This window comes from Saccostrea cucullata, unplaced genomic scaffold (genome assembly GCF_032062105.1).
Source record: "Saccostrea cucullata isolate Sc308-1 unplaced genomic scaffold, CSIRO_AGI_Scuc_v1 ctg1135, whole genome shotgun sequence".
Lineage (NCBI taxonomy): Eukaryota > Metazoa > Mollusca > Bivalvia > Ostreida > Ostreidae > Saccostrea > Saccostrea cuccullata.
This window is the reverse complement of record NW_026924282.1, coordinates 122,520-194,608: the sequence shown is the minus strand read 5'-3', so window position 1 is coordinate 194,608 and position 72,089 is coordinate 122,520. Positions and strand designations below refer to the sequence as shown.

General features: G+C 34.1%; 1 protein-coding gene across 1 annotated transcript; it reads right to left on the bottom strand.

The window, feature by feature from the left end:
• Window positions 1-29,092: 29,092 nt before the first annotated feature.
• Window positions 29,093-60,727, bottom strand: LOC134266134 (heat shock 70 kDa protein 12A-like). The gene is made up of 3 exons (XM_062748379.1): window positions 60,527-60,727; window positions 47,372-47,447; window positions 29,093-29,742 (listed from the first exon to the last, which is right to left on the bottom strand). The coding sequence occupies exons 1-3, from the start codon at window positions 60,725-60,727 to the stop codon at window positions 29,093-29,095; spliced, it is 927 nt and encodes a 308-aa protein (XP_062604363.1).
• Between the last annotated feature and the right edge of the window lie 11,362 nt (window positions 60,728-72,089).

Genomic DNA, 72,089 nt, shown 5'->3' with positions numbered 1-72,089 from the left:
TTAATCATCATGTTCTTAATTGTACATTATAAACTATCAACATGCACCTCCCTAGAGAACTGGGGTCCATTTTACAATCGAACTTATAACTAAGACCAAAATCTTGAGTGGATCGGTAAATTTAGTTAAAATTGTTTTTTTTTTAATTTGTGGGCATAAATAGATCATATAAAATTCTTTTCTAAATGATAAAAACTATTTCCAAATCTACTGTAAATCTACTGTAAAGCACAAATTTTCGTGGGGATAAAATTTTGTTGATTTCTTGTAAAAAAATATTTTTGTGGGCATTAAATTCGTTGTTTTTAAAGTAACCCTATTCAATTTAATTGTTTTTTCTAGCTTCTAATTAAGTCTTTTACACTGAAAGTCGGAGCCAAATCACTGGTCTGAGATTGAATAATACCCTGTTAAATGTATAATATTTGAACAATTAATTTAATAGTCAAATAGAATTTCGTGTGGGATTTAATTTCGTTGATAATTGTTAACAACGAAATAAACGAAATTGAATTCCTCAAGAATACATGCATTTCAGCTTTTTACATTATGTAAAATGGAAAGTTATGAGCAGAATTAAATTTTTGACTTAGTCGTAAAACGACAGGGGGAATATTTAGTTTTTATATGTAGAAATCGGGTGCCTAATGTTTAAAAAAGGTAAAAGATTCCATTTTTTTATTTCAAGTTTTTATAGCAATAAATATAAATATATCTTGAGTCTTAAGTAAGATCTTTTCAATTGGTTTCAGGTCACTTGCTATTTCTTCATTCTTGGTTTCTTTCCAGTTCTGACGTTTCATAACTAGCACAATTAAGTTTAAAAACTTCACTACCTAGCAGCTTGTTAAAAAGGATAATTCTAGTCATAACTGTTTCAGCTAACTTTTTCCAGAGTGTAGCATTTTCTCCCTGCTTTTACAGATCTGTTGTCAAATCACTAATTTGTTCATCCAGGTGGTTCTTTAACAATACAAGGTCACTGGCTATGGAGAGTGCCAAAGGCTTGTTAAATCTATTTTTTAATCTGCAGAGTAAATAAAGCTACAGCATGTTCCCAGTCTGAGCTGTGAATTTCCAAATATCCATTACAGTCTTTCTTCATCCTTTTTCCTGATGGCATTGCCTCTTTTGATATCTGTGAGCTTCAATAAACTATGTCCAAGATTTAACGCCAAAAAAGGAGTAGAGAATACATATATTTTCTGCTTATTCTGATGGTAACCAGCTAACTCGTGGACTGCTTTAACAACTGTATCAAAGTGCTTTGGAGCGATATAAAAATGTAGATCATTCTCTTCATTTACCAGCTCATTTATTTTGGTTTGAAGTCGAGCCAGTTGTCTTACTCTTTGTGAGACATGGTTTGTTCTCCTCCATCCTAACACTTGTCAAAACTGTATGATTAGCTGATCTTCAACCAGAGCAGTGTAGACATCGTCCTGACGCATTTTCTACTTACAAGTTCCCTTCAGTTCTTCCGGTACATAGATGTTAAAGTCTTCCTCCTCTGTAGAGTAGTCTGTGCCTCCTGCAAGTAAGAACCTGGATCGTGCGATGATGCTTTTTGGTCTTTAAATTTGGTGTTCTTGGAAGAGCATTATCCTGTATGCCTCCACAGTTCGATATTAGCGAAAAATCCAAAAAAAAAAAAAACAAAACAAAACAAAACAATAAACGCATGGTAAGGCTTAAAAAAATGTTTGTTTCCTGTAACTATCCCAAAAAAAAATAAGGGTCGGTAGGTCGGGAATTTTTTTTTTTTTTTGCTTATGAATGGTCAAACATCCCCGGACTGAATATACCAGGTGTCATATTTACAGTGGACACCCAACATGGCATCCAAAATGGCTGCCTAGCGGCAGAAAATGACCTTCAGAAAGTTGTAGGGGGAAATTGTTGATACAAAAATGATTACCACTTATATTTAAGATAAATGTAAACTAGGTTGACATATTTTATGTCTCAAGTTAAGCTACAAGCTATTTTTTTTTCAAATAAATGGAATCAGCTGATTGATCAATCACAGTTTTCCCATTTGTCAGGGAAAAAAATCCACCCGGGGATAATTTGAATAGGTCGGTCGGGTTACAGGAAACAAACATATTTTTTTAGGCCTAAGAAGTCCGATGATGCGAGGGTTTCTTTGCTTGGTTTTCTGCACTCTATTAAATCTCCACTTCCTTCCTTTAACACTTTTATGTTATATCTAAAATTTTCTAGATTTTTAAGTTTATTAAACAACCTGTCTTTTTCACATTTTGATTTTTGGGTACGGGCTTGAGCAATCATAAGTTCCTGTTTATGGATACTTTGTAGATGCTTCTGAATCCTGTGGTTGAACACTTTACCACAAAATAACAGCATAGCTTTTTTTCATATTGTCTCCTCCCATTGATTTTATCAAGTCTTTTGACCTTGACTGTAAGAAGAAAAGATAAAAATTTAGTAATTTTGGTTGTTGTTTTGATAACCCATAGGCATAGTACATACATCTGTATTAAAGAGGTTGGGGTGGCAGCTATTTTCAGACGATTTTGATCTCCTTTAAAAGAAGAGCTCCATATAAAGATAATTATACAAAATTGATCAAATTTCAAAACTAAAATGTATGATTTTTTTCTTTGCCAAATGATAGTTGACAGCTTAAGATACTGTATCTAAAAATATGTTAAATCTGGTGGTTAATTTGTGGGTAATTAGTAGCTGCAGATCTGTAGCTCTCCGAAAAAAATATATATTGATAGACCGGAGAGCTACAGTGCCACCCATTGAAAAAACTGTATATTTATTGCGCACAAAAAAGTGCGCTCGGTTCTCGATTTATTTCTCCATGTTTTTAAAACTGTAACCTCAAAATATTACAAACCGTCTGTTCCTAACATATTCTTTAACTCTTTCCACAACAAAACATTCCTCATAATTGTTGTTAATGGTCCTCCTGGTCCAGATATTGCAATCATCGAACATTTCGCTTATTTATACTGCCATTTTGGTTTCAAAGATAATTCGGTCCAATATGCTTCCTTCAGATGTCAACTACGAGAGTACTTGATAGAGGAGAGAGGAATTTTTTGAAATCTTCCCTTTTTTGCAATTGTAGTGTTACATGAAATTGAGTTGTTCCCCTTAGTTATTTTTCCGGATTGAATCTGTGATCTGTTTGTTTTTTATACACTATTTTCCGTTTGAGTATTGTTGACGGCATGGCGCCCGCATCAAACCAGCAAGCCTTATGTCATGTTTGGCGGTTTTAGTCCCGCATAGAGTAAGTTTTTCGTGTTTATTACATTTCTTAATAATTAATTATAAACTTTGTGCAAGATGAAGATGTATGCATTTGTAGTATGTGTAAAATTTTATGAAACATGATTAGGTACTTTTGTCTAAATTTAGTAACGGTAGCTAATGTCAAGGTTAGGGTGCAAATGGTCTTTGTATGTCACGTATTCAGTCGAATAATTCATGTACGATAGATTATCAGTATTGTCAACTCGAATTATCTAGTCAAAACATTAAATCTCATTACATATTCAGTTTAGCTAATTGTTTATTTACAAAATGTCGTAAGAATCAAGTTTGTATTAAGAGAGATATTTTTATTGAGTCATTTTAGAATGAAACACATAGTGATATGTACTTGTCTGCCTGAGTTGCATGTATTGTACTGTTTACCTGTTTGTCTGTGTAATATTGTACTTATGACTGTGTTGTTTATTTTTTCAGTTTCTTACTACATACATTTACTATTCAACAATAAATCAAATGAAGAAAAGCGCCTTAGTTCTTCGCTGAAAAGGCTTTACAGTAAGAAATCTAGGACTTCCAGTCAGATATGGCTACAGGAGGATCACCTAGACACATGGATCATTCCGATACTCGGCAGGAGCTGAATTTGGATATGGAGGTCCCATCTACCCAGCAAGAGCTTGGAAACATGGAGACAAGACAACAAAGATCCCTGTCAGAGAAAGGAGCAGCATACTTTCAAGCACAGGTGGACCGTTTTTCAAACAGACTTACAAAAATTGGAAGACATTTAGATAGTCTGCTCAGTGAATCAGTGCATGAAGAAACAGATACAAACTCATTGACAGAACGTGTAGCAGACATATACCTTACCTACAATAACATGAGTTCTGAGTTATTAAACTTTCTTGTAAGATATAACACTGAGGATAGTGCTCGTGAACAGGCGTCACTGGCTTTACTTAAAGCTACCCATTCACAACGTGTTGAACAGTTCTATAGAAAAGTGAACAATAGACAAGTGAACAATAAAGATGTTGTTAAAGAGACAAAAGTAAAGTCCAGCAGCTTTAAGTCTGCAAGAAGCTCCAGCTACTCGTCAAGTGCTGCATCACTTCTAGGCAAGCAACGAGCAAAAAGAGAAGCTGCCAGAGTAAAATTAAAGTTTGCTGAACAGGAAGCAAAGATGAGACAAGAAGAGGCACTACTCAAGGCCAAAATGGACGTTCTTTCAGTGAAAAAGGAAGCTGCAGTAGCTGACGCAGAGTACCTGGGAATGAAAGAGGAATTCAGAATGTGGGATGAAGATGAAATGACTTCTGTGAGCAATGAATTAGATAATTCTGAAATTCTTAACAAATACTTAAGTGATCAGCCAACAACAGATAGTGTACCAGCTGTTCATACGAGCGTACCAGCTGTTCATACGAGCGTACCAGTTTATCAAACAAGCCTGGAGAATTATCATCTTCCAACAGTTACTGGCATGCCTGCTCTCCTGCAGTCTAGTCCAACAAGGCCTATTCATGAGGACCAAGTCATTACGTCTACAACGACCGATCATGGCAATTCGATACAACCTCAACCTGCCTTACTCAATGACTTTGCGAATTACATTAATAAGAAAGATTTGCTGCGTTGGTCTTTAGTTACCTTTGATGATCGTCAAGAGACTTACCAGTCGTGGAAGGATAGCTTTGACGTACTTACAAAAGAACTGAACGCCAATCCGAGAGAAGAGCTGAACTTATTGATTCGATATCTAGGACCCGAGTCCAAGAAACACGCAGTTAGCCTACGGACCACCAATATCAACAACCCACAGAAAGCTTTGGAGAAGCTGTGGAGTCGCCTGGATGACAGATATGGAAGCCCGGTCCTACTTGAAACTTCGTTGAAGTCGAGATTGTTGGATTTCCCCAAACTGACTGCGAAAGACAACAAAAAGCTTTTTGAATTAGCAGATCTACTAAGTAAAGTGCAGCTACGAATGGAGGACCCTGCGTTAAATCGTTCCCTGCTCTACTTGGATTCACCCACAGGCATGCGCCCTATTGTCACAAAGCTTCCAATCAACTTACAGGAAAAATGGACGACACGTGCAACAAGTTATAATTCACAACATGGAGTCACATATCCACCCTTTACTTACCTGGTCCAGTTTGTGACGGAAATGAGTAAGACCCGTAATAATCCCAGCTTTGATTACTCAAACACCAGTGAACCAACAGCTAACTCCACAAGTCGCTCTAATTTACCTCCTGAGTCAAAACGTAGAGACGCATATCGCAAGAATGATGTTCAGGTGAAGAAAACAACTGTGAAAACAACAGAAAAAGATCATAGTGCCAGCTTAGAAAACAACTGTGTTTTACATCTGAACAGACATAAACTTAATCAGTGTAAGACTTTCCAGAGATTGACTCTAAGTGAAAGAAAGAAACTGCTGAAGGATTACAACTTCTGCTTTAAATGTTGTGATTCTACAGGACACGATTATACAAGCTGTAGTGCACTTGTGAAATGTAACATTTGCGGAAACAAGAATCATCCTACTGCTCTACACATCGATATGTCTACCAAGCCAGATGCTGCACGGAGGTCACCTCATGGCGGGGAGACATCCAACAAGTCATCCGACCTTTCACCCAGGTCACATCATGACGGGGAGGGTTCAAAGATGAGTTCACTCTGTACCGAGCTCTGTGGTAAAAACTTCACAGGTAGATCTTGCTCCAAGACTCTCTTAGTCAAAGTTTACCCAATGGACCATCCGGAACGATCCTTCAATGTATACGCCTTGATAGATGACCAGAGTACTCATACACTAGCGCGGCCGGAATTGTTTGATGCTTTTGACATTCCGATGTCTTCAGATACAACGTATTCTCTGAAATCCTGTGCTGGTACCTTTCAACGAAGTGGAAGACAGGCTCTCGGACTTATGGTGGAGTCAAACAACGGTTCCTGTAGATTACAGCTTCCGTTGGTTACAGAATGTGAGCAGATTCCAGAGGAAAAGAGTGAAATAGCAACTCCAGAAATAGTTCAGTTTCATTCACACCTCAGTGGGGTAGACATTCCTCCTCTGGATTCAAAGGCCCAAGTTCTGTTGTTGATTGGAAGGGACCTGCCAGAAGCACATCACATAGAAGATCAACGTACAGGACCACGAGGTACCCCTTTCGCGCAGAGGCTCGCTCTTGGTTGGGTCCTCATAGGAAACGTCTGTATCGGAAATGCCCATCCACCAGCATACATGAACGTTATGAAAACCACAGTGCAACAGAGTGGACGCTTTAGTGTATTTGACAATTGTGAATACAATATAACCCTAAATACCTGTATAGACAGTGACCCAATGTTCAAACGTCAACCCAATGACAACGAATTAGGACAGTCCATAGAGGACACCCAATTCCTCGAGCTGATGGACAAAACCTTCACTAAGAATTCAACAGGAAATTGGACAGCCCCATTACCATTTCGGGAGACCCGGGAAAAACTACCAAACAATCGATCTGTGGCACTGAAACGAGCACTGATGCTTCAAGGGAGTCTGCAACGAAATCCAACTAAACGAGAATACTTTGTAAGCTTTATGCAAGGCATTTTTGATTCTGGACATGCTGAAGTTGCTCCTCCTATTCAACCTGGGCAGGAATGTTGGTACTTGCCTATATTTGGGGTATACCATCCCAAGAAAAAGGATAAAATACGAGTTGTATTTGACTCTTCCTGCAAACATGAGGGCATTTCCCTGAATGACGTGTTAATGCAAGGACCAGACCTGATGAATCGTCTGGATGGAGTGCTCATGAGATTTAGAAAGGAGCCGGTTGCTATGATTGCAGACATTCAGCAGATGTTTTTCTGTTTTCATGTTGCAGAACCTCACAGAGACTTTCTTCGTTTCTTTTGGCATCGAAATAACGATCCGAAACAGGAATTACTGGAGTACCGAATGTGTGTCCACGTTTTCGGCAACCGACCTTCTCCGGCGGTTGCCACATATGGACTTAGACGTTGTGTAAATACTGACTGTGAGGAAGATGTGAAGCAGTTTGTTACCAGAAACTTTTACGACGACGACGGATTGGTGTCATTTCCCAGCGTTAGTGAAGCAGTTGATGTTCTGAAGCGAACTCAGAAAACGCTCCTGGAAGCTGGAAATTTGAAACTACACAAGATTGCATCGAATAGGGAAGAAGTGATGCTACAATTTCCGTCTGCGGATCTTGCAAAATCCATGGAACAGCTTGACCTGGATCGAGATGACTTACCTGTACACCACAGTTTGGGTTTGTGTTGGAACCTAGCTACAGATACCTTTACATACACAGCCTCAGAAGAGCAGAAGCCCTTAACCAAAAGAGGACTGCTGTCCACTGTAAATGGGTTATTCGATCCACTTCGTTTCATTGCGCCCATAATCTTAAATGGCAAACTTATCATGCGAGAAGCATTTACTGGGATTGAGAGTTGGGACGATCCTTTACCTACAGCGACTATGAGTGCTTGGAAACTTTGGTTAGAACAATTGACGAGACTCGATGGTGTTCACATTCCTTGGTGCCTATTGTCTGTATCATACGGCAAGTGTGTTGACACAAAGTTACATATCTTTTGTGATGCATCTGAAAAAGCAGTAGCTGCATGTGCTTACCTGAGAGGCAGTACCGTAGATGAGAAGATCTCTGTAGGATTTGTATTCGGCAAATGTAAAGTTGCACCAAGAAGTGGACACACGATTCCAAGACTGGAACTCTGTGCTGCCGTCCTGGCTGTGGAGCTTGGTGAGATGCTTTCAAAAGAACTTGACTTACCCTTAGAGAACATCGTGTATTACTCCGACAGCAAAGTAGTGCTGGGGTATCTGTCAAATGAGCGCAGACGTTTTTATGTATATGTATGCAACCGTGTCTCCAGGATACGTAAGAGTTCTTCTCCACACCAATGGAATTACGTAACAACAGATGAAAACCCTGCTGATCAAGGAACTCGTGGACTTTTGCCAGAACAACTCAGTGATAGTTTGTGGTTAAAGGGACCAGACTTCCTCAAAGTAAATACAAACAATTTCCAGAATGAGACATTTTCTTTGGTGAACCCAGATCAAGATAGTGAAGTACGACCAGAGATAGTGACCCTTAAGACTGTATCAGTATCAACCAAGCCAACTTTAGGAACATCACGTTTCAGTCGTTTTGGTAGTTGGTTGAGCCTTGTGAGGGCCATTACCTTCATCAAGAAATGCATCAGGAAGAAAGCAGGGAAAGTGGATGAAATATCTCGTCGAGAAACTGAGATGTTGATCATTAAAGAGGTTCAACAACAGTATTATCAGAAAGAACTATGCGCATTACGTGCAGGAAAACCCCTTCCAAGAGACAGTACAATTCTGACTCTGTCTCCTTACCTTGATGACGGTTTGCTACGAGTTGGTGGACGAATCAAATTGTCGGACTTACCTGAAGGGGAGAAGACACCCATCCTTATACCTGGCAAGAACCATGTTGCCCGACTATTGGTTCATCATCATCATGAGAAAATCTACCACCAAGGGCGTCAACTGACAGAAGGTGCTATACGAAGTGAAGGTCTATGGATCTCTGGAGGGAAACGCTTGGTGTCATCAATCATTCATCACTGCGTGACCTGCCGCAAGATGAGAGGGAAGCCATTATGTCAGAAAATGGCTGATCTTCCTAAAGTCCGCCTTACAAGGTCAGCACCCTTCACCTTTGTTGGTGTGGATGTTTTTGGCCCGTGGAGTGTCATCAGGATGATAGGCATTGCCCGTCGCATCCTTGAGGCAATGCTTATGGATACCAAACATGGGAAGCTGACTCATGAGGTTTTGACGACCTTTATGGCAGAGGTCATGGCTATAATAAATTCAAGGGCACTGGTGCCTGTATCTACAGATGTTGAAGCACCATTCGTTCTATCGCCGCAGATTCTACTGACACAGAAAACTCATGAAGTACCAAGTGAATTCCAGGATCTCGATGTCAAGGACATGTACCGAAGTCAATGGAAAATGGTCCAGGTCATGGCTAACACTTTTTGGAAGCGATGGAAAGCCGAGTTCCTCTCCACTATACAACCTCGTCAGAAATGGCAAGATTCAACAGACAATCTTAAAGATGGGGATGTTGTTCTACTTCATGACAAAGAAAGTGCGCCAGTTGGTATCATAAACCGTGTATTTCCAAGTGAGTCGGACAGTCTGGTACGCAAAATCGAAGTACGTATCATCAAGGAAGGAAAGCCATACCTCTTCATCAGGCCCGCTACGGAAGTGATTCCTTTGATTACAGTGTAACCATGTAGTACATGAACTTGATTTACATGTATCGTTCTTTGTGTGTACCATGTTTTGACATTTTTGTTTAACATGTATTTTCTACATACAAGTAGTATTTTTTGTGCTATCAGTGTCAATGTAGGGCAGAGTTTGTAAAGAGTGATAAATCAGACGGGGAGTGTAGTGTTACATGAAATTGAGTTGTTCCCCTTAGTTATATTTCAGGATTGAATCCGTGACCTGTTTGTTTTTTATACACTATTTCCGTTTGTGTATTGTGTACGGCATGGCGCCCGCATCAAATCAGCAAGCCTTATGTCATGTTTGGCTGTTTTAGTCCCGCATAGAGTAAGTTTTTCGTGTTTATTACATTTCTTAATAATTAATTATAAACTTTGTGCAAGATGAAGATGTATGCATTTGTAGTATGTGTAAAATTTTATGAAACATGATTAGGTACTTTTGTCTAAATTTAGTAACGGTAGCTAATGTCAAGGTTAGGGTGCACATGGTCTTTGTATGTCACGTATTCAGTCGAATAATTCATGTACGATAGATTATCAGTATTGTCAACTCGAATTATCTAGTCAAAACATTAAATCTCATTACATATTTAGTTTAGCTAATTGTTTATTTACAAAATGTCGTAAGAATCAAGTTTGTATTAAGAGAGATATTTTTATTGAGTCATTTATAGAATGAAACACATAGTGATATGTACTTGTCTGCCTGAGTTGCATGTATTGTACTGTTTACCTGTTTGTCTGTGTAATATTGTACTTATGACTGTGTTGTTTATTTTTTCAGTTTCTTACTACATACATTTACTATTCAACAATAAAGCAAATGAAGAAAAGCACCTTAGTTCTTCACTAAAAAGGCTTTACAGCAATTGAGATAAGAATTTGGAAGAATTAATCGAGAACCGAGCGCACTTTTTTGTGCGCAATAAATATACAGTTTTTTTCAATGGGTGGCACTGTAGCTCTCCGGTCTATCAATATATATATTTTTTGGAGAGCTAGTTAATTAGTTGACCCCCAGCCTCCTTAATTAGCGACTTTTTGTTTAATATTTCTAGCATATTACATTTTTGTGAAAAACTGCATATACTGAATCAGGGATCTATATACCATGTATACTAACTTAGTATTCTAACTGTGGTAAGTTAGGAGATTAGTAAGCCTGGCTTGTCCAGAGACACAGTTAGATTACTCTTACTACTTTAAACCATACTTTGAATAAAAAAAACAGTCATACCGTTATAGTTAATTGTTTCTTTTTGAGGAGGACAGTTTTCATACATCATTGCAGCTTTGCTGTTTATTTTCAGATGACACAGTTACATCAGTGTCGAGTCATCTTCAAGTTGTCTAATGTTTTCGTGAAAATAAATTACGCGGATTTCGAGCTCGATCGGAAATGCAAAAAGAAACCGATCGCAGAAGGATAAAACGTACGCTCAACAAGGACCTCGGGTCCCCCGCAAATAGTTCGACATTTTGCTTAGTAATAACACATTTTAGGAACTCTTTAGGCACTAAAGGCATAAAAGTAAATTCATCAATATCAATACGGAGACCTCAGGTCACCTTATATATTGATTGAATTTTATATAATAGACAGTTTTTTTTGTCTTACTCTAAAATAATCATATTTGTAACTTTATACAGATCTACTTTCTAATATACATATTAGCAGAAACGTTAAAGTAATGAGGGGGACCAGAAGTAACCTTATATTATACATCAGTGGGGAGACCAGAGGTCACCTTAGATTGTACATCATTAAGTGGACAAGTGGTCACCTTATATTGTACATCAGTACAGGGACTAGAGGACACCTTATATTGTACATCAGTAGGGGGACCAGAGGACACCTTATATTGTACATCAGTAGGAGGACCAGAGAACACCTTATATTGTACATCAGAAGGGGGACCAGGGGCTCGTTTCTCAAAAAGTCGTAGATTTGGGCCTAAGTTAGTCCGACTAAGAAAGTTACGCCAAATTTTAGACGGGCCTAAATCGCGTTTCAGAAAGCGGCGTAAGACCGGGCCTAAAACTTAGACCTCTCCGCTAGGTACTTAACGGGTGAAACACAATATAGGGCGCATTAAGAATACCACATTGTTATACATGATTTTACGAAATGTTATTTTCTTTACATGCAATTTATCATAATTCATTCATAACAATACTTATAAAGGACTTGTGTGCAAACTTTTGTTGATCTAGCCTTAAGAGAATTTAAGTAAATGCAAAAAATGTACCCCAAAAATGAATTTTTTTAAAGCGTTATGCGGTTGCGCTTTAAAATTACAGCATTTTCATTTGAAATAATTGTTAAATATCATACATTTTCATGCCAATGATCATTATCAGACTTAAGAATTTTTTTGACAAATTATTTTGGTGCTTGAATTTTCAGGATTGAATAACAACTTTTGAAGATATGAAAGAAAATGTAACAGGGGTGCAGTGTTATACATTTTTCACATAATTTTACCTTTCTCATTAAGCCAATTAAAAATAATGTCCATATCATTTATTTTTTCAGATTTCTGTCTAAAATCACAGTATTAATGCTCTGTTACTTACAGAAAACTAGAGGTACTGTGAGCGATGAGCTCACTAAATGATACCCCCCGCCTCCATATAGTTATAATGGCAAAGTCCATGTTTGCTGTGGCCGGAAAACCCAAAATATGTGTCGGATCAAAAAGTAAAATAGGAGGTGCACAATGGCAATATGTAATAAAGATTCTGTGAAAGTTTCATTAAATTTCATTCAGTGGTATGAGAGGAGTTGCGGATAAGAGATGGGTACCCCAAAGCGTAACAGACGGACGGACGGACGGACGGAATTAACGATTACTATATACCCTCCCGCTTTTCAAGCGGGGGGTATAAAAAGTTGGGTTATGTAACCATCGTAATGAAATTTCATCATGTTTTATGTGGAAAATGAAGTTTTTACAAAAAACTGTAGTGTCCGTAACCACTTAAATTATGTAAAATTGGAAGGCTCTATAAATATATAAACTAATTTCCTACATAGGCATTTCATATAGATGCTGAGATGTGTTGAAATTTTTCTGATTGTCACCACTGTTTCTCTGGTATCATCACAAATGTGGTTACGGACACTACAAAATCCTGTAGTGTCCGTAACCTGCACTTGAGGCTGTTTGAAACAGGCTGTGTTAAAAAACTAATGCTAGTCTATTCACAAAGGTCAGAGGTTTGTTTAACACGTTAATCAATGTACTTTATTTTTCTCCCTCATTTTGATAATGCAACTAATTTGGGAAACCCAGATTGCACCATTTCCATATACAAGATCCTTGGTGTTGCATCACCTTGATATTGGCAGATGCCATTGACATCCTAGGAATTCCTTTATTTAAGGTTAAGTATCATCCTATTTTAAATAACTTGTAGAGTGTGTAGTGTCCGTAACCAAAAGTTGATAAATGAAATATCTTTATTTTTTCTCCATAAAATTTACAGATAAATTTTTGAAGCAGTGTATTATTAATTTTAGAGATAAAAAGATGTTTATTAGCTGGAATTCTTTTAGATCAGGTTGTTTATTTCTTTACTGCAAGTACTAAAATAATGACTGGACACCCACAATGAATAAAGATAGATAAAAATTATTATCACAAGTTACATAACCCATATTTTTTATGAGATATGGCTTCAATTGTCTAGTTACTTATTTGGTAATATCTTAAAATGTGTTACATACAAGTAAATTTATATCCAAACGTTAAACAGTGGGGAGGTAATTTGGTTGCGGACACTACAAAAATTTTTTTAAAAAAGAAAACAACTAAAATTACACCAATTTCAGATAAAGCATTGTATTTTTTTTTTTTTTGTCATTCATATTTTTTATTTCTGTCATTAAATGCATCATACAAACATTACAAATTTACAATATAATGGAAAAAGGCAGATATTTATACATAATAGACATAAAGTGCTTCCATTGAACAATTTAAAAAAAGAACAATAATATTTATTACTTTTCTGTATCTTATCTTCACTGACTGAGAAATGTTTTCAAAAAATCCCAACTTTGCTTTATCATGTCTGCTTTTTTATAAGAAAGAGAAAAGGAGGAAAAAAGCTCTATAGTTTTATAATGTTTAAGTACTTCCAAAAAAGCAAGAAAAGAGGGCGTTATATTTTTCCATTTACAATGCATTATATATTGCTTTGCAATTAGAATAATTATGTTCAACGATCTGAAAGCAGTTTTACTACAACTATTATATCCAAATATTATTTCTTCAGGTGTAAATTCAATCATTATACCACAAGTGTTACGAAGTTTATCTCTTAAATTAGACCATAAAGTAATTGAAAAAGGACACAAACATATTAGATGGATAAGTGTTTCTTTAGTATCATGACAAAAGGAACAAAGTTCTGTTTCAGCTAATTTACATTTCATAAGTTTGCTATTTGTAAAAAATATTTGATGTAAAAGCTTAAACTGAAAGCATCGAAGTTTAGTGTCCTCTGTTATTAAATAGGGTAAAGAGAATGAATTTTTCCATTTATTTTCAGGAATATGTATTGAAAGTTTTTCCTCCCATTTTCTTAAAGCCATTGAAGGGGACTCTGCTATCTTTTCAACAAAAAAATGATAAAAGTATTTTGTGACTTTAACGTTTCTTTGAAGTTTTAAAATATTTTCACTTTTAATTTCATTCAACTTTTGATGATTTTTAATTATTTGCTTCCAATGTTTAGGGATTGCTGATAGTAATCCGGTATATTCCACGAAATTTGTATTTAACATGTATTTATTATTAAATTGGTTAAAATTCATGAAATCGCCATTTTCCGTAATTAAATCATTGATGAAAAATATGCCATTGGTAATCCACTTTCGCTTAAACACATATTTTTTTCCGACTTTGATATCATTATTTAGCCAGAGTGGTTGACTAAGAATTTCGCAAGGGGCTGTGGTAGAGTTTTGACTAGCCTTTCCCCAAGATATTAATACACTTTTCCAGAATGGATTAAATTTACTTGTAATGGTTTCTAAACCTTCATTTCTAAAATACCACATTTTGTCGTTTCCGAATTTTTGTGTCGTGTCTGAGAGCAAGAGTTTCCATGGCGAATGAATATTAGGGTCAAGTATTTTCTTGACCCATGATATTTTCAAGGCTTGGCAGAAAGATGCTAGATGAGGAACCTTAAGCCCTCCGTTTTCTGTTGAATTATATAGAACGTTGCGCTTGATCTTGTCTGGTTTGCCTTCCCAGATAAATTCAAAAAACATATTTTGAAGTTTCTTTAAAAAATCTGAAGGTGGGTCTGGAAGAACAGTAAAAAGTTGAACAAAAATTGGTAAAACCAGTGTTTTGAGCACAGTGACTTTTCCGATCAATGTGAGGTTTCTAAAAGACCAATCATTAATAAGCTTTTTGGCAGCTTGTAACTTTTCCTCATAATTATCATAAGTGATATCCGGTTTGTTTAAGTCAAAAGTTATACCTAAGAGTTTAAATTTACCGTCATGATTCCACATTATTTTTTCTTTTGTCTTAATCTCTTGACCACAGCCCCTTTTTGCACCAATCCATAAAGCTTGTGTTTTTTCGAAATTGGGTTTTAGCCCGGAGCAAGCAGCAAAGGAGTTTATACATTTTAGTGCTAAGTTCAGGGATTTTTCATCATCTTCGAGCGCTAGAAAAGTATCGTCTGCATATTGGCTAACAAGGTATTCTGAATCTTTAATATTTATTCCCTTAATGTTGGGATTGTTTTTTAAAGAGGCGCTGAGGAGCTCTACCACTAGAATAAATAAATAAGGCGAAAGAGGGTCCCCCTGTCTTACGCCTCTTCCTATTGTGAAGAAGGATGAAAAATGACCGTTGTTAAGCACACAGCTAGATACATCGTGATAGAGTAGTTTAAACCATTTTATTATTGATCCCCCAAAGTTGAAAAATTCTAAAGTTTTAAAAATAAAGTTCCAATCAACAGTATCAAAAGCTTTTTCAAAGTCTAATAATAAAAGTATGCCGGAAATATTTTCTTCCTCTGCTTTTTGAATTAGATCATATATGAGACGAGTGCATTCTCCGATATATCTGTTTTTAATAAAACCCGCCTGTGTTTGGCTTACAAGTTTTGAAATGTATTTTTTAATCCTATTTGCAATACACGCAGAAGTTAACTTATAATCAACATTTAGAAGAGATATCGGTCGCCAATTCTTTAAGTACAGTTTTGATTTGCCACTTTTAGGAAGGCATGTTATCACTCCCTGCCTCTGTGAAATTGATAGAGAATCTATAGAATACGCATGGTTTATAGAATTAAGCAAATATTTATAGATATCTTTCCAGAAGAACTTATAAAATTCATATGTAAAACCGTCAAGTCCGGGGGATTTTCCGTTTTTTGCATTCTGTAATGCGATAAGAAGTTCTTCTTTAGTGATTTGACCTTCCAATTCATTTTTTTCGTCCTCTGTGAGTCTTTCAATATACTCGTTTTTAGAATCAAAAAACATTTCCTCGTGTTCTTTTGTTATTATGTGATCACCTGCAGTATACAGCTCTTTATAAAAATTTTCCTGAGCTTTTAAAATATCCGGAAGTTGTGTGATTTCCAAGTCGTCAATTATAATTTTTGGAATAATTTTTTCTGTATAATTTCGTTTCTCTAAATTGCAGAAATATTTGGTACTTTTCTCCCCTTCTACATTCCATTTTGCCTTTGCCCTGATAACGATACCTTTTACCTTGTCTTCCCTTATTTGCTTTAACTCATTTTCTGTTTTTACAATTTCTAATTTATTTTCCTCTGAAAGAGGCTTTTCATATAGACCTTGTAATTTTTTCTCAAGTTCTGACTCCGTTTTATCTCTACCGCGTTTCTTGAAAGAGGTATATGATATGGTTTTGCCTCTAATCATTAATTTCAAAGTCTCCCAAAGTAATTGATCATTAATTGTACAACTATTATTTGTTTCATATTGTGCAATAGTTTCTGAAATACATTCTTTAATACTTTGGACATAGGTTTGATCGTAGAGTAAACTATTATTAAATTTCCAGCTACCTTTTCCTCGAATTTGGTTTGAGAACTTGAAGGAAATTTCAATAAAAGAGTGGTCAGACTTGTACGCATACCCTATGTCGGTCTTCACCGTACAATGTTGAAGGTCAGCGGAGATTAAGAAGTAATCTAATCGAGCTTGCTTACTCTTTGGGCCATGCCATGTGAATCTAGATATATCTGGGTTATATTCCCTCCAAACATCAACCAGATCTAAATCTGGTATCATTTCTAAAAATTTTTCTCTGGCGTTAGGATTATTTTTGTGCTTGTAGTTGCTAGTATCTTTTTGATAGTCTAAGGGCACGTTAAAATCTCCTCCGATTATAATAGAGTCATTTCCAATAGCTTCTATCTTGCGGTGAATTGAAGAATAAAAGTTTGGATTATCCTCATTTGGGCCGTATAAAGCAACTAAGGTTAATTTTTTATTAAAACATTTTAAATCTAAAATAATGAAATTCCCATCTGAGTCAATGATTTCTTTAAATCATTCATAAAATAACAAAAAGAAGATGAAAAGATTGTTTGTTATTTCTACAGTCAGTCTGAAAATTGTTTGTATATACATGAAGACAGTTTTTATAGTATAAAACCCTCCCACACACTGATGTGAACACCCTCCCATCCAAGAAAAAAAAACTTCCGCATTTTAAAGCCCCTGGATTTCAAAAAATGACACACTGTACATTAAGAATATTTCACACTCTTATATTAAACAAAACGATATGAGCATAAAATATTTAAATCAATAGTTATCTAGTTGTATTGGCGGTTACGGCTCAATTGTCATTCTAAAGATAGCACTAATATTTATCAATGAAAAGGCAGGTCAGAATTCCGTAACTGAGCGAATACACATCTTGTCAGTTGTAAACACGGGTATCGGGGTCACTGAACCGGACAATCTATTTTTTGAGTTTCACGAAGGGGAAATCTTTTATGTACACTAGTTTTGTCTTACTTCTAGCCTCCGGTGGCATTGCGAATCTCTCCTTTAGGAGTTTGGCTCTCTGGTCGCTTATTTCCCTAGGGAGGTCAGGCGATATCCCATATCCTGAACCCTTCTTTAGCTTTCTCGCCCCCTCAAGAACCTCATCTCTATCAATAAGACTGCTAAATCGAACGATAATGTTTCTTTTCCCTTCTGGTCCACCTGGCAGGCGATGTACAGCTTGTAAAATCACCCCGTTTGCAAATGACTCCTCAAATTTAAGAACACCATTCAAGAATTGTCTCACCTTCTTTTCTGTTTCTCTTGGTCGTTCATCATTTGACCCTTCAACCCCCCGGACAACCAAATTCCATTTTCTGCCCCACATTTCCAGCTTGAGTCGTTCAATTCGTTCACCTTTAAGTGCCTCTTTTATCTCCGGAAAAGACGTTTGATGAATGTCTGAAATGTCCTGATTAAGGTTTTCACATACCGTTTCTAGGTCACCAACACGTTGCTTTATGTCTTGGATTTCTCCTCGAACACCCTTTATTTCCATGGACATAATAGCAAAGCATTCTGCAAGATCTTTTCCCTCAAATTGTTTTTTTAATTCATCCAAACTGTGATTATAATTTTCGGATGGGCTATTGTCTACTTCCATTTTAGGGGCACTAAAAGTGAACTCCTTGTCGGCCATTAACAGAACAAAATCGTGCGTGACGGGTAGTACTTAGTGAAGCTAGATTATAGGAACAATAGCTTTGGACTAGACTTGACTTGCTTCCTTGCTTCCTTAAAAATCTCTCATAAAATACGATTGTTAATTAGATACTACACATTTTGGCCTGACAGACGTGTGAAAAGTTATTTACAATAGAAATATCCCAGGAGCTCAAAAACACCACTCACCCCGCCATTCGTCAACCGGAAGCATTGTATATTTAACTGTTTGAAGAAAAATAGAGTGCTTCACAGAATAAAAAAAATAAATTAAAGAAATATAAGTGAGCTTTATTCTTCAAGATTTGACTTTTCTACTTGCACATAACACCTGTATAAAGTTACGCGTGTATATATTCATTCAAAGTATATTGGTTATGGCATGCTTTTATCAGATGAAGTGGAGATCTGAAGAATGAAAAAAATTGGGAGAAACTGAAACGAGAAATGAATGCTGAAAAAAGGTTAGGAAAAGGGCTGAAAAACATAAACTTCATCCTCAAGCCTGTGAAAAATTAAAGTATTGTGTAGTGTCCGTAATCCTTAAATTTGGTTTATTGACTTCATTGATCAGTGAACCTACATTCTAAAAAAATTTCATAAAACTTAATTAATGAATTGGAGAACTTTTCTTCTGCACTTCAGTTATATACCGGGCAGTTATGTGAAAAAAGGAAGTTTCAAGATTTCTTAAATTGGATTTTTTTCCTATTGGCATTAATTCTGAGAGTAATTTTTTTTACTTGAAACAATTATCAAATTTTCATGCACTTTGTATTTAATAATCATTTAAATCTGATTTTTAATAGTTCAGAAGTTTCTAAAATGTTTTTTTTTTACCACAAACCAAAAACCAATCATAAAAATTTGGGTCTTGTAGTGTCCGTAACTTATTGAAGCTATCAAATTATTTTAGAAAATTAATAAAATTAAATTTCCTATTTTATTAGAAGTATTTATATTTCAACAAAGGCATAAAAAATGTTATTTATAAATAGTTCTTTTTGTATTTACATTGGTTTTAAAGAGTTTACATAAATTGAAATACTACCATTTTGAACAAAAATGTATGAAGTAAGAACTGTTTTCATTTTAAAGTATAATACCACCTTTTTTAGTCCAACATATTTAGTATTTTTATGTGTTGTTTGTTTTTGAGCAGTTGAAAAAATTAAAGTTTATAAACAGTTTTCAATATTTATTTCAAAGAAAACAACACTTGCAGTGTCCGTAACCTGTAAAAATGAGGTTTTTATCAGCTGGTAAAAAACAAAGTTCTAATGTGAATTTCATAAAAACTTTTATGTTTCAGATCCCTTAGATACTCTACTTTTTAGAAAAAATATTTTTGGGGCAAAATTAAGACATCAATTTTTTATCCCCAAGTGCAACTTTACTGTTTCTTTTATTGTTTTTCACCCGTAAGCATGAGCAGATCGTATTTTATTTGGTTTAGAGACTGCAGTGACATGTGGCTGATCAAATTAATATCAAACTTAAACTTAAATACAGGATGTAAAGCACGGGAAGCACGAGCGCGCTTGCATGTTTTGCCTTTTCGAAGTTTTTCAAACAGATATATTACGCAAACCTATCTGTGTTTTCAAGGTCAAAGGGTTTGGTAAGGGACCCAAAGCCAAACCAAAAATTGACTGAGTAAATCTTTCGTTATTATTTTGGGCACAGGCCTCCTATCTCCCCGCCTCTACATCCACAAGTTTTATTGCAGTTTAAACCAGTATCCGGAGAAAAGTTTTCCCTAGAGTTAAGGGGCGGAGGCTCCGGCTTCACGGTGTACTACTGTGAAAAATTTAACAATTTCGGAATTATATCATACAAAAAATAATCATTAAAACATGGATGAGATTTTTGAAAAATTTATCAGTTATCATAAATTTATATTTTCAATCATTTTTTTCAATATACCTGTATTCATAATTTTGCACATTGGACATACAGTATTACATTTATGTATTATATATGATAATTTACTCAACAGTCCTTGTAGAAATACGCATACATCACTTGTATTATAGCACTCACATTCTCAATAATGGCTTGCAAAAGTCTCATTAGTTTTAAATCGAATTCTTGTTATCCACATTACAACAAGAAATCTAGTAATTTTTATAAATTACTGAAATACATGCATTTCTATATGAATATTTTCAAATCAGATTTATTTTGATCGGAAAAGGTACAAATTTCAACATTAACATATTTTCCTTAAATCTAGCCGCCATTCCTTTTCAATTTCTATTGAGAATATTTCATACAATATTTTTTTAGATGCAGGATGTTTCTTGAAGATGTAATCTAGACTTAAAGATATTAAAAAGTCGCGATTTTCATACTCGTAAATAGTTTTTGGGATATTTTCTGAATCTCATTTACAATAAAACATTTTTCAACACATTATTGAGTAGTTTTGTTTCAAATGTAATAGGACTTATTTATCTGCTCATAAATCTATCAAAAGGACCCCTTTAACCAAAACGCGTCTGAGAACAGCCATTTAATGATTTATAGTCATCTCTACAGACAAAAAACTCGCTTGATGTGAATTTTCAGCAATCTAACAAATAATTTTAATCAAGCGAGTTTATCACGTGTAGAGACGACTATAAAAGGATTGGAGATGGATAAAATATACAGATTAGTTAAACAATGTGCCTAGAATTAGGGAGTGAAAGGTAGTAAATTAACCGATGCTGGAAAGTGGAGAAATTCTCCCCAGAAGTGCGCAAAAAATATTGCGCCGTAAATTGCACCTTTTTTGCATTAAAGGGATCTGTAGCTTTATGGTCAAAGACTAATACATGTATATAAAACCATAACGCTACAGATCTGCAGCTAGTGACCATGTGACCCATGGGACTCCATCTTATTGGTATTTCATATTCATAGTTGATTACCAGTCGGAAATTAAACAACAGAATTAAATTAATGATGTAAATTAGGTTTGATAAAGGGGGGGGGGGGTGTATAAATTTTTGGCACATACTGTATAAGTGGAAATTTTAGCGAAACGCAAATTTAGCGATTTCTACCTAAAATCTGGTATTTTATTTTTAGCGAGAAGTAATTTTAGCGATTTTAAAATGGTAATTCAAGAAGCTTTTACAAATGATAAGCAATTAATTTTCAGTGGTATTCAATTTTAGCGATGTCAGCACCCTCGCTAATAATGCCAAAATTAAATCCTCGCTAAAAATTCTACTTGTACGGTAATTGGAACTTTTAAAATCTATTTTCTAATATAGATTAACAAAAAATAATATTATTCAAATTAGTGTAAAGCGTTTTTGATGAATTTTTCAAAATGTGCAAAGTTTATTTATATTTGATCAGGCAGAAACTTCTTGAAAGCTGCCATATACACAATCAATTTAGTCAACCCCCACCCCTCTCCCATCAACACACACACACAAACACACCTTATTTGCCTGTATTTGGAAATAGGCCTAGATGGCAAAGTTAAAATAAAACATCTTTTGTAAATGATAATTTTCAATTTGTTCTTGCACTATACATGTATCTGAACACCTGCATCACATTGGGCTTGCGTCACGTTCCCAACTTAAGTACTAGTTTTACCATTGGCATTATCACTTTAGATTTCACTGCACGTGCAGTAGGCTACTAGTGTGCATCATTGCATAGACCTACATGTCAGTAGGAATTATTTCATTTTGTGTTTTAACTGGATTATATTTCATGAAGATGACAAGGCCTAATTAATGACAATCGGTAAGTACAAGTTTTGGTATAGATTTGGGTAAAATAGTCTGAAACGCAAACGGTTAGGTTCAAGTTTAAAGGATCAAAGGTCATCCGATGCTACAATAGACGAATTTCACATTCTGAAGAGTTATCGCCCGTTATCAACGTTACATTCAGTTACAAGATCCAGAATTTTTTTTCTGGGAGGGAGGGGGGGGGGGGGGAAGGCCAGACCAGAATTTCCTGAGAAGCAAAAAAAAAAAAAAGAATTTATGGTTGGGTCTGTTTTTTAGGGTGGAGGGACACTTAAGGCATTCAAAGTCATTTTTATTTCCTCCAGTATATATTATAGTCCTGCAATTAAATTCCAGGGGGGGGGGTTGAGGGGGCAATCTCCCAATCCACTTCCCTGTCCCTGTAATGACAAATGATCATGTGACTCCTAAATAGTAGGAAACTTTTTCCATTTGACTATACATAATTTTGTTACTTGTGTTACTATGTTATGTAAATTTAATGGTATAAATGTTATGAACCCCTAGAGGTCATCCCCACTCTCCTAATGAGCTGGAAATGTTCACAATATGACTGCATTAAATTAAATAAAAGTGCATCAATGATAAGATTACTTGACATTTTATTCATGAATTTGTGTCAACCTATCTTCCTAGAATTAGGAATGAAAATCATTCAGAGATGGACCACATTAAACTATTTGTATAAACATTTTTTTTTAAATGTAAAAACAAGTAGTAGTTTGCATACATGAACAAACAGGGGTCTGGGAAGGGGTGAGGGGAAGGATCGAGTTAATATTTCTTTATGCCTTAATGGTTGAAAACTCCTAAAATGAATGTTGACCTCAATTATATTTGTCCTCATTATTTTTCAAGTGTTGGTGTCTCCACATGAGTGAAAAATTCCTGAGAGGGATGTTTAACAACAAACAAAATGACATAAAAACACAATATTGATTTGCGTTAAGAAATATGCAGGGGATTTTTTCCATCATAAATCTTCTTCTCAAGAACAGCAAGGGCATTATTGTCCCCCATTTTGGGGAAAGGGAGGGGACATTAAATCTCATTTGTCTGTCAGTCTGTCCATCTTATTGACAGCTAGTATGTGCATCTGTCACAATAAATTTAACCTTGGTCATAACTTTTGAATAATAAGAGATAGTGCTTTCATATTTCACATGTACATTACCACAAAACTTTCTAAATATACTATGATTTTTTTAACCCAAGTGAGACCTTGACCTTAAAGTTTTACCTACTTTCCAAAAAATAACATATTTAATTGATCATTTTGAAAGAGAAAAGAAAGGGCATTCAAATTATACATGTTTATTACATGTGAAAAGACTTTTCTAAATATATCATTACATTTGACTCTGTGACCTTGACCTAGAAGTTTAACCTACTTTTCAAAAATATTATATTGTAGATATAACTTTTGATTCAAAAGAGATAGGACTTTCATATTTGACATGTACAACAAAATGTTTCAGAGCATGCTATAATTTTTCCCCTTTGACCCAATTTTCAAAAATTGATATATGATAGGGGTGCATATTTGACAGACAATCTGCCATAAATTATAGCATCCCATTCACTAAAACACAGAAAGCAGAGGACCACAATTCTTTGAATTTGCTTGTATAATCTTGATAGATGGAAATATCCTCATATAATGTAGATTCAAGTTTTTTATGCCACACCGTGATTAGGAATGCATGTATAGTTTTGTCAAGTCCGTCCTCCACCCTTCCATCTGTCTTTCCATTGGGCTCAAAGAAACTTTCTAGATATTTTTATCAAAGTTCATATGTTGATGCATACTGATGTAAATATCCAACTGCAGCAATATTTTTTGACTTTGACCTTTCCTTTGACCTTCACTTAACTTTTCTTTAAATTAGTGTTTAGTTTATTTTAAAGAAACCCTTCAAGTTGTATAATGAAACTTCACATGATGATACATACTGATGTAAGCTTTACAATGCTTCACTCTTTTTTACCTTGACCTTTCCTGTGACCTTGACCTCACTTTTCTAAAATTAATGTCTAGATCAGTTTTGAATAAACAATTCAAGATATATTTATCAAACTCCATATGCTGATACATACTGCTGAGAGCTATTAATACATCAACTTATTTTGACCTTGAATTTTCCTTTGACCTTGACCTCACTTTTTAAAATATGTGTTTATCTAAGTTTTAAATAAACCATTAATTATAGTTTTATCAAACTTCATATGCTAATAGTAAATTCATACTGATGTAAGCTTTTCAACTGCAACAACATTTTGGCCCCAACCTTTCCTTTGACCTCTCTTTTTTTAGAAAAAGTGTTCAGCTCAGTTTCATTAAATCATTCAAGATATTTTTATCAAACATAATATGCAGATATGTATTAGTGAAGCTACTCAACTGCATCAAAAACTTCACTTTGCACATTCCTGTGACCTTGACCTCCATCCTTTTTAATTTGTATTTCGCTTAGTTTTAAAGAAATGATTTAAGAAATTTTTAAAACATCATTTTTTGACCCCCATTAGTCCCCCCGGGGCAAAATCAAAATTCCGAAACCCTGCTGTACATCTACATGACACTACCAACCATCTCCCAAAAGATGATTAGGCTACTGTGTAAAATGTAAGAGGAGTTCAGGGAAGACGGGGCTTTTTGCATAAAAAACGTCATTTTTCGACCCCCATTTGATCCCCCGGGGCAAAATCAATATTCCAAAACCTTTCTGCACATCTACATGACACCACCAACCATCTCCCAAAAGATGATTAGGCTACTGTGTAAAATGTAAGAGGAATTCAGGGAAGACGGGGCTTTTTGCATAAAAAACGTCATTTTTCAACCCCCATTTGACCCCCCGGGGCAAAATCAAAATTCCGAAACCTTTCTGCACATCTACATGACACCACCAACCATCTCCCAAAAGATGATTAGGCTACTGTGTAAAATGTAAGAGGAGTTCAGGGAAGAAAAGTGTGACAGACGGACGGACGGACATGAGTAACAACAATATACCCGAACTTTCTGTAGAAAGTGCGGGTATAATCATGTATATACACCATTAGCATTATAACACACGCATTCTCAATTTTGATGGAAATATTTTAGAAATTTATAAAAATTACTATATTTCTTGGCTATTTAGCTTTTGCAAGCCATTAAGAAAAAACGATTAACCCATCTACACTTCTCATCTCGCGACAATGAGTGAACAGTCTTATAAACAGAATACTTTAAGTATAATAATATAATATTGTTAAAAATATAATATATGATAAAGTATAAGAACATTTTACAAATTAAAATTTTATGTATTATTAATATCATATTTAAATACATAAAATCAAAGGGAAAAATTAAAGAAGCATTGACTTGGTTGATGGCATAGTTACCGAATATTTATCATTATCTAAAATATATTTTTAAAAATGAATATTGTTTGAGGTTTTATTAAAACATTATTCATCAAAAAAAATTATCCGGTACCTAGGCATCGTTTTTAAAATTGGGATGGGGGAGGGGGGAGGGTTAAGTAATTGAGTGACCAAAATATTCAGCAGAGAATACAAATGCTGAAAGTGGGCGTCAGCCCATAAATTATACACCTTTTAAAACAGAAAACGCATTATTGCAATAAAAAAAAAAACCGGGAGGGTTGCAGCCCCCCCCCATCCCAAAATGCGTGCATACATTTTTTATACATTTTTAAAAAAATAAAAACCTGACATTTCTTAAATTTCTACCCAACTAGAATTCAAAATTCTTAATTACAAATTTTTAGTTCATCCCACCTTTTGCGGAGAAAAGTTTGCATCTCTACGTGTCTACAAAATATTACATGTATATGTTGTTTATAAATTTTCATGATTTTTCGCATATCATATACATGTAATTATGTGCATGTATATGAATAGGTATTATATCATATAAGTATAAAATAAATTTTTTAACTCTTTATGATTAAAACACTTGCTCTTTTCCCAAGTTGTGTACAGACTAAGAACTTACGCCTACTCATGAGCAGGCCTAGATTTAAACCAAAATTTAGTCTTGACTAAGTCTCCGCCTTTTTGTGAAACGCAGCTTAGTCCGACTTTCGGGTTTAGTCACTGATTTAGTCCGGACTAAGCTTACGCCTGGTTGTAGGCCTTTTTGAGAAACGAGCCCCTGAGGACAACTTATATTGTACTTCAGTAGGTGGACCAGAGGTGAGCAAATGCACCAAAATCTTTAATTACTTATTTTTAAAAAATATTCATTTATATTGCTTTGAAGACAGTCTGAAATAAAAATGACGTGCAGACTACGTGCAGATACCCTGGATCTTTATCAAGTGATAATGCCCATGGATTCTGCAGAATAGACTATGCTGCAAGGCACTAGCTGTGCAAAATGTAGAAACAAAAGTATCCTTGTATCGTTCGCAGCTGTAACATATTCAAAACAATTTTTAGTAGTTGAACAGTTTTTTCATTTTTTATTAACCATACACTATGAACCCCGTCATTATTATCCGGAAAATCATAATTTCCTTTTATATCCATATAGTACCTTTCGTAATCTCCTTTTATAGATTCAAAAATTATCAAATATCATGATGAGAAATGAAATTGAAACATTATAGCAACGATTAATATTTAGTTTAAAGCAAATTTTCAAAATATTTTACTTATCATTTTTTCTACATGTTATCAATGAAGAATTATTTTACTGAACTATTATTTAAAAAAAACTCATTTTCCCATGTGCACTATCTAACACAACCAAAAAAAAAAAAAGATCAGCCGCTGCGATATATAATAATGGGTCTTTACTTTTACCATAACGGGCCTCCATACCCGTAACCATGCAGACAGAAATAACCTTGTTCTTGTTTAATTAAGTTCTTATTTAATTCCATAAACCCTTTCCAGTGCGAGTTGTAACAAGCATCAATTTGTGCTCCAAAAACAAACGAAAAAATGTATTTTTATGTTTTACTTTTAGAATATGTAAAAGTGAAGTTTTAATACTTCAATATTTTATGTATTTTTATGAAAACTATCGGAGCAAGAAATACAAATGTTTACAAAACTGATACTTTGTTATTATTATTTTAAACTGACACTGTTAAATGTGACATTTGTAAAATGGTAAACAATGTAACTGCTTATGAAGTATATATACATGTATATATCCTCACAATCAATGGAAACGCAACACCCTTATCTAAGGGTGAAAATTACATACGGGATATAACTACGTACCAAAAAAGTTAGGACATCTTTTATTTTGCCAAATCAGTTATATAGTTTTTGAATGATTTTCACTCCATTACAGGAAGTTGATTTTTAGCCCTCTTAACAGAAATCAAACATTAGCATTTTAAATAAAATTATTGACACTATTTGGGGTTTTCAATGTATCGTGCCTGATAATCATAAGTATTGTACTAAAATGCCGGGAAAATATTCTTTCTTTTCCAGATGTGATACCTGTATTTCCTCAAATAACTGAAAGCACGCATTTTCATTGCTAATGCTGGAAATTCTCAAAATAAAGACAAAGGAGAGCTACATATGCAAATATACACTACATAATTACTTTATTAGTTTTAAAGATAAGATTAAAAATGAATAAATAAAGATAAAAAATAAATTTACAAAACGATGATACTTCATTTAAACATTAAATGTTATCTTTAGACCTTAGAAAGTAACACATAACTTTCAAAACACCCCCCCCCCCTTCCGACCATTTAATTAAAACGTGCTAGTCCGCCATGTACATCAGAAGCAGCCCGATTTCTACCATGCGTTAGGTTTATCAATGTCTTAATCTAAGAGAATAAATATTCTTGGGCATTTTTTAATGCCTGTTTTTCAGATTTTGAGGTCGACGTTTATCTAACTTGGCGAAGTGCAGTACCCTTGGACTTCCGGTCAAGGAACTGTCATTCATGCTTTTGAAAAGCATGATCCCGAAAAGTCGTAATGTAGTGTATATTTGCATCTGTAGCTCTCCTTTTTAGCTAATCTAAGCCAAAGGCTCAAGTAAGCCTTTCTGATCAAAATTTATCTGTTGTCTGTCGTCGTCGTTGGCGTCGCAGTCGTCGTTATCGTCGCCGTTTTCGTTGTAAACTTTTCATATTTTCATCTTCTTCTCAAGAACCACTATGCCAATTTCAACCAAACTTTGCACAAAGTATCCTTGGGTGACGGAGATTCAATTTTGTTTCAATGAAGGGCCAAGATCCCTTCCAAGGGGATGTAGGGCGAGGCCACATTGGTTGATCAATGTTTTATATAGGAATATAAAGGAAAAAATCTTTATAAAGCTTCTTCTCCAGAACTACTCATGTGGAAGCATCCTTATGTTGTGTAGATTCAAGTTTGTTCAAATCATGACCCCCGGGGGTAGGGCGGGGCCACAATGGGGACAGACATATTTTTTTCTTTTCTAACTCCATAAACCCTTTCCAGTGCGAGTTGACAATTGTAACAAGCATCAATCTGTGCACATTGATGATTAATACGTGAGATTCAAACAGGCTTAAATACCCCGCAATCATCGGTTACTTTGTTAAAATTGCAACTTCCGTTAAGAAAAAGACTGCTCGCATTATTAAACGCAAGGGTAGAAAATTTATTAAAATTCAAAACATGCAAACATGACAGTTTTTGTTCATTTTAATACATGTATCCACCATGACTTGCGGTTCAAACACCTTGCATGGTATCGGATGAAATTGAGGCTATCCACGGCAGGAAATATAGCGTAAATTTACTATAATAGTGAGATACCACTATTATAACGGAATTTACGTTTCCCCCTAACTTGTTCAAGAACAAAAGTCCATAAAAAATACAAAATAGGAGCAGAGCAAACAAGGACCTCCAAAACAAACTTTCGCATGTAAAGTTTTTTCTTATCATTTGTCGGTAGATGAATAAAGTGCACTGTAATGTATCCCTGTTTTACGTCGGAAAATCAGTGCTTTTGCTAGGGAGAACTTATTAACCATTATGCGCTTTCAGACATTTCTCAAAATTCATCGTCGTCAAGGCGCTCTTTTCCTTCAAAAAGCTCGGGATGGCGCTGGCCGTACAACAGAGCTCCTCGAAGTAATACAAGACCTGGTTCAAACAAACCAAACACAGAATAATCAGAGAAATGTCGTCGTACTCGTTCTTGGAGCAAACCCGAATCTGAAAATCTTCCGGCCAAAATTAACCAGTTGACGTCACTAACTTCTTTCAGTGCAATGTCAATCTGCGCCAGAATTTGCTCACAAGATGGTTCAAACAATTCTACCAGTAGTGCCATATCGATTATAAGCTTATCTTCATTTCTCCTTATTTTATTTTCAAGCTGCTGCGCATGGCTCTGTTCGCATTTTTTTGCGATCAATTGGTTGAGAATAAAAGGAATTCGAAGTGTAATTGATGCAGCAGCATCAATGTCTTCTTCTGCAATCCTTTTCTTATTTTCAAAATCTCGCACAAGATCTATGTAGGCTGGTTGGTAGTTATCCTTTAACTCTTTCATTAACGTCTGTCCAAAGAAATGCTTTAGTAATGCATCAAATTCATCATCAACACGCAATCCACCACAATCTGATATTTGTAATGCGTATATCTGTTCTGTTTTGCCATTAAAATCTACTACATGACCAATCACATTGACCCTCAAACCTAGAAGCAAAAGACAATGTAAATAAAAATCCATAATATTTCCCTTCTACGTTCAAGATATTCATAATAAACAAAATAAGTTTTTGAATAAAATATTTTAATTTCTTTTATCTTATGAAAAGAAATTATGTTAATGCTTCCAAAGAAAAAGCGCATTGGTCTCGAAAGCAAATTGAAAGGATGGGGGGGGGGGGTGAGGCTAGGTAAAACAAAATTAAACGTACAAAACAAAATGGAAACGTGTCCTTTGCCCAAGCATATCTTTCAATGCCTAATTCTTTTTCAAATATTACAAACCTGTTTGGCCTAAACTGCGGCGACGTGCCTGCTGTAAGCAGGATGCAGAAATTGGCCGCTCCGCATGTAGATTGTTATTTTTCAATTAACCTGTTTAATCTCATGTGTGATTTTTATAATTAGATGCGAAAATTGGCCGAAGGCTCAAGTGAGCTTTCCTGATCACATTTTGTCCGGCGTCCGGAGTCTGTCTGTCTGTCCGTCTGTCTGTGAACTTTTCACATTTTCGACTTCTACTCAAGAACCGCTGGGCCAATTTCAACCAAACTTGCCACAAAGCATCCTTAGGTGAAGGGGATTCAAGTTTGTTCAAATGTAGAACCACGCCCTCATTCAAGGGGAGATAATTGGGAATTAATGAAAATTTGGTGACATGTTTCAAAAATCTTCTTCTCAAGAACAACTGAGCAATGAATGATGAAACTTAAGGGGAAACATCCTCAGGTAGTGTAGATTCAAGTTTATTCAAATCATGACCCCCGGGGATAGGCCGGGGCCACAATGGCCGAAAAAAGTTTTAAATAAAAATATATAGGAAAATTCTTTTAGAAATCTTCTTCTCAAGAATAACAAAGCCATAATTGATCATATTTATACGAAAGCATCCCCAGGTAGTGTAGATTCAAATTTGTTCAAATCATGACCCCCGGGGGTAGGGCGGGGACAAAAATGGCCGACAAACGTTTTACATAGAAATATAAGGAAAGCTCTTTAAAAATCTTTTTCTCAAAAACAGCAAAACCATAATTGATCATATCAATATGGAAGCATGCTTAGGTAGTGTAGATTCAAATTTGTTCAAATCATGATCCCTGGGGGAAGGGCGATGCACAATGGCCGAAAAAAAATTTAAATAGAAATATATAGGAAAATTCTTTATAAACGTTCTTCTCAAGAATATCAAAGCCATAATTGATCATATTTATACTGAAGCATCCTCAGGTAGTGCAGATTCAAATTTGTTCAAATCATGACCCCCGGGGTAGGGCGTGGCCTAAATGGCCGACCAAAGTTTTACATAGAAATAAATAGGAAAGTTCTTTTAAAAATCTTCTTTTTAAGAATAGAAGAGCTATAATTCATCATATTTATAATGAAGCATCTTCAGATAGTGTAGATATAAGTTTGTTCAAAGCATGACCCCCGGGGGTAGGGCTGGGTCACAATGGCCGATCAAAGTTTTACATAGACATAGAAAATTCTTTAAAATTCATCTTCTCAAGAATAGCAAAGCCATGATTGGTCATTTTACTACTTTGGGATTTAAACTTTTCAATAATAAACCAATTTCTACTTTTTCATAGCCACAGTGCTCAAGTGAGCGATATGGCCCAAGGGCCTCTTGTTTCAATTTACCTGTTTAATTTCAAGTGAGTTTTAAGTCGGATGCGGAAATTGGCCGCTCCGCATGTAGATTGTTATTTTTTCAATTTACCTGTTTTAACTACTGTGAAACGTTTAAGTCGATCGGATGCGGAAATTTGCCGCTCCACATGTCAAGTGTTACTTTTTCAATTTTCCTGTTTTATCTGCTGTGTGAGTTTTAAGTTGGATGCGGAAATTGGCCGTTCTCATGTAGAGTGTTATTTTATGGGAGTTGAACTATGTTAAATCTCCCTTGGTCATCACGCATTTAACATGCGCAGTAATTTGTGTTGATTATATAGAGCCGAAGGCGAGGCTACTGTGTCCACCAATTTACTTCGATGATATTCAACAGAAAACATGCATAAACATCCGCCACAAATAGTTCATATCATTTTCTCCTAAATCGATCTAATTTTTATAATTTGAAATGTAAGTAAATGTAATGATAAAGTAATCTTATTTTGGATATCAGATTTCGTTCAAAGTAAAACTAAATTGTAAAGAATCTCCAAAATTTTCGTTATGGAACTCATTTTTAGTGTAGCGTCATCTATAAACACTGAAAGAGATACGAACGACAACTCTACATACTGACGGCTAGCGGTAAATCTAGTCTTCCCGAAGCCCGACTCCCGACGGTCCCGGATTTTAGATTTTTAGCAATTTCTTTTTTACCGGTGCACATAATTTATTCAAAGTTTTCATGAATATTTTCTTGGTTTAAATGAATTCATTAATGCATAAAAACATTAGGAAGAAGCGTATTTATTACTAAATCAGCAGTATCACCTGCCAAAAAGCGGAAAATCTAGTTCTCTGTTATAAATGTTAAAACCAAAAACGGACATCGATGTTTTCGTAGAATTACGCGCGATTAAAAATGACAAAATGAATTATATTTTTTTGTTAAACAAAAGGAAAAACTTATTTACATACCAGATAATTTGTACGCACGAAAACTCTCATATATACCACAGTTTTTATATTTGGTCATTGAATATTTGTTTTTAACTTGGTATTGCTTTTTTCTTTACAATCAAATTTAAGTTCTGACGTACGCCACGTACCATGTTGATATTTCCAGAGAAGTTTTATATAACAAACCTATTAGCTCATTAAAGGATGCTGTGTGAAAATCCACATCTTATCAACATTGATATTATTCCTGTGAAACTGAAATTTTCATAACACATGGGTAAAGGTGCTAAGGAAAAACATATTACATATTTGAAGATGTACTAGAGGTGCTGTGAGCAGTGAATTATATAAATGATCAACCGCCTCTAGTACAATGTACGAACATAATGGCAGTGTCCATGTTTTGCAATGGGAAACCCAAATTAGAACTGTCCAATTTGGACAAATACCCCCGCTGGGTTTTTCAGAGTAGGTTCCAATTCAGAAATATTTTATGTATCTAGTAAGAGGTGTTCACTATTGTCTAATAAAGTGCCCCACCACAGCATGATACGCCCGTCAAATATTGTTCAATAATCAGAAATTGGTTAGGGTGCAAGAAAATCAGGTAACCTTGATTAACAGAGTGACACAGATTTCAATGATCTAATTTCCATTTCTTATCATGTTTAAAATATTGTACATATATATCTAAGAGACTTACTTTGTAGGAATTAATTAAAACAAATAATACATCATATAATTCTAAACTGGCTGTGTTAGAGCTAACAAATATCCATCTTTTGCATATTGCATTTTGCATATTTTATGAAATTGGTAATGCTACAGGCTAATAAAAAAATCAAAAATTAATTATTCTTTAGACTATAAAATTCTAAGTGAGACATGACTGCAATTTGTTGCAAATATATAAAAATTGAAATGTAATTTTTTTTCAATGTCTCTGAATGTCTTTCTCAAGATTGTTGCAACACAAAAAAATCTGAAACAGTTGTCTGTACTTGAAATAATGATATTATTCACTCACTTAACCTCCCGATCAAAGATTTTATTTTACACCATGTTCAACTCCTATGAGTACTTTCAGTACTTTGATTTTTTTCAATTTAGCTGTTTTATCTGCTATGTGAGTTTTACGTTGGAAGCGGAGATTGGCCGCTCCTCATGTAGAGTGTTATTTTTTTCAATTTACCTGTTTTTACTACTGTGAGAGTTTTAAGTTGGGGTGATAATGTAGTATTAATCAGTAAAGTGGCATAATTTGACTTTGTAAACATGCGTTTTCGGATTAACGTATTTTTATGTTTTACTTTAAGAATATGTAAAAGTGAAGTTTATTTCAATATTTTATGTATTTTTATGAAAACTATCGGAGCAAGAAATACATATGTTTACAAAACTGATAAATTTGTTATTATTAATTTAGACTGTCACTGTTAAATGTGACATTTGTAAAATGGTAAACAGCGTAACTGCTTATGAAGTATATATACTCACAATCAATAGAAACGCAACACCCTCATTTAAGGGTGAAAATTAAATACGGGATATAACTATGTACCAAAAAAGTAAGGACATCTTTTATTTTGCCATATCAGTTTTTTAACTTTTGAATGATTTTCACTCTATTAAAGGAAGTTGATTTTAAGCCCTCTTAACAGAAATCAAACATAAGCATTTGAAATACAATTATTGACATTATTTGGGGTTTTCAATGTATCGTACCTGATAATCATAAGTATTGTACTAAAATTCCGGAAAAAATATCCTTCTTTCTTTTCCAGATGTGAGGCCTCTATTTCCTCGAATAACCGAAAGCACGCATTTTCATTGCTAATGCTGGAAACTCTCAAAATAAAGAAAAAGGAGAGCTACAGATGCAAATATACACTACATAATTACTTTATTAGTTTTAGAGATAAGATTAAGAATGAATAAATAAAGGTAAAAAGTAAATTTTCACAACAATGATACTTCATTTAAACGTTAAATGTTATCTTTAGACCTTAGAAAGTAATACATAACTTTAAAACATCCCCCTTCCGACAATTTAATTAAAACGTGCTAGTTCTCCATTTACATCATAAGCAGTCCAATTTCTACCATGCGTTAGGTTTATCAATGGCTTAATCTAAGCGAATAAATATTCTTGGGCATTAATTAAATGCCTGTTTTTTCAGATTTTGAGGTCGGCGTTTCTCTAAATTGGCTTAGTGCAGTAACCCTTGGACTTCCGGTCAAGGAACTGTCATTCATGCTTTTGAAAAACGTGAGTCCAGGAATTCGTTATGTAGTGTATATTTGCATCATTTGCATCTGCACCTCTCCTTTTTAGCTAATCTGAGCCAAAGGCTCAAGTGAGCTTTTCTGATCAAAATTTTTCCGTTGTCTGTCGTCGTCGTTGGCGTCACAGTTGTAAATTTTTCATATTTTCATCTTCTTCTCAAGAACCACTGGGCCAATTTCAACCAAACTTGGCACAAAGTATCCTTGGGTGAAGGAGATTCAATTTTGTATCAATGAAGGGCCAAGACCCCTTCCACGGGGAGATAATGATGAATTAATGAAAAATTAATGGCATCTTTTAAAAATCTTCTTCTCCAGAACCACTGGGCCAGAAAAGATGAAACTCATGTGGAAGCATCCTCAGGTTGTGTAGATTCAGGTTTGTACAAATCATGACTCCCATGGGGTAGGGGCGAGGCCACAATGGCTGATCAACATTTTACATAGGATTATAAAGGAAAAAAAAATCTTTATAAAGCTTCTTCTCCAGAACCACTGGGCAAGGAAAGACGAAACTCATGTGCAAGCATTTTTTATGTCGTGTAGATTTAAGTTTGTTCAAATCATGACCCCCGGGGTAGGTTGGGGCCAAAATGGGGTATCAAAGTTTTACATAGGAATACATAGGAAAAATCTGTTAAAATGTTCTTCTCCAGAAACATTTGGCCAGGAAAGATGAAACTCAAGTGGAATTATCCTCAGGAAGCGAAGATTCAAGTTTGTTCAAATCATGACCCCCGGGGGTAGGTAGGGCCACAATAGGGTATCAAAGTTCAACATAAGAATACATAGGGAAAATTTTTAAAGATATTATTCTCAAGATTCACTGGGCCAGGAAAGATTAAACTCATATGGAATCATCCTCAGGTAGCAAAGTTTTAAATTTGTTCAAATCATGACCCCTTGGGCAAGGGTGTGGCCATGATGGGAGATCAAGGTTTTACATAGAATTGCATGGTAAAAATCGTTAAAATTTTTCACAAAGCCATCATGATGATTGATTTTTAATTTAAAAGCATGAAAAAGGTATTAATATACGTTTGAAATCCAGGAGAATAGAGGAACCATAAAGTGGACAAATAAATACAAAGGCTATATTAATGAAAATTTTCATCTTATAAACAAGAAAACTATAACGTGTCACGAAGTATTCTAAGGGAGTGTAGATTTAAGTTTGTTTAAATACCCCTACCCTCCCCATAACCAATTTTTATCATATATGTATTTCAATCCCGAACTAATTTTTGCTTTTACCTAGCCAGTTGCCCAGGTGAGTGATGTGGCCCCTGGGCCTCTTGTTCTTTATTTTGAGAATTTCCAGCATTAGCAATGAAAATGCGTGCATTCAGTTATTTGAGGAAATACAGGCATCACATCTGGAAAAGAAAGATGGATATTTTTTCCGGAATTTTAGTACAATACTCATGATTATCAGGTACGATACATTGAAAACCCCAAATATTGTCAATAATTATATTAAAAAATTAATGCTAATTTTTGATTTCTGTTAAGAGGGCTAAAAATCAAATTCCTGTAATGGAATGAAAATCACTCAACCGTTTAATAACTGATTTGGCAAAGTTAAAGATGTCCTTACTTATTTGGTACATAGTTATATCCCGTAATTAATTTTCACCCTAAAATTAGGGTGTTGCGTTTCTATTGATTGTGAGTATATATTTGCTTTAGAGAAGTACAGACTATTAGAAAAGCAAATACTAAACTCTTTTCTATGTTTCCGAATTTCTTGGAAGAAGCCATTATAAATTGAGATTTATATAAAAACAATTGAATTTTTCCCTCTTTAGAATATACAGTGGACCTTCAGATATCCGGACCCCAGATATCCGGATGCTTCAGTATCCGGACGACTTTTCATCGGAACGAATTTGTAAATGTAATTTTGATTATGTTTATTATTAATAAAGTTCACATCATGACCTTAAAGTATATAAGATTGACATTTATAAGATTGACATTATGACGTTCAAGTAAGTAACGTCAACGTCATGACTAGAATTAATATTGAGAACAATACCAAATTCAAACGGATGTAAAAATAAAACTAGAAAATATATTGTTAAAAAATGAAATGTTTTATAATATATTAATCTAAGAGCATTGTTTGAAAAAGATTCATCCGTTTTGGTGACAGGACGGATTCTGGTACATTCTGGCAAAGACAGACAAACGGATGGACGACGGACACCTTACTATAGCATAAGCTCGTCTGGCCTCTAGTCAGTCGAACTAAAAACTAGAAGTCTCCGTCGAGACTGAAGCTCCACTGGTTTGTACCTGAACAAAGGAGGAGAAAAGTAGCAGTGGGGACTTAAAACTTGACAACAGCAATATCCTTGATTAAGTCTCTGTGTGTCAATAGATTGCGATGATAAGACTACAACTGTAGTATTAGCTTTTAAAGTATTTTCAATTTGCTTACCATGGCAACATCATTCATAAAACATAAATAATTAACACAATCACGTATCTCAGTATAGTCTACTTGCACGCCATATTCTATTATAATCAGACTAAAATTATATTTGGAGAAGCTTTTTAAAGTATTTCACAGAAATTTCTAAACGGCAACACCGTGCATCGAAATCAAAAACCAATAAACAGAATTATGTATCCTAATGTTCTCTACTTGTGTGCTAAGTTATATTGAAAACAGTCCAAAACTGTAGGAGGTGTAACATTTTAAAAGTATTTTACAGAAATTTCTTTTTTTAGTAACCACGGCAACATCATTCATCGAAATAAAAAACCGATACACAGAATTATATATCTTAGTGTTTTCTACTTGACAATGTGTGCCAAGTTATACTGAAATCGGTCCAACACTGTATGAGGAGTAGCATTTTGAAAAATTGTTAACAGACGGATGCCAGACGCCGGACGCATTACTTTCTCATAAGCTCTTCTGGTCTACGACCAGTAGAGCTAATAAGACAAGAGGCCAAGGGGCAACATTCAATACATGAGGATGATTGTCAATATGACTTAACAAAGCTTTTCTTTTATTTTCTGTGAGTTTTTTTTTTTACCTTTTTTCTTATGCAAAACATTCATCCACCATTGAGACCCTTCCCTACCCTTGGAGGTAATGATTTGAACAAATTTAACTCTACACTACCTGAGGATGCTTCCATACAAATATTACTAATCATGGCTTTATATTCTTGAGAAAAAACGTTTTGAAAAAATATTTCAAATTAAAACTTGGATCCCCTGTTGTGGCCTCACCCTATCCCATGGGGTTATGATTTGAACAAACTAAAGTCTAAAGTACCCGAGGATGCTTCCATATAAATATCACTAATCATGGCTTTGCAGTACTTGAGAAGAAAATTTTCATGGATTTCCTATAAACTCCAATGTAAAACTTTGATCGGCCATTGTGGCCCCAACCTAACCCTTGGGGCCATGATTTGAATTAATTTGAATGTACACTATCTGAGGACGATTCCACATGAGTTTCATCTTTCCTGTTCTAGTGGTTCTTGAGAAGAACTTTTAAAAATTGTATTAATTTTTCACTAATTCATAATTATCATCGCTAGGAAGAGGGCATGGTCCTTCATTTGAATAAACTTAAATCCCCATTACCCAAGGACACTTTGTAGTAAGTTTATTTGAAATTTGTTCAGCGGTTCCTGAGAAGAAGATGAAAATGTAAAAAGTTCACAACAACGACGACAACGCCAACGACAACAGACAACTGACAATTTCTTTTATCAGAAAAGCTCACTTGAGCCTTTGGCTCAGGTGAGCTAAAACGTGGAGTAAACGTCAAAGGAAAAATCAAGGTTTTAAATGTTGAAATCGTCCGTTGGCTTTAGCAAATGAGGATCAAATGATAAAAATACGTCTTAAAGAGTTTCTTTGAAATTGAGATAATAACAAAGTTTAAGGTGAACACGACTTGCCAATAGGCATACGCCATTTTCAATATCATTATCAACAATACATCAACACCAGGGTATACATTTCGCATTCGTTACACCTGACTGCTTTATTGTCAGGGAAACCAGCTAAAAATGGCGACCCGTGTTCTTGCTTGTTATCTTGCTTTGCTTTTGTTTACATTTTATTGCAGTTACGTGAATCTATGTTTGTTTGTGTACTTTACTGACGTGTACAACTATAATTGTAAGATTCTTTGGTGTCTTACTTTCCTGCATGTGAAGTATTAGTTAATTTTGTCTACACCGTTGTCCATATTTCTATATTAATATATATGGATACCCATTCCCGCGTGCTGTTCCTGTACTACTTGGAGACAGATTCCGAAGGTCGAGAGTTCAAAACCGGGCTGGGGCTGAGTTGGGTATCCATATAAAAGTGAATTTCTTTGTGCTTTCTATATTAATATTTCTTCACTTAGGGCAGTTGTGTTAGTTTAAGAGTTGTTGTAAAATGTGCTTTATAAATAATAATCAATTTCATTACAACATGTATTGGTAACAATCCTCTGTTAAAACTAATGTCCAAATAACTGTATCTCACTTCTAATCTCAAAGACCGTGTAGTGTAGGACAGCGCCGCGAGAATTCAATCGGCATCGAGATGCAAGTTTTATGACTTGCCTAGATAGCCGAGCGGTCTAGCGCGCTGTTCCAGTACTGCTAGGAGAAATATTCCGAAGGTCGAGAGTTCAACCCCGGGCTGTGGCGGAAGTGGGTATCCATATATATATATATATATATATATATATATATATATATATATATATATATATATATATATATATATATATATATATATATATAGCTTATTTAAGGAATGAAGCTTATTTCACTTTATATTATACGATTAACATAACTTGGGGCAGTTTACGCTTTATAAACCGCGAAGCGTAGTGAAAGGGCAGTTATGCAGTTATGTTAGTTGAAGAGTTGGTGTAAAATGTGCTTTATAAATAACTTATTTCATTAGTTTATGTATATATATATATATATATATATATATATATATATATATATATATATATATATATATATATATATATATATATATATATATATATATATATATATATATCTTCACATATAGCGAGAATCCGAACATAAATCGTATTCAACTTAAAGACAGTAAGATTAATATTAGTATGTATCAGCTTATAAAAATTAATACTTAAAAAAATACAAATTTGAACTTGAGGAACTGTGAGCAATGACCTCACCAAATGATACACCCCCACCTCCAATATGAATATAATGGCAGTATCCATGTTTTGCTATAATGTTTAACGGTATCGTGTAAAGAAGATAGATCATAGGTAAGAATATAATGGCAGTGCCCATGTTTTGGTTTGGGAAACCCAAAATATATGTCGGATCAAAAAGTAAAATGGGAGATGTACAATGGCAATATATATGTAATAAAGATTCTGTGAAAGTCTCATCAAATTTCATTCAATAGTGAGAGGTTTTGTGGATAAGAGATGGGTACCCCAAAGTTTAACAGACATACGGATGGACCTCACGATTACTGTTTGCCATCCCACTTTTCAAGCGGTGTATAACAAGAGGTCCATGGGTCTTATATGTCACCTGAATAATCATGTAACAATTTCATACAACTGAATATGATTCCTAATTTAAACCAGAGGCCATGACATTCACAATTTCTAAAAGAAACACTATTGCTCATCATAACTACCTGGTATATCTTTATCTCTATATCACAGGAATCCTAATCCGATATTATTCCGACTCTTACCCCTGCTTTATATATCATTTGTGCAGGGGAGAGTCAGAGCGGAGGTCATATTGAAAATTGGGAATTCAGCGTCATCAGCTTTATTTCGTGGAGCTAACCCCAGAGATGCGAGGAATCAGTAAGTGGACGCTTCTTCTACAATTTTATTATCATTAAAGTATGCTATGGCCATTGAAAGGCCTATCGCCGACAAATGGAGCATCATTTGAATAAGGTGGTCTTCTCGTATCATGCTTGATTAGTCACTCATATGTTTTGTTTGATTCTTTTGCTAAACAACATACAGTCAATTTCACATTCATGTATTTATATTTTCTTCAATAGACTCAATAAAGTCTTATTTATCTCATTATCCATACGAAGGAGTCCGATTGCAACCATGCTTTTTCTGTCAGAATTTATAAACGATTTATCCTTGATAATAGGTAGTTCAATTGAACAATTTTGTTGTACTTTATCTGATATGGATAGGCTAGAAAAGGTTCAGTTAAGGTCAAGATCTAGTAAATGAAAGGTGCCTACAGATTTATCAAAGAACTGTATTCGGTACCGTAATAACCAATATTTGCCCCCCAAATTCAACTTTGATTGAGATATATTTAATGAAGTTATTAAACAGGGGAGTATATGCTGACTTCAAAGCACTGAATATTTTCATAATTAATGACGCCATATGTACGTAATGACGTCACAAAATTGAAGTAAATTTCAGTTTTTTATGAATTTTACAGAAAATGTACATATTTCGTCGATATTTTGAGTAAAAGTTACCGAGTGCATGTGTGTTCAGGATCAATATTTTGATATAATGTGTCGAATGATAATATCAATGAAATATGATAATATTGCTCCTGAACAAACTTGCGCTCTATAAATTTTAAAGCTAAAATTGTTAAAATTTTGTCCATTTTGTCCTCTTTCTGAAAAAGGATATAAAATCGGACTAGTTTGTGACGTCATAAAAACATAAAATGTGAATAAACTAGTTTGAAACAATAATATGTTCTGTTAATCTATATTTCTCATACAATTTATTGAATTCAGCACATTTCAGGAAGTTTTCAAAATTTCACTTTTGTGGGGGCAAATATATGCAATATACCGCATATAGTTCTTTGAGAAATAAATTCCTTTATTGATGCTTTACAACTTTAGCTTGGTCAAATAAGGTGTTTCGGGGCATAATTTGTAGGTAAACAAGATTAAAAACTGATTTTTAAACTGTAATTTTCAATGAAAAATTAAGAATACAAGTCCTGAATTTGGGAGTTTTTTTTCATATTTGACAATGTATGCAGCTTGCCTACAGTTTCTCAGGAAACAGTAATTAGTATGTTCATGGCATCTTCTTTAAATTAATATCAAATGTAATATAGGTATCCAGTTTACTTTTCAAATGATTTCAAATGACAATTGCACTCAACTTTACTACCACCAGGAGAAGAACTTGTTAGTTGTAAGAACTTGTTTCTGATCCTTTTGTGTTAAACAATCAAATATGTTCAAATCAATATAATCATATAGCCCAGCCTGTGGTTAGTTTCTTAAATACCCATTAACAGAAATTCTGGAGAATTCATGCATTTTCACTTGTATATAATTTATATAGACCAGCCCTATACCAGAACCCCTGATCCAGGTACCATGAAATTTAGATATATCGACAGCGTATTGTCAATTAACAATGGTAGTTTTCATTTTTTTTAAGTCAATACGATATCCCGTAGAGCTTGAGATAAATATATTTATAAAAGTTATGGTAAAACACTGTATATTATGATTTTACAGCATAATGTATCGATATCGATACTCACTTCAATACATAATTTAACCACTACATAAAATGACTCTGCACTGTTTATCATGATAAAATCACTGCATATAATGAGCTTATTACTGAAAATAAGGGTTTTACCAATGTATACAATGACTTCACCTCCTCATATAAAGTTTAAATCACACCACTGTATACTGTAAAACTCGGGTTATAACAAAGTCATTGGGATCTATAAAACTACTTCGCTATATCCGTAATTCGTAATAACCGTATAAGGAATTAGTTAAATTTATGAATCTGGGGATCCAAGATAACTTCTTTATATCCGTGAATTCGCAATATCCATGTTCTTAATAACCGTGTTTGCTGTAATATGCAAGTGGCCTTCGGGCAGCATTGGCATTCCATGCAATAACTACACGAAAATATGTTGTTCAAATTTTAAATAACGATTAAGTTAATATCATGAACCACAAAGTCATAAGTCAATCTGTGAATGAACGAAAAAAAATAGATAATAAAATAGAAATATATACTTACCTCCAACATCAATCAACAGAAATTTGTGTCCAGGTTGAAACGTAATAAACTCATGTCCTTCACAAGTACAAACAACCAAAGGGGTATTGTTGCAGTATAAAGATACAGCCTCATGTTCATTGATGACAAGCAGACGTCTTTTATCAATTCCAGCCTTTACAAAATATGAAAGAATCGATAAAGACGGCGTAAATATATCTTTCCTAAAACATATATATTTTTAATAACTTCATCTGCACGCAAATAATCTTTTATAAATCTATGCATGTAACCTACAGTTAACGTTTTTCGTGTAATGGTGTTTTCTATCCATGTAAGTATTGACTCTTTACACTCATGAAAGAAGAATATGGAGATAACGAGCAGTATTCAATCTCAAAGTCCATAAAACAAAACAAAATAGGAGCAGAGCAAACACGGACCTCTGAAACATCAGAAGTGGGATCAGATGCAATGGAGGAGTCAGCTTCCTCTGATGACCGGTCACACCCGCCGTGTGCTCATTGTCATGATCGTGAAATAACGGAAAACCCGTCGTCAATTCAGTGTATAAATTATGGACTAACAATTGGTATGAAAAAATGTCAGCATTTGACTCAATAATAATTTGTATTTGCTGACATGGTCATTGTATTGAAAATAGAACTTACGAAAATATTTTTAGACTTGGAGGAAATTGTATTGTCTAGACGTGAAAATATCAAGTTTAAACATTGCCTTTCAAAATAACTGATCAAAGCTTTGCTAATCTTGAAATGATTTTACTTTCTCACATTTCTATATCAAAGCTTATTCCCCCGCTTAAGGAAACAAGGGGCCCATGAACCACATCAATGTAACAAATGACTGCTGCTCTGTTGCTTTAGGGTGTTTGAAGTAAAGTTTTATTAATAACACCATTAATAAGTTGGTATATTATGTATTCAAATTATGAAATGACGAAAAGCTTCATTACTAGTGTATTTCGTCGCCCGCATGGGGCAGAGGATCGAACGTCTGTTCTAGAGTCGCAAAGTAAGGAGTGGATCCTTAAGTCGCGGGTTGTACGCTCGAGGACTAACCCTAAAACCTCTGTTTGGTGAAACAAATAAGCAAAGTGTGCTCCTTGTCATGATCGGGAAATAACGGAAAAATCTGTCGTCGATTCAATGTATAAATAATGGACTTACAATTAGTAATTTTAACTGACTAAAAAACGCCAGTCAGCATTTGACTTAATGATAAATTGTATTTGCTGACAAGGCCATTGTATCGACGATAGAACTTACGAAATGGTGACTTTAAACGAGACTGCTAATATTCTTGTTTCATAAACTTGCTTGTCAGAAATTTACCTCGTTTTAGAAATTGTTCCTACGTAGAGCATGCTCTTGCGTATTGAATCAACTGAGATATATACAATCCGTATGCATGTGATGAAGGTATATTGCTGCATAAGTAATATCGATGCCTGTTTTAAAGCCAGCCTTATGGATAAATAACACAAACAGACTTTTTAAAAGAAATCAGCAATATTTCTTATAGATTTACATTTCAATCGTTAACCTGAATACTGTTTACGAAGTATAGTGGGAAAATTGTATAAGATTTTGTCATTAGGTTAAAAAGAGCTTGGTTTACTTCATGCATAAAATGGCCCTGTAGGTATACAAGTTGATCGATTGATTATTACTTGATGTTCCATTTGAAGCATTTAAATAAAAAAGAGACTTAGTGCTTTAATGTTTAATAATTTTTTTTTCTCATAAAAATCCAGGTCTTGGAGAACTAGCTCTATGAAATTGGAATGGTCTTAAATTTTAAGGCAAATAGGAATATCTGAGTCTTTCAGTGAAGAAAAATAATATGAGCGCACTCTCTGATCTAAAAAATAAAACATGTCTTTGAATTCCCAGAAACAGTGCTATCATTTACTAGTTGAATATTTAAGATCAGAGGTTGCGCTCCATATTAAATATAGAAAAATAGCTTCAACAATTGGCCAGTTTTGTATACTTTTTCAGAAAATGATGATATTGACGCATTTCGAAAACATCTGACCTCCGAAACATCAGAGGTGGGATCAGGTACCATGCAGGAGTGAGCTTCCAAGATGATTTTAAGCTCTTATTGTAGTTATTTAAGTCAATCATATTCAATGCTCTACTCTTGTTATCTTGAGTAATTTATTTTCTTTTTATCTTGTCTACTTCTGATCATGAAAGAAAATGAAATAAAACACTATTTAGATTTTTAACAAAATATTCAGAAAGTAAAGCAATAAAAAAGATGGTTTTACTGTGCTATTAATATTGATTTTATAAGTGAAATCCTACCTAAGGGGGTAGTAAGTCTTTTACTCCACTGTAGTATTATATTCTTAATTTTGACCGCTGTTTGTCATAGTTGAGTTTTGGAACTCTAGTTAAGTCAGTATCAGAATAAATACCTTGTCCATTGAAAATTCAATTTCATTACGTAGTTTTTCATTTGAATATTTTTTGCTTCCCATCCAGACTATTTGTGTTTTATAGAGATTAATTTTAAGTCCTGATAATTTATAAAATTGAGTTATTTCTTCAATACAATTTCCTGGGGATAGTTCTGTACCCTCTAGTATAACTAGTGTGTCATCTGCATATTGAGACATTAGGTATTCCTCCCCATCGATTTTAAGCCCTTTCATATTTGTATTATCTTTTTATTTTTAAAGCTAAAATTTCTGCACATAGTAAAAATATATATGGTGAAATTGGATCACCCAAGCGACAACCACGGCCTAGCTTAAAGAAATAATATAGGTGGCCTGCTTGATTGATTGCTAATACAATATTACATTGGAATTTACATTGAAATAATGAAACCTACCTTCTTAGAGAAGGACCGAAATTAAAGAATTTAAGGGCTTTATCAATAACATTCCATGGCACTGTGTCAAATGATTTTTCAAAATTAATCATTAACAACATACGAGGGATATTTCTTTCTTCTGTATAATGCATTAGATCATAGATTAACCTGGTATTTTCTCCTATGTATCCTCCGGGTACAAAACCATTCTGATCTGAACTTAAAATTGTATTCAAGATAATTTTCATATAGCCAAACCTATTTCATATACAACGTATACAGCTGTATATGTGAACAATAAGTCTCCTAGTTATCATTTTATTTCTGGAGATGTTTTGAAACCGCAAGGCTTATCGAAAATCTTTATTGTTCATGATACTGGATGTTAAAAGTTATTCCGAAAAATGACCCCCCATATTCGATCTTTGACCCTTTTTGAAGTTATTGCCCCTTACGCAAGAAATGCTTGTTATCGCTACTCCGACGAAACCGTAAACCGTAGAGGTATGAAACCTTCACCAATGTCTACGACTACTTGAGAGGACCTTTCAAACTATTAATTGCGAAAGGATTCGTAAACCCCTTCAATGAGTTATTGCCCCTGAAACTTTTTGAATTTTACAAATAATTAAAATTTTTCAAAACGAGAAGTCGTAGAGACATGGGACCAACTGCATTAGATTCAGTGACCTTCGTCCTTAACATTTATGCAAAAGTCAAAGGTCAAGGTCATTCCAAAAATGAGAAATTAATCTCTTTTTATATCTCTTTTGTCTTTCACCATATACTTAATGTCTTTGCATCATTAATATGTACTCTTAAAACTATTTCAAAGATTTCATTCTTGTCCCCTTAGATTGACCCTATCAAAAGTTATTGCCCCTTGTGCGAAAAACTTTGTTATCGCTACTCCTCCGAAACCGTAGACCGTAAAAACACTAAACCTTCACTAAAGTCTTAAGGTTCTTTAGGCATAACTTCACTGTAAAAGTGCGAAAGGATCTGATGACCCCTTTTATGAGTAATTGCCCTTTTAACATCTTTGTACTTACTATTAAACCTTATAACTTGAAAACTATAAGTCGTAGAAGCATGGGGGCAATTGTATTATGATCCTTTACCTTTGACCTTTAATATTTTTTTCAAAGTCTAAGGTTAAGGTCATTCAATTTTTTTTAAACTTCATTTTTTTATCCTTTAGGTCAATTTTGATTTCTTATTCATGGAATTTAATTTTAAGTAGTCAGATATAAAAAAAACAAAATGAAATTCAAAGAAGGTGGAAAGACTTCTTATTGTTCTGTGAACAATAAGTCTCCTAGTTTCTGAATCTATTGTTTATCTTTATTTATTTATGGATAAATTTTAATTTTTAAATTAAATCTTAATTTTAAAATTAAATTATTTTTTTTATTTTATCAATTTATGGATTATTTTATTTGTATAGTGTCTGTTCTCAAGGTTTAGAAAATAATTAGTAGGTTTTTTCTCCTTCAGTCATCTATTTTACTCTAGACCATACGATATTTCTATGAAAATAACTGATTTTCACTCTCTCATTGCTTTTTTTCTTTACATAACTAGAAAAAGAAATAGTCTTGCCTCTAATTTCCATTAAGAGTGTTTCATAGAAAAGCTGTTCGTCTATAGTAAACTGAATTTCTGCATCTGATATTTCGTGGAGATATTTTTTAGAATAGATACGTTATGCATAATTTTCCTTTGCTTTCTGAATAACTGCTTCAATATATTTGATATCTATAAGAAATGTAACACTTGAATATGGACGATAGACTCGAATAAACGTTTTAACAATAATGTATTGTAATAATAAACAAAGTTAATAGCAATGACTGACAGAATTGCACAAATGTTACGACGACACACGTCCAGGCACCGACACACACTTGCTCCTCTCTAACTCTATGGTCCCTCCCTCTCTCTCACGTGACACCTGGTCACACTAAAATCAGTAAAACATAAACTCAAATACCTACAGAAGTGAGTTATTAAATTTCCACAAAACTTTTCCATGAGTAAACTCATTGAATTCAATCTTTAGATATATTGGTGACCTTTGAGTGATCAGATTTATAACTATTTAGAATTTTACTTTCGTCAACACTATTTAAATGAAAATTTGATATAAGAAAGAAATCTAATCTTGCTTGTTTAAAAGGGGACGGTTAACGCCAAGTATATATTGTTTCATCCGGCTGCATTTCTCTAAATTTATCAATGAAATCATAATCATAGATTATTTCTAGATCTTTACTTCTTGCCTTTGGATTGTTAATATATTTTTTATTAAAATAATCTTTTTTCTGGGTCTAAAACTAGATTAATATCTCCTACCAAAGTAACATCTTGATTTGAATGTTGGGTGTGTCCTCATTCGGTCCATATATTGTAATAACTCAGACGCTTGTTTTCAATTGTTAAATCTAAAGCCAAAAGATTCCCTTCATCATCAGATATTTTATTATGAACCTTGTGTTCAAAAGTATTATTAAAAAATATAGCTACACCTCTTGATTTTGACGAAACTGAATTAAAATATGTCTCATATCCCCATTAGACTAACGTGTAAGAACAGAGGAAATTTGGAATGAAATTTGTACATACGTCAGGCCAAATTTGTGTGAAACATTCCCAGAATTCCATTACTACCCAATGTCTTTTGCGGGAATAAATAAATAATAACGTAAACCATGGCCATAAAAGGATTCAGTTTGTAGAAATCTTTAAAAGAAGCAAAAAATAACTCTATAATGCTTTTCGACCAAAATTGCACTAGCCTAGGTCTATATAGTTTCAACCAGAAACTCGACTGTCTCCGTAAGATCCAACGATCTATGTGACGTCGTGTGATGTCACAGCTAGTCGAGATGTCTCGTGCGGCTTGATGTTTGAAGTGGCTGATCAATTTTTCAAGTGTTTTTGATGGTACAATTGCGGTCTCCCCAACGGACACACCGTAAACATATTAAAGTCACATGCATCATAGAGTGATAGAAATGCAAGTCTTGTTAGAGATTTGGCCGATAGGGCAAAGACAATTTCATACCGTCCCGTAATGTGTTTTCGTAGTCTATACATTTTCGTGGTATTTTTTTTTTTTATTTTTACGAATAATCGTACGACCTGAGATCGAAATGACGTCATATTTGTTATTAATAAAAGGGACCCTGTGCATGTACTCTGACCAAATGTTAAACCTTTTTTGCCTTTGACCAAATAAAACATTAGCGAGTGAGTTTTGGATAGTTCGCAAATTTGACAATTTGTGTAATATACACCAATGCATTGTGTTTTGAACTAGAATACCAAACTTACAAACTAATAGCATACCATCGTCTGTTAACTATTCATACAGCTACCGGTCATGTGGCAATAATTTGGAATTTACCACTTTTGATTCTTTTCTACGGTGATCTAGTAACATCATTTTTCAAAGAAAATATCGGGTTTGTTAAAAACATAATATGATTTAAAAAATATTGTGCCATTGATTATTCATTGAATTAATCATTTAATTTCTTTAAATATGCATGGAATTATATTTAAAAACATGAAACATTCAAATAAAGCTTTTCAAAATAACTTCTACACCACTCTTCAGAAAGAATTTTTTTTTTTACATTTTTTTAGCAATACAGCTTAATCATACCTAGATAGATGTGGTCTTAATTTACACCAATAAATTTTCATGACAGATAATGTAATCATTTTGTAAATAAACTAGAATTTTTGACTCTGTAACATTTATAAGGAGTTTGCCCGACTAGATTTCCATAGTTTACTTGTTATATTTACCACGAAAACAAATGACGTCGGCAAAAAAAAAAAATCGAAAGAGCAACTATGCAAGAATTCAATGACCTTCTGAACAAATAACAAATGATTTATGAGTTAAAATTATTTTAAAATAAGGAGAATTATTGTTTGTATATGTGATAAATAGCAAACATCTCAATTATTCAGTCTTGAAGCACTAAATTAAAAATTTAATGTAATGCCACGACAACGCATGATTTGAGGGTATATAAATCATATCGGATATGCCACTGAGAATAAAATAGTAATCCATAAAGATTCTAAGTTTTCCGTCTCTTCAGTAATAAATAATCTGCATTTGTTAGAAATGGTATGTCATATTTCTATCTGGAGCCGTTGGCCAAGTTGACCTGATTCTTTTGAATCTTAACAGTGATGTTTTGACTGCGCAAAGACTCTGCCGTATCATACACCTTGTTTCGAGCGCAAACAATAGATGCGAGTTGCTGCGTAGTAATAAAGAAAGGCAATGGTTGTTTAGCAATTTTCTTTAGCTTTAGTTTTTAGGCATATCGAATTGTGTTGATTTTACTACGGTAAGTCAGCTTTGCAGCAATGGTTGCAGGTCGATCAGAATTATATTCTGGACGCGCCCCATTTGTTTGAATCTTTACAAAACTGACATTCACCCCAAAAAGTTCTTTAAAAGTAAATGGCATCGACGTGTTTAGGTTCTCGTTGGGTTCGTAATGATATTTGTGAATAACTTATAAGGATATTGTTCGACATAGACCTTGATCTAAGATCCGTAACATCGTTTTCGATTACAGACATTTTCCTGTCCATTCGGATTACAACCGATCGTAGTTACCTTTCTTTAAAATGTCAAAATGGGCCTGCTTTTGGCTTAAAAAAATAAAAAAGAGAGAATTTTTTTATTGTTGCTTTAGGGTGTTTAGGGTGCGTCTGAGGCGCAATAGTCCCTATTGATCTCCAAAATTCACCGTTAGTTATTACAAATGCGAAGTTATTTTTGCACTTCACCGTAATTTATCACAAAAGCGAAGTTATTTTCACCCCTCTGTTTTTGCAATTCATTAAAAAAAATCTATTAGAACGTAAAATTATCGTCCCGATCTTATAAATCTGTTTGGTGCTATCACTGTTGAAAAAGGTGAATAACGGATGTAGCACAGTTGACTATGTGTTGGTTTCAGAAAAAATACTAAACCAAATACTATTGTATTTTAGAGTATCAGAATTTTTACCTGCTTTGTCTGATTGCCACTGTTTGTTGCAATGGTCACTATCTGCCAGGTCTTGTCTTAAATCTGATATGGATGATGTCAATTCAAGTCCTGTATCTCCTAACTACATTTGGTCTGATGATTCTTCTGCTCACTTCGAAGCCGCTCTTAATTCAGAGGACATTCAAAGAAAATTACATAATCTTTTAAATGGACCTAATCTTAATTCTCCCTCGACAATTGATAATGCTACATTAGAATTATCTAATATCCTTATTAATACTGCAGATAAGTCCCTTAGAAAATGCAAAAAAAAATTGCAGAAAGACGAACAAAAACCTTAAAAAATGGTTTGATTCAGACTTGAATTCTATGAGAAGAAATCTATTTAGCTACGCAAAGATATATACTAAATACCCCAAAGATCCCGCTGTCAGAAATCACTATTACAAACTGTATAGAGAATATACCAAAACAAGGAAATACAAATGCAGACAGTATAAACAATCTCTGCTAAAACAGTTAGAAACTCTACATGAAGAAAACCCAAAATCTTATTGGAATCTTATTGATAAGCTGCAAGGTACTGAAAACACGAACAGTTCGGACGCAATCGATCCAAACACCTGGGTCTCTCACTTCCAAAATCTAAACCAACCAAAACCCAAGTATGCCCAACGTCTGGCGCAGCTTGATAATATTCTTACCAATCTGGAAAAAACTAAATGTTTTAGTGAACTTGATAATCATATATCTGTAGCAGAAATTTCAAATGCTATCTCAAAATTAAAAAATGGAAAAGCCCCAGGTCTTGACAATATTTCAAACCATATGATCAAATGTAGTCAAACTTTTTTACTACCATGTCTCTATAAAATATTCAACTGTTGCCTTACATTTGGATATTATCCAAAACCTTGGTCTTCTGGGTACATTATTCCTATTTATAAAAGTAATGATAGTTCTGATCCAAACAACTATCGGGGCATTACAGTTACAAATGCAATAGGAAAGTTATTTAATAAAATACTAGACATTCGACTGGATAAATTTTTAGAAAAACATCATATAATAAGTGATTATCAGATCGGCTTCACTCGAAAAGCAAGAACATCAGACCATATGTATATACTCAAGACAATTATTGATAAGTACTGTAATACTAAAGATGGTAGAGTATATGCCTGCTTTGTTGATTTTCAAAAAGCCTTTGATACTGTTATACACACAGGAATCAAAATTAAACTCCTCAAAATAGGGGTAGGAACAAATTTTTATGAAGTAGTGAAAAGTATGTATACATCAAGTAAATCCTGTGTCAGAGTCGATAATAAGATTACTAACTTTTTCCCAATAATTTTGGGAGTGAAGCAAGGTGACAATCTTAGTCCCAATTTATTTAAAATTTTTATTAATGATCTTCCAGTTTACCTGAACTCAGCTACTGACCCTGTTTATTTAAATTCAAATTCAGTTAAATGTTTGATGTATGCTGATGACATAATTCTACTCTCCTCCACAGCGGAAGGTTTACAACAAGAACTTAATTTTCTACAGCAATACTGCAACGATTGGTGTCTCTGTCTTAATACATCTAAAACAAAGATAGTTGTTTTTAACAAGGCAGGTAGACTCTCCAAAACAAAATTTTACCTCGATGATGTCGAACTGGAATGTGTGTCTGAATACAAATATCTAGGTGTGACATTTTGTTCTTCGGGTTCTTTCTCCTTTTCTCAAAAGCAGCTTTATCAAAAATGCATTAAAATCATTTTTTAAACTCAGGAAAAATTTCATTTCCCTGAATCCTGAGGTTAAAACCACTATTCATATTTTTGACCATACAATTAAACCTATTTTATTGTATGCATCTGAAGTTTGGGGTTGTTTTAATCCATTTACAAAAAAAAATAGCATACCCAATTGTACTATTGATAAAATATACTCCAAATTATTCTGTGAAAAACTCCACTTGAAATTTTGTAAATCAGTACTAGGTGAGCATAAAACTGCAACTAATTTTGCTGTATTGTCTGATTCAGGTAGATTTCCCCTGCACTTTGACATTGTAAGATCAATGATAAGGTACTGGTATAGGCTTGAAAATCTAGGCCATTCTTTCCCAATTTTAAAAGATGCATATTGTGAATCCAAATCATTGTTTGAGAAAAAACTCACTTCTTGGTACAGCTCCATTCATTTTCTTATTACCAATATCAAGGGTATTCGTGATTTAACTTCAGTCAAAATGCACAAATTCAAACGTGAACTTAGATTGTTTATTTAGATATTATATACAAGAGTGGAATTCTCAACTTAAATCACACTCTGATAAAAAGCTGAGATGCTATAGCACTTTTAAACAAAATTTTGGTCAAGAAAAGTATCTTAATTTAATTAAGAATTTTGAGCAGAGGAGAAGTTTTACTCGTTTTCGCATATCAGCTCATAGACTTGATATTGAAAGGGGCCGATATATAGGCATTCCTAGAGAAGAAAGACACTGCAATAGATGCAATAACAAAAGAGTTGATGATGAGAAACATTTTCTCTTTTCATGTAATCACATTAAGGATGAAAGAAAAGTCTTGTATGAATTAATAAACAATTCCTGTAAGAATTTCCACAACTTGGACAGTGATAATAAGTTAAATTGGCCCATGACTAATGAGGATGTGCAAATACTGATTCAAGTCAGTAAAATGATCATAAGAGCTGAAGTATGAAAAGTATTAGTAAACCTATGAAATTTTTTTTTCTGTAAATTTAATGTGTCCCCCCCATTCCCTTCTTAAATGTACAGAATCAGTCAGAATGGGTGTCTTGAATACTTAGAGTACGGGTTTGCCAGTATAATCGACTGTGCAGAGGCATCGTCCCCTTGTACCCTCTGTATCCAAGTTACCTTTTCTTTACATTAATTGTATGCTACCTTCAAGATCACAGATTTACATTTATACATGATAGAACCATTTGTTTATATATATACATATATTTGTATGTAAATTATTATTTTTGTATGCATGGATATGTGTAACAATAAGTGTATGTTTATATATATATATATATACTATACATACATATATTTGTATGTAAATTATTATTTTTGTATGCATGGATTTGTGTAACAGTAAGTGTATGTTTGTGTATGTGGGTATGCATATGTCAAATATCTATTGAACTAACTCCAAGAGATTAGTTTGCATTAAGTTTATAATTATATGCTAAGTACTTATTAATTGAAATTACTATTTCTGTTAATACTTAAATGATTTTTTTTTGGAATGACCATCTTCAATACTTAGGGTACAGGTTTGCCAGACTGGCTGTGTAGAAGTGTCATCCCCTGGTGCCCTTTGTATTCAAGATGCACTAGTTTTATATTAGAGTACTGCCATTACTACAAGATTTTTTTTTTTAATTTACCTTATATCTATCATTTTTATTTAATTGTGTTTTCTTTTATCATTCTATGGTTTCTATGTTTTTGATCCAGTGTGGTGATACACTTCTCAATGTCAAACTTAATCACTAGTCATGTTACATTATCCTTAATATAGAATTGTAATCAATGTTATCATTTTGTAATAATTGTTCATGCCCCCCGTGGGCCTTTGATTGGTGAATAAACATAATAATAATAATATTTCGCTGCATGCTAATGACCACTTCATCGAATACTCGGTCGGAACTCCTCTAGAATTTAGGATTCCGCAAATATGAAAAATTACATTGTTACAAGTTATACACAACAAGACGCAATACAGCTGGACATCTATCGATGTCATACCGAAGGTAGATCATTTTTATTGTTAAAATGATTGAAACATGCAGTAAATGGAGACATGCATGTATATTTTAGAGCTATTCAGTACTTTTTAGAGCTATTAATCTAGTCTACATAATAATTTATACTTGTATAATAAAGTTATTATTGTGTGGTTTCTATTATTCATAATTTAAAGTATTCACAAAAAAGAAAGTAATTATAAGGAATTTAAAGATGAACTTTGAAGAGGATTTTTTGTTTTGGCGAATAATTTGTTTTTAAGCTGTAGACATACTTTAATAATATATTTTGAATTATTATACCTCTACTGTTATTATTCTATATAAATTTAATACCATAAAACTGCCTATTTCCCCGAGAGAAGACTATTTTTTTCATATGAGGACTACTCCCTGGAAAATCAGAGCTACTCCCTGGGACTACTCCCTCATGAATATTTATTAGTAATTTTATCCAATCAAAGTGTTCAGTGGGCGGAGCGTTCAAGGAATCTCGAGTCTGTGACATCATGTTATTAGCAATGTAACTATGACGTCAAAACATTTTGACATGCGATCTCAAAATCATACTTGAATTCTAGCAAAATGAAGACAACGATAATTCTTCGAAATTTCAGTGAAATTCAAAATACTTTTTAAAAAATAATTTTATTGTTTTAGGAGACGATGCATTAGTTAAAATACAATATGTTAAACTGCATGCATTAATTTTGTCTCTACAGTTTTTTTTTAATGTCGGAACATCAGGTAAAAAAAATTAAATCGCCTATGATTGTTTCGGTATAATTAAACAGTTATGGAATGCGAACTCGGAAAATAGCAAATTTATGGTTCCCCTCAGCAGGAAACTTTTTCCCTCGGCGGCTTCGCCGCCTCGGGAAATAGTTTCCTCCCTCGGGGAACCATAAATTTGCTATTTCCCTCGTACCCATTCCATAACTGTATACTATACCTTATGCTAAGTATTTTAATTTGATAGTAATATTTCAAATCTTAATATTTACATTCGCTGTGTTTTTCTACTAAGCCAACTGTGAAATTAATTTGAAAATCAGTTTCGTGTATACTCAGGCGTAGAAATATACGTAGAGAAACGTGCGTTACCGTGACGTCACAATAGAGCTACAGCGACGTTAGTAAAAGTATAACAATATTGGGCAGCAAAAAATTCAAATATTGAGTATATTTTCGGTTCTTCCAAACATGTAAAATGTAAATATAAGGAATGTTTTTAAGTTTAGTGTAAATTATTGGTGTGAGAATCACACAGACTTGCACGTAGGCATATTTTTCATGAAGCGCTAGCGCGCTTCATCAAATATGCCTACGTGACAAGTCTGTGTGATTCACACACCAATAACTCACACAAAACTTAAAAACATTCCTTAAATAATGATATATAGATTTTGAATTGATGGCCGAATTCAATCCTAAAGTAAAATTACTAATCCCATAATCTACGAATTGGGAAGTCAAATTTTAAAATGCAGGAATTTTTTACCTTTCTTTAAAATGTCAAAATGGGCTTGCTTTTGGCTTAAAAAAATAAAAAAGAGGGATTTTTTATATTGTATTAAATGCTATCTGCATCGATGATAAATGTCCTCTCCTTGCTCCGGGGCACTTTTGATCTAATTTCACTTTTACCCATAAAAGAATACTAGTACATGTATTTGTGGAAAAGTGAGACTGAGACCAAGAGTGAGCTCATCTAAGTTTTATGGCCCCAGAGCCTGCATGTTGCAATTTCAAAAATATATGACACGTACATTATTTTCTTTTTCATACATTCATATATGTATGGCAAAGATTCATTGATTGTTAGCATTTCTATATTTGTATAACTGAGCATTGCCAAACCCTCTAAATCCGTCGCTATGCCCAAACTCCATCACTTTCCGGAAATTCCATGCAATTTGTGAATAAGAGTGAATATTTACATTCGCTGTGTTTTTCTACTAAGCCAACTGTGAAATTGATTTGAAAGTCATTTTTGTGTATACTCACGCGTAGAAATATACACGGAGAAACGTGCGTTAACGTGACGTCACAATGAGGCTGCAGCGACGTTTGTAAAAATGCAGCGATACAGGGCAACAAGAAATTCAAATATTGAGTATATTTTAGTTGCTTCCGAACATGTAAAATGTAAATATAAGGAATGTTTTTCAGTTTAGTGTGAATTATTGGTGTGTGGATCACACAGACTTGCACGCAGGCATATTTTTCATGAAGCGCTAGCGGGCTTCATGAAATATGCCTACGTGACTAGTCTATGTGATTCACACACCAATAACTCACACAAAACTAAAAAACATTCCTTAATTGTGACGTAATTTATGCATGCTGAAAATCTACAATCACATTTAAAGCTGCTATAGCAATCAAGTTAAAAAAAACGTCTAAATAAATTTACACTAATTTAATTATAGGTATCATATTGAAATCAGTAAGCGTCTTTTCCCCTTTCGTGCTCCATAACTGCGTTAACATGGTATTTTTACTGTCAGTCATTTTTATGAAGGTCTATTACAAAGTTCAACATGACTACCATGTTAAATAGGGCTAAATTATTTAATTTTTTTTATATACAATTGCATCAATGTACTACGCGTTCTAATAACGTAATTGCAACATTTTTACATATATAACAATTATAAGGAATGTTTTGTTTTAGAAAAAGTGAAAGAATATGTTGGGAAAACACAGTTATTAATATTTTGAGATGACAGTTTAAAAACACGGAGAAATAAATCGAGAAACAGCGCACTTCTTTGTGCTCAATAAATATACCGTTTTTTCAATGGGTGACACACTACCTCTCCGGTTTGTGAATTTTTTTTCGAAGAGCTACAGATCTGCAGCTATTGTGTAACAAGAAACAAATCAAAATATAATTTGAAAAGAAATGCGAGATATTTTCCTGTCATTGTGATGGGTACTTAACGACGTTCGATCCTGATTTTTAAAGTCTTAAACTTTTTTGGCCAAGTATATTTTTAGTTTCTACATACATAGCTTAATTAAAATTCAAATCAAAAAATGGGGGTCAATACGCTTCTTTTGGCGCTACAGTACATTTAATATGACCTTCTTGCACTGAAATTTGTGTTTTAATTAAAAATTAAATTTTTGACGTTTTCCTTCCAATATTTTTATCCAATTAAAGCATGAAACAAAATGAACTCTAAGTTTGTTTAAAAAGAGACACTTAAAAATTGTGACTAAGAAAAAGTTTGAAATTGCTTCGCATAATCAATTTTTTGACCTTTCTGCACTAATAAAAAGTGATTTTTTTGGCATTGAAAATTTAATAAGCAAGGAAATTATTTTAAAGTCTTAAACTTTTTCTGATTTTAAGCAAATAGGTCAAATTTATCTTGAATATTTAGAAAAGAACATCAAAAGTTGGGGTATATGATGTAAATTTTCAGATATGACTAAAAAAGTGTCAATTTTACGTTAAAATTGGCTTAATTTTTTCCCGGATTTTCAGAATACGTTGACTATATTTGTCACACTTTGTTGATAGAATTCATAAGAAATAATTTAATAGATATTTCAGAACCAGCATAAGACATTTCACTGCGAAAAACAGCTTTGTGTGCAACCAGGATGGAAAAATAGGAATCCAAAAATAACAGTATTGTTATAGTTCAAAATGGAAAAACTGATCATTTTCGTCTAAAAAAATCTTCCGATACAAAATATAGTCCCTGCTTAATTCTACTTGAATGGAATTTAATCGCGGTTTTTTCATTGAATATAGTTAAATTTGCACAGTAGAATTCAGATTTAATGTTAGAACTTAAAAATGATGCAGAATTTTATAAATAAAGGACCTGACCAAAATAAGCTCAAAATCTTAGGATCGAACGTCCTTAAGGATAACTAGTTCAGTTTTTATACATCAAATAAGTTACAAAATACGTACATTGTCGTGTTGCTCACGTTTTTCTTTCCAGTGATTTTTCATTGGGGTTTCTATTAGATTGAAATTTTTGTATATGCCAGTTACTTGGGGTGAATATCACATTTTACTGGAAGACGTCACCTCCATTCAGTACTTTAATTTTGATCAGTTTTTTTGTTCAAATTACCGAATTACAAAAAAAAAAAGAAGAAACTTCAAAATAGTTAAATACTTTTAAGAGTTCCTTGAAAATTTGAAAGAATTTTTTGACATCAATTTAATGATTTCGGTACGATGTTACATAATTTATATGAAAGACTTATTTAAATACTTTTTAAAAATAATACAATGTATTTTTAATGCAACTACTAATTAACCGTTATATGGAAGTGTGAAAACAAATTATTTGTCTTTGTTCCTTCATGCGTAAAGTCGGTGTACGAGATAACTGATTATGCAAAGTGAAGCCCTACTTAAGTGCTCTACCTTTTGGTAGAATTGCTTGTTTAAACTTTCCGTTACAGACAATATATAAATTCCGTTACAGAAAATATATAAGTTTGGATTTTCTAATTGTCACAGATTATACTGTGTCGGCAAAATTTTTACTGTGTCGCACGTGTAAAATTTGAATCGTTACTGTGTCGGAAAGATTTTTACTGGGTCGGGAGCAACACAGTAAAACAGCTCATGGAGAACCCTGAATAAGGATATTGTTCCGCATAGACCTTGATCGACAACGGACATTTTCCTGTCCATTCGGTTTACAACCGATCGTAGTAATTCCAATTCTCTTCGCAATTGAGCGTTTTCTTGACGCAGCAAAGATATATACTTTCATAATTGCTTTCATTTGTTCTGAAACTTATTTTATTTTTTAATCTACGCTCTGATCACCCTCCGACAGATCATTTTTTATAGTTTCCACTGATGTTATAATGTCCTCAATAGTGGTAACAATAGACTGATTATCGGCTGGGTCTTCTCACGGTTCATTACCTGCATTCTTCTGTGAACACTCCGAAGCCTGTTTAGAAGTAGCCCCGGTTTTTCTCCTGTCTGACGGCATTGTAAATGCAGAAATATCACAAATATCACAAATAGCCCTCTCAAAGCAAAAACTAAACAGTAAACCAAGATAAGAATACTGACACATCCTTGCACTTTTACAAATTGATTTTATTCTTAATCCTTAGGAAAAGTGGCAATTTCGTTGTGTATAAATGAAAAATATTAATAATCTAGAAAACTCATATTAGACATGTTCGAAAGCAAAACAAACACACAATATATTGTCAGTCCGTGCAGTTGAGATAAGCAGATTGTGACGATTGAACGCTTCCGGTGAATTGTAAACATCAACAGAAACAGAACTCGTGCCTTGTTTACAAAAACCGTGTACATAACACGAGTGTGCTCGATTTGCTAAACCCTGAACTCAACTCTTAGTTCGGAATGACGATACTTGTAAAGGAGTTTTGCTTTCTAACATTTCTACTCTGAATAAAATTTTTTTCTGGATAAAAGTTTTGATATTTCTCATTATTACACAACAAGATTGCCACTTTTCCTAAGGATTAAGAATAAGGTTAAAATTTATGAACATGCAAGCATGTGTCAATCAAACCCGCCAAAAAATTTGAAGTTTAAATAACTGTTAAATGAAATAAGATTTTTCATTAATTTTTGTGTGAAATGGTATTAAAATATATATGTCGTAATATTATAGAGAAAATATTGACTTCAAATCCGTGTCCAAGTACCTTTAATAGCCTATCTAAAAATCTGTCAATAATAATATGTTTAATAATAAAATGCATTTTTCATCGTTAACATTATACTTGATATGCCTTTCACAGCACATATATTACGTCTTTTTTACTAAAATGACATCATTTCGACAAGTTTGCTGCGATTGGTTATTTGTTTATAAATTGTTGTCTTGGATTTAACTAGCAACTATTTTAATGCATTGATAAGTAATGTTGTTGTTTATTATACTTATACACTTTAAAATTGCAAAGTATTTGATTCTCTGGTATTATGAGGAATACCTATTTTTGTTTGATGTCACAGTTAACATTTTTATATAAGTTAGGCCCCGCCCCTTTTTAAAGCCTTAACAAGGCTGCATTGTAAATGAAAGGTTTATCTGTCTTTATTTGAATGTAATAATTTTAGGTTTACATAAGGGTTGATCTTGTGTATGTAAATGCAGGATTTAGCACACTGCTAAAGAATGACAAATCATTAAATTCCCATTAATTTGTTATGACATGAATAATGAAATATAAATTCATAGGATAATTTACAAACCTTTTTAGCAGCTTCAGCTAGAAATTGTTTTGGATCATCTGTCCAGTCAGAAGGAGCCAATAAAATCCATTTTATGTCACTTGACTTTGAGCCTGGGTATTCTTTGTTTATCTTCCTCTTAACTTGATTGACCATACATTTGATAAATGCTGAGTAAACTTTATTAGCACTCATTTCCTTTCCATTTATATCCTGCAACATCCAGTCATTGGATTGTTCATCCTGCAATGCATATTATACAAATATTGACTAGATTTGCCACATTTATCAATATATAAGATATGCTTAGAGAATACCCACCTACCTACCTATGAAGTGTAAGGTCCAATATCTAAAATTATGGAAGCACTTAAAAGGTGTTATAAAATAAAAGTACTCCACAAAAGGAATTAACAAAATGTAAATTTTTTTCCAGTTTGTTGATCCATTAATTTTACATGAATTGTTAAGTGTATTTTTAATTTTCACTGAATTGACGACGGATTTTTCCGTTATTATCTGATAATGACAAGGAGCACACAGTGGGTGTAACCGGTCGGCAGGGGATGCTCACTCCCCAATGGCACCTGATCCCAATTCTGATGTTTTGGAGTTCCGTGTTAGATCTGATCCTGTTTTGTATCCTTCTATAGAACATTTTCAAAAATTGTGGACAAGTTTAAAGTTTTTAGATCAAACTTCAAGGTCAAATTTATTAAAGGGTCAAAGTCCTTGATATCTAATGAAAGGTCTTGCCACAAGAATTAATTATATGATGCATGAATACCCTAACACTTCAAAAGTTATGGTCAAGGTTCGTTTTTTTAAGTAAGTCCAACAACGATGTCAAAGGGTCAAAGTTCTTTGTATCTAATGAAAATTCTTTTATAAGGATTACACATGTGAAGTATGAAAACCCTTACCGTTCAAAAGGTATGGCCAAGGTAAAAGTTTTTCCATAAGTATTGAAATCTCAAGGTCAACGTCAAAGGGTCAAAGTTCTTGGTATCAATGAAAGGTCTTGTCACAAAAAATACACATGTGATATATGTCCTAGTTTCCACTATTCAAAACTTATAGTCAAAGTAAAAGTTTGGAATTTTTGTGTAAAAAGTTACACCCAAGGTAAACATTTTAAGTGGTTCAAACTCAAAGATCAAGGCCAAAAATATGAATATTCATAGAAAGGCATTGCAACATAAATGTAAATGTAAAGTAAGAAAACTCTATCACCAACTGTTTAAAAGTTATCGCGAAGGTTAAAGTTGGGTAAAGACTTGCAAAATGTGTCAAACTCCAAGGTCTAGAGTTCAAATGTTTTGGTACCCAAAGAAAGGTCGTAACACAGGGCATACGCATATGAAATATCAGAACCATAGCTACAACCAATCAAAACCTACGGGCAATGTAAAAGTTTTTGCGAACAATCCTTCAAACAGACAGACAGACATGGCAAAACATACTTCTCCTAAATCTTCAATTACGGGGCATAAAAATAAACCTTATTAACTGGACAAAAACGAAATATTTCCACTTTAATATGATTTGATTGGGTCCAGTTATTATTTCAAAATATTTTATTATAATGACCCCCTTTAGTAACCCTTTGCTCCTAGGTCATAATTGACCGAACCATGAGAATGCTTGTACATTAACATTTCAATTGATGTCTTTCTTTTTTTTAAAGAAAATTTAAAATCATGGTTTCTTTTTAGTAAAACTTTTTCCCCATTGTAGTCCTACCCTACACTCAGGGGTTTTGATTTGAACAATAAACTTGAATCTGCACCAACTGCTTGCATATTAATGCCTTACTATTCTTGTTAAATATTTTTTTCATACATATTCGTAAAACTTGCATTCTCTTTTGCAGTCCCATCCTGATCTCAAGGGCGAATGAATCTTTGTTACTCTAGGATGTTGGCATAATAATTATAGCACTTATGGCCCTGTTTATCTTGAGAAAAATTGAACAATTTTAAAAAGATTGTAATATTTTTCCTATCTAGCAACGTGTATATTTCCTTGTAAAACTTTTACCTTCATATATAGCCCCACTCATTCAGGGGGGGGGGGGGGTGATTAGAAGAAACATGAAACTGCACTTTCAATGCTTGCTTATTCAAAAAAAAAATGCACGACCATGACCCTGCACGAATTATCGTTGAAGAGTAAATGATCTTGAGTAGGGATAAAGGTATTAGCGCCATATTCAGGTTATGTTTGCTTATTGATTAACGTCCCTCTTGTGAAATTTTCAGTTATATGGAGACGCCACCACTTGTCGGTGGAAAGCTATAATCTTTGACCTATACTAGGTACTCAGGGTCATTGAGCAGTGAAGAATCTTTTTCATGCCAGCATATACTGCTACACGGGACTTCGCTTTATAAGCTCTAGTCCGACGGGACCCATCTTAACGTTCCACAGTCGGATTCGAACTCTTAACGTAGGGATTACGTCCTTACATTGCGACTCTAGAGCAGACACTGTGCCACGCTGGCCACGCCATAAGCTTAAGCAGTTGATATTCGAATATTACTACATAAACGAGTAAGTTGACTTTTGAATAGCTGAAGTAATCTCGTTTGTAATACAATTTATTTGTAAATTGGCCCTTATCAACTTCCCACTGTTCCCACTATCGCGATTGGCGCTACGATTGAAATCGGGGACTCGAACGTGGACAAATGGTAGTGATCGCATCAAACCGAAACAAATCTTGTGTTCACTCGTGGCTATCGTGTTGATCGTGAAATTCTTTTTGACTGTCAAAATTTTTTCTACGATTAACACGATTAGATTTTTATCGTTAGCATCGCATCAAATCGCATTACATCGTAACTAACCTCAACTGCATCGTAAGTAAACACATCTAATCTGGCTTTCATATCGTGATCATTGGGATCGACCTCGGAAAGGACAAACAAACGATGATTAGCGATTTGTTGAGATGTCTCAAGTTCTTCACTATCTGTGACGCTTTGAGTTGTCCTACTGCTCACGTGTTGACACTGGTATTTTCCCGCTCAGATACGTTTTGATACGGACATTTAAACAATGAAATGCTTTTGTTTGTTATTACTGGAATTAACGGAAGCAGCTGTTGCAGAAAAAATACATAATCCGCGTAAGCGGGTTATGTAAATTTTTTCTGCAATAGCTGCAAACGTTTATTACAGTAATAACAAAGTTAGACATTTTATTGTTTATATTTATATCTGTTTAAATAATCATTTAAAGTAGGATTAAAAAGATTAGTTATTGTATTAATGACGCGAACGTCTTCATACGTTTCATTGATGGAACGGCCACTGATCAAGAAATCTGTACAGGCGACATGCCTAATGTAGTTCATGCAGTGATTACATGTAACGCAATGGGTTTTCTTAAGAAATAAAGGAGAAAATATTCAGTGGATGTAAATATATGAGAGTAAACGCCATTAGACACGAGTGTTAACGCTTTGTTGCGGACGCTCACGCTATATTAGTAATTAGGCTTGCAAAAATAACGGTAAAATTGAACGCGTTTCTTTCTCCGATTGATAAAAAAGATGTATGAGTTTCAGAAAAATATTTTAAAGATACCACCTAAAACAGGTAAGAAAAGGCTAAGAGGAGGGAGATCTCCTTCTGAACCTGAACATAAGGAGGAACGTATTATAAAAACTCTGCGATCAACTAAGATTGATCAATCGTGACGTGCGTAAATGACCGCACGACAGTGGGAACGTAGCATTAGTCAGTAAAAACATCAAAATATGAAACAGATATGGCAGACCCTTTGGTTACAGGGTTGTATTTTATTTCACGTTCACTGGGATATATCAAATTGACATACATGTGCGAATGATAATAAGTATGGTTTATTGAAAAAATATCATTGATATATCTTAACGTGGAGTCCACCGTTGGCTCTAGTTATATCTATTCTCATACATAATTTTTTGAATAAAATTGTTTCACAAAAATATTTAAAAAAAAAACAGGTCAGATAATAAACAAGAGGCCTACGGGCCACATCGCTCACCTGAGCACATTGGTTAGGCAACAAAGCAGAAATCACCTCAGAATTGAGACATTTACATGGGGGAAGGGTTCTGGTTCTACCAACTACTTGATGATTGATGATATTTCCATACAACAAATGCCTTTGACGTTTTTGAGCAGATGATTTTTTTTATTCATTCATTTGACCCCCTCCCCCTACTGTGGCCAAGCCCTACCCCTGGGAGCCTTCATTTCAACCAGTATGACTTTGTACTACCTGCGAATACCTCCATATCAATATGATTAAACATGGTTTTTTTCTGTTCTTTGGAAAAAAAATTCCTTAATATTTCTAGGCAAAACTTTGATCCCCAATCGTGGCCCACCCTATCCAACTCCTATTTCCCATTTATGACCAATCTATCATGCAGAGTGTTCGTTTGTCCCTCTCTCAGACACCTCTGCAATGGGTTCACGTCAAGATTTTTGACATAACGTATAAAACGTGATATTTGCAGGATTTTTTCAAAGTAAAATAATAGGTCTTGATTTATTTAGTAACTCAAAACACAGACATAAGCACAGAAATTGAATTATAATGAATTAAAACAAATGTACTATTTCTCGTGTTTATCACTGTGATATACGCGAGCCAACGACAGAGGTGAATGAGCCGATGGTAGAGAGTGATTTATGACTTAAACAAACTTGAATCAACACTACGTGAGGATGCTTACATAAAGATTTGGCCAACCATGGCTTTGTGGTTCTTTAAAAGAATAGTTAATAAAAATTCTGATGTATTCATTTCTATTGAAAACTTTAATCGTCCATTTTGGCCCCACCCTTACCCCAGGGGTCACGATTTGAACAAACTTGAATCTACTGGTACACTACCTGAGAATGTTTTCACATAAGTTTCATCTTTCCTGCACCAGTGGTTCTTGAGAAGCAGATTTTCAAAGATTGTTCCTATATATTCCTTTGTAAATCTTTGATCGTCAATTGTGGCCCTACCCCCGGGGGTCATGATTTGAACAAAATTGAATCTACACTACCTGAGAATACTTCCACATGAGTTTCATCTTTCATGGCCCAGTGGTTCTGGAGGAGAAGACTATTAAAGATTTTTCCCATATATTCCTCTGTAAATCTGTGATCAGCCATCATGCCCCTGCCCTACACCCCTATGAGTCTTGATTTGAACAAACTTGAATCTATACTATCTGAAGATGCTTCCACATGAGTTCCATCTTTACTGTCCCAGTGGTTCTGGAGAAAAAGACTTTGTTAAGGTTTCTCCTATATATTCCTATGTAAAACTGCGATCGGCCATTGTAGCCCCGCCCTATTCCCGAGGGTCTTGATTTGAACAAAAATGAATCTACACTACCTGAGGATACTTCCACATGAGATTCATCTTTCTTGGCCCAGTGGTTCTGGAGAAGATTTTTTAAGATGTTTCCAATATATTCCTTTGTAAAACTGTGATCAGCCATTATGTCCCCGTCCTATCTCGGGGGGTCATGGTTTGAACAAAATTGAATCTACACTACCTGAAGATGCTTCCACATGAGTTTCATCTTTCCTGGCCCAGTGGTTATAGAGAAGAATTTTCATTTTTAGATTTTTCCTCTATAATCCTATGTAAAACTGTGATCGGATATCATGGCTCCGCCCTATAATCGGGGGTCATGATTTGAACAAACTTGAATCTACACTACCTGTGGATGCTTCCACATGAGTTTCATCTTCTTTGGCCCAATGGTTCTGGAGAAGAATATTTTTAAAAGATGCCTTTAATTTTTCATTAATTCATAATTATCTCCCCTTGGAAAAGGGCTTGGCCACTCATTTGAACAAACTTGAATCCCCTTCACCCAAGAATACTTTGTAGCAAGTTGGTTAAAATTGGCCCTGTGGTTCTTGAGAGGAAGATGAAAATGTGAAAAATTTACGACGACAACGACAACGACTACAACTACGACAACGACAGACAACGGACAAATTTAATCAGAAAAGCTCACTTGAGCCTTCGGCTTAGGTGAGATAAAAAGAGTACAATAAGTGCCTTTCCGAAATCCAATAGTTTGTTTGAAAACTTTGTCTACAAAGACAACATAAATGTTGTTTTTAAGGAACGCAAGCATCCTTCTAAATTCAACTTCAGAGTACAATCAGAGTGTTTTTAACGAAGTAATCTTTGGATAACCAATCATAATATCTGTAGCTGACTCAGCTGGTTTATCTGTTCGAATTTCTCAACAAAAGAACTAGTTCTGCAGTCATTGACTGTAAGGGAAATCGACAACTTTTGTAGAGTATAAACCCAATCCCAAACCGTAATGTCAATTCTCTGTTTAATCCTTACGAAAACAAGAGGCCCAAGGGCCTTAATAGTCACTTCTACAAAACTGTAAAGGATTCAGTAGTATGAAACAAAATTAACTGATAGCCGAAGCAGAATTACAAAAATTTGTAAAATACCTTTGCTTATTTTAACGTGCTAGACCCGAGTGATCTCCTTGGGATCAATTTTAGTTTTCCAGAGTCTTACAGGGATGAAAATGAATGCAAAACATATAAATTTAATAGGCACTTGCCTATATGTAGGGTATTCAATAGATACAGATATGTTTTGTCACTTGCCTGGTGCTAAAATTCAGTACACACAGACTTAGGTTGAGAACGTGGCTATTTACGTACACGTAGCACTTTTCTTTAAATTACAATGTCACTCTAGCTATCTATGATTCTTTGTTCACTTTGATAAAGTATAAAACAAGTGTATTCCATCTCTCTTGGCAACCATGACTCTTCTACCAGTGACTATAAATCAGATCACTATAGTGCTAAACATTTCAAGTACAATTACAACCTTTCTCTAAATATATAAATAATCTTTTTAAAATTGTTTATAATGGGTTCCAAGCAAGAATCTGACTTTGAGCAGGTTATCCCGTTTGAATCAAACATTTTTCTTGTATTCGCATATAATCAAACAACCTGTTTATTAAATTATGCACAAGAATATCTCGATAAACAACATGTAGGAAAGGGGGAGGTAACTCTGATTTGCTTCACTTGTTACAACATTGTACTCTGTTTGCCCCCTAAATACCCAGACACGAAGAAAAGGAACATTTACTTATAATCATATGTAAATATATAATTATATATTGATATTATTGCATTTAGCATTGTTTAGTTTGTTTGCTAGGTACCCAGGGACAGAAGAGATGTTAAAAAATTAATGCATTTTTGCTTATTTATCAATAGAGGCCCACCCAAGTGCAAGAACCCCTGACCAAGGAGCCATCAAATTCATAATTTTGGGAGAAGCACTCTTTCTTGTCAGAACTACTGTTTAGTTTGTTTAATGAATACCAAAGAGCAGATAGAGGAGAAGTTTTACGAAGAATTAATTTACTTTCAGTGTATAAGAATTTACCACCCCCCCCCCTCCGAAACGGAACCCCTGAACCAGGCGCCATGAAATTCATAATTTTGGAAGAGTTAATCTCCTTCATCATAATTATGTACTTCGTTTATCGGCTTATAGCCCAGGGCCAGAAAACATTAACCAAATTTATATAACGATGTACTTAGTCATCTGTATCGATCAGCTTAATACCCGGAAGCAGAAGAGAGGTTTTTAAAAAAATAAATGCATTTTCACTACATAATCATTAGAGCCCCTCCCTAACATCAGAATCCCTGACCCAGAGGCCATAAAATTCACAATTTTGGAAGAGGCACTCTTCCTCATCGTAACTTTGTCCTTAATTTGTTAGCTTAATACCCAGGAACAGAGGGGAAGCTTTTCAATGACTTAAAGCATTTTCAATATATAATCAACTAAGTTTGACCCTCACACCAGAACCCCTGAACTTTAGGCCATCAAATTCACAATTTTGGAAAAGACGTCTTTGTTCATTATAACTATTTATTTTGTTTGTTTAATAACCTGGAGCAGAGAATAACAATTTAAAAAAAAATGCAATTTCACTATATAATATACTGACATGCAAAAGAAACGCAACACCCTACTTTAGGGGGAAATAATTATGTTAAGTAAAGAATTTTGTATTTTTAAATTGTGGATATCTTCAGTTTGGTAAATATCGGTAATTTCACGGTTGAACGATTTTCGTACCATAACTTGAAGTCAAGTTTGAGTCTGCCTAACAGAAATCAAAAATTGCATGTTTAACAAAACATTTGGCAATATTATGGAGTTTTAAGGGTTTGCACAGTTCATCTTAAGTAATGCAGCGATATTTCAAAAATTAAATCTCCTTTCGTTCCCCGTAACAATGCTAAGGCTTCTCGAAAATGACTTAAGTGCGCATTTCCATTGCTCTAACTGGAAAATCTCAACGTAAAGGTGACGGAGAATTGATGATGCAAAAATACACTACATTACGCCTCAACTGGGTCTTATGTATCATATGCATAAAGGACAGTCCTTGGACCGGTAGTCCAAGGGTTACTACAATACGCTTAGTTAGAGAAAATTCGACCTAATCATCTGAAAAACAGGCATTTAAAAATGACAAAGAATAATTCTCGATATTGATTAACCTTAATGTATCGTTGAAATTAAGCTTCAATTGTTGTTTAGGGCAAACTTGCACGTTGTAATTGAATGGCTGAGAGGGGGGGGGGGGGTGTTTTAACAGTTATCATGTTACTTAGTAAAGTTGAAAGATAAATATTCAACATTTACCGGTATATCAAATCTCTGATGTTCTGAAAAGTGAGTTTAGCTTTACTTTATTCTTTTTGAAAAATCATTAGACAAAAAATTCAAACTTTTGAAGATTACTGCTTTTTGCGTTTCTTTTGCGTGTCAGTATATATATATATAGCACTACAAACCCTGACCCTAGGGCTATGAATTTCACAATTTTAGAAGAGGACTCCATACTTATTACAATCATGCCCCGAGTTTGAATGCTTGATGTTTAAGAGTAAAATTACTGTAGAATATTTCTAATGATTGCATATATTTTAGTGTTTTTGGCCCAACCACTCAAGCCCCAGGGGAAAAGGGACCACGAAATTCACATTCTTTGTTTCCCGTCAGCCATAGAAGCTATATGCTACATTTTGTGGAAATTGGTTGAGTGGTTCCAGAGAAGAAGCTAAATATGTCAAACTTTACGAACAACGTATGGATGAAAACAGATAGTTAAAAACAGAAAAATAAACCGAGTTTACTCCTGTGACCTTAAAAGTTGGAAATTTATCCCTGCTCGCCTATCCCCAGTGGTCATATGTTTAAAAAACTTGAATCATCACAATGACAAAACTCTATATATTATTTTTCTTTTCTAGTCCAGTGGTTTTTGCGAAGAACCCTTTTTAATAACTCCACTTTAAGTATTTCTTAATTACCTACTCTTAAAATTACGTGACACTTCAAATAAATAATAAAAGCTTTCTTTGTTGTTAGTACGGGAATAAATGTCACAGCTGTTGCAGTAAAAACGAATGTGTTTGTGAAACACTGATGCCCCCACATAGCAACATATAGTGAACATAAAACTTTTCTTAAGAACGCTTCATCTCGTGCTTTTGAGTCGATTTTGGTCTGGGCCTTTATTTCTAAAAGTCTGCATCATTTTTAAGTTTTACATTGAATTTAGATTCTACAATGCAAATAAAACTTATCAGGTTATGTAATTTTTTTTTCTGCAATAGCTGCGACGTTAATTCCAAACAATTAGGAACAAAGAAAGCATTTTTATTGTTTATATTTACGTCTGTATTCAAAATCATTCATGGTAAAATTAAATTTGTTTACTATTGTATTTAAGATGAATATGTCATTATTTGTGAACTGATGGAACAGCCATTGTTAAAGAAATCTACACACGTGGCTTGCTTAGTGTTGTTCATGCACTGATTAATGGCAATCGTCTTCATTAGAAACTAGTGTTAACTGTAACGGGGACCGTTACAATTTTTCCCTAAACGTTCCCCTAATTCCTTTTTGTGCCTTATTCCTGTAAGACATTTTTATTTGCTCAGTATCGAAGGATTTCATTTGAGAATAAAAAAAGTTACAATGATTTCAACTATATATCATTTAACTTTTGCATGCGCGCGCACGTTCATACATATGCAAAATGATCACGACAAGTTGACTTAACGATTAACATATCTTTATATACTGAGAATCAAAAAAATAATAATACAAAAAAATATGTTTCCATTTTTCAAGTATCATATTCATTTTGCATATGCGCACGTTCATGCACGTTCTTGCATTCAATTTTGATAGTAGCATTATGTGGAAATCTATTATACTTATTCATATTCTAAATTTCATCCTATTTTGTTGAGAACCAAGAAAGGTATTAGGTATTTAAAGTTTCCGCCAATCAGATTACAGCACAAGTGCATGCACGTGCTTTCATGATAATTCTTATATTATATCATACTGTAGATCTTCATAATGTATAACTATGCTCAAAATTTCAAAGAATTATAACAAAATACATAAGCTGATAAGTTGCGACTATCTGCTGAGTCAGTAAGTCATCCTAAACCGATAAATGTTTAAAATATGTCATTTTCAATTAATAAATGTTGCAGTTTTTCTCTATTCAAGTAATATAGGGTATGTAATGTGATAAGAGCTTCGAAAGGTAGTTAAAAAAAACCTCCCGGATGGTGAGAGTTAAATATTATATATATATATATATATATATATATATATATATATATATATATATATATATATATATATATATATATATATATATATATATATATATATATATATATATATATATATATATATATATATATATATATATATATATATATATATATATATATATGCGTTCCAGTCTGCCCATGAAGGCATTGGCATAAGACGGTGCCATTTTATGCCAATGCCTTCATGGGCAGACTGGAACGCAACTTGTTACTTCAAGCACCATTTAGGCCCCATAGCTGGTTGCGTTTCATTGACGATATAGAGATGAAGTGGGTGGAATGTCGCGAGAGCCTCGAGGCATTCATTACGTTTGCCAACACCTTTCATCAGTCGATCAAATTTACAGTAGACATATCTAATTCGAAAAACGTATTTCTAGATACTAGTACTACATCTACCCTGATTGATGGTGAAATCGAATTCAGTCTCCACACCAAACCCACAGACTCCCACCTATATCTTATGCCCTCTAGCTGTCATCCCCCACACACTTTTAAGGGAGTGCCCAAGGGTCTAGCCACCAGAATTCGACGCATCTGTTCGTCCCCTGCCTTATATCAGGAGTAGAGTGGTCTTCTTAAGTCCCACTTATGCAAAAGAGGCTACAATGCCCGCACAGTACAAACAGCTATTGATGAGATGGTGGGACGTGACAGGCAAAACCTATTACGCTACAAGGAGAAAGACAACAGAGGCAGGGTCCCTCTGGTAACCACATACCATCCCATCTTTAAGAACCTTAGCGGTATCTTTCAAAAGACCCTACCAATTCTCCATTCAAACAAACGAATGGCAGAGGTCTTTAAGGAACCCCCATTGGCTGCATACAGACGCCCAAGGAATCTAAAGGACATGGTAGTAA

Excerpts from the sequence above, each read along its gene's own strand:
- LOC134266134 (XM_062748379.1), bottom strand. The coding sequence starts at position 60,727 with ATGTTGCAGGATATAAATGGAAAGGAAATGAGTGCTAATAAAGTTTAC. Across the intron at positions 47,448-60,526 it reads TAGCTGAAGCTGCTAAAAAG|TGTGACCAGGTGTCACGTGA; the intron begins GTTTGTAAATTA and ends TACTGATTTTAG. Across the intron at positions 29,743-47,371 it reads GTGTGTGTCGGTGCCTGGAC|GTTTGAGGGTCAATGTGATT; the intron begins GTGTGTCGTCGT and ends TTTTGCTTCTAG.